At 35.0% G+C, this 72,089-nt stretch overlaps 1 protein-coding gene across 5 annotated transcripts; it reads left to right on the forward strand.

The window, feature by feature from the left end:
* Positions 1 to 295: 295 nt before the first annotated feature.
* On the forward strand, positions 296 to 46,615 carry LOC142350687 (uncharacterized). 5 transcript variants are annotated; one of them, XM_075402615.1, is made up of 9 exons: positions 296 to 412; positions 776 to 1,058; positions 7,623 to 7,805; positions 11,101 to 11,272; positions 15,381 to 15,530; positions 16,459 to 16,558; positions 17,235 to 17,428; positions 22,097 to 22,165; positions 46,472 to 46,615. In XM_075402615.1, coding segments are annotated over exons 2-9 (1,032 nt in total). In that variant the 5' UTR covers positions 296 to 412; positions 776 to 896; the 3' UTR covers positions 46,474 to 46,615. The 5 variants fall into 5 exon arrangements, 4 of the variants coding, with proteins under 4 accessions (XP_075258730.1, XP_075258727.1, XP_075258728.1 ...); XM_075402612.1 differs by having other exon boundaries at positions 297 to 412; positions 7,623 to 7,799; positions 11,083 to 11,272; XM_075402613.1 differs by having other exon boundaries at positions 314 to 412; positions 834 to 1,058; positions 7,623 to 7,799; positions 11,083 to 11,272.
* Positions 46,616 to 72,089: the final 25,474 nt, after the last annotated feature.

Consider the following 72,089-nt stretch of genomic DNA (forward strand, 5'->3'; position numbering starts at 1 on the left):
AAAACTAATAACAGATCCAAAGAAATATCACTTACCTTTGAAATTGTAATTTTCCACAAAAATAAAAATGAGAAACCAATGAAACTTTGTTCAATTTTGAAATCATCGCAGCAGGCGTTGATTAAAAAAATTATCACACGGTTGTTATCGCCCTCGAAGTTATCATAACACCTCGGCTTCGCCTCGGAGTTTGATAACTTCTCGGTGGCGATAACAACCGTGTGATAACATTCATTGTTAAACGCTAATTATTACGTTAATGAGCTGCTGACGTCATCTTTAGCGATAATGAACATAGCACAGAGATACTAACGAATAGAAAAAAAGTCACATGCTTCTGTACAATAACATCGTATCCTTATTCAATATACACTCGTGAAAAAAATTAAACATTCAAATCGCATATCGCATGGTAAACTGTCACTTTGAAGAGCATTTTCTTATCCATTCCGATTCACGTTTCTTTTAAAATTTTTGTGACGCGACTGAGAATCGATAGAATTTTAGTTAATTTCAGATTTTAGAAAAATGACATGAGTGCAGCATACGGCGAAATCCAGATATAAATTAACCAGTTTTCCGTAAACAGCAGAAAGTTTAGTCCCATGTGAGGATCTGGGTTCAGTCCCCGATTATCTGGAGTTTCTTCTCCAAAAGCACACTTGTCAGTTTTCTAAAACTTAAAGCTAATTAAAATTCTTTCCATTCTCGGTCGATTCATAAGTTTCTTTTAAAAAATATGAATCGGAATGGACGTGAAAATGTTCCTCAAAAGTGACAACGTATTTTCTGCAATTTGAATATATTTATTTTTGTTAATGATTGTGTAAAAGTAAAAGCAGATCAGTTTACATTACAATTGTTTACCTCAGTTTCGATTTGTTTTTTATTGTGACATGCCCAGGCGACGTCCGTCTGCTCAAGGCGGTCGACTCTCAAACCGCCGTCGGTCAGTTAAGCCGAGAGAAGGATTCATTCCCAATGTATACTTCAACGAAACATTCATCGAGTGTTACACGGATCTTACCGACAAACGAAGCAAGCCAAAGGGCGAACAGGTCAAGTAGCAAAATTGTCTTTGTTAATGCAACTTGGTTTCAAAGTATTCATATTAAGTAGCAAAATATCCTTGTTCAATAATGGAGATATATGCGAGGTTGGCTTCATAGGGCCAATCTTTCAAAATTTTGTACAGAACCGAAAAAAATTGATGCTAACTAAAAACCGGAGGAACGAGACAACTATGATGACACTCTGATGAAACCAAGCATTTATTAATTTGTCTTTCCCCTGGAAAAAACGTATCTGAATATCTGACGTGTGTCACATTGATTTCTATCTGCCATTTTTCCCAAATTCCTCCTTTTTTTAAAAAAAAGCCCCATGAAGACCAATCTTATCTAGGTGTTTGCAAAACTGAAAAAAGTAAAGTTAAATCCATTTTCGACAAAGGAAGTCTTAATCTTAATCATTTTGTTAAATCACTTTGAGAGTGTGCACTTTTGTAGCAGTTTGACGTTTTTCAAAAACGCCAAAAAATCATGGAAAAGGAAACAATGGTTTTAAGTCATACGGTCGAAATAACTTTGTGGGCCAGTTTGCGGTTGCCTCCAAAATTTTTTTCAAACATTTGACAAAAAAGTTTTTCAAGGTTCACCTCTTTCATAAGTGCATTTTTTCCAGCAATTAATTTTTGGACAAATAGCTGCGCTGTTTGAGATGAACAATCGATTCTGTATTTTGAGTTGTTTGCTTTGATGTTACTATTTAGGGTTTCAAAACTAAATTTTTCTTTAGAGTTCTGCTATATTGTTTTCTAAAATTTTTTGCTGTCAATGGTCTCTTGGTCTTCTCAGGTAGATTTGTAACAATAGAACAATGAAAAGTTATAGGTCAGCTGATTATTGTCCTATCAATTTTTGGTTTATTATTAATAGCCGCACAGCGATAGCTGGGGCTATTATTGGCCTTCTCTTGGTTTTTTTTTATTTCGTCGTCATGATTTTTGTTACGACCATATGACGTCACAGCCACTTTTTGTTCATTCGTTCATGCAATTTCAACTGAATTGCATGTGTGACGTCATTTTTCGCTCTTAGTGGAGCGAGTTTTTTTGTTCATGCGCGTGATTAAATTTTTGGTCACACTTGTCTTACCTCACTCTCAAAAATGACTTCCTCACTTTGAAATTGACTTTTATTTACTTTAATTCAAAGAGATAAGGTCAAATGGGTGTGTGTCACTCTAAATGAAGGTTATTTGAGATCAGCTAATAGAGGCAGCAATAACTTATACAGATTTTTAATCAAAATATAACAGATCAGCCTTCAATGAAAAGGCAAATTTTTTTGATCTGTCTTTTTTACTGTTTTTTTAGACGGCCGATCTACGAATCTATTGCGGCTATTTTCTGGCAATCTGCCAGCTATGTTTTTTATATATAGTATCAACACCCTAAATTTCAATAGCTTTCAACGGAAGCCAGTAAACACGCTAAAGCCAATAAATACGTACCTTGATGGTACGACAAGGTTGTTTACCATTCGTATTTCACCATAAAACTATTACAACACGTCATTGACTATGAAAACAACAACAAATACAGGCAAAAACGAAAAATTCAGTAGAAAACTGCCTGAAGAAAGTGTCGAAGCAATTTAAATCATAAGCTCTGCTATGAAAATTTTATCTACGATCCATTGAACGTCTTCCTTAAACCAATGGGAACTATCAGGATTAGGATAATGGCATAAGATTTCAAAAGGAACCAAAAATAATTCAAGTGTCCAAAAACTAAAAAATTATGAAAACCGGTGGAATTGAAATCTTAAAACTATAAGGTAGAAGATAAAAACGAAAATCAAATTAATTTTGTATGCAGTAGTAAAGAAGGGGTCCTCTCAATACTGAGATTGACTTATAGTTCAAGAAAAAAGTTTAAGATTGGTATATTTTTTACAAAAGTTCGAAAAATTATTTTTAAGGACTTAACAGCCATTAAATTTAATAGCTTTCAACAGAAGTCAATAAATACACTCCGTCATGCCCAGATGGGAAGAAAAAGTCCTTTGTCATGCATGGTTTATCAATAAAGGATCACAATAAGACTATGAAAACAACAACAAAAACAGGCGAAAACCAAAAATTCAGAAGGAAAATGCGAGAAGAATTTGTCGGAGCCATTTAAAACATAAGCTTTTCTCTAAAAACTTCATCTAAGGTCCAGTGAACGTATTTTTAGGCCATTGGGAGCTATCAATATTTGGATAATGTGGTATGAGTTCAAAAGTAACCAACAATACGAAAATAACCACAAAAGTTTTTAAAAAATGAGATCTTGTGTCATTGAAGTCATATATCCAATAGTTAGTAGATAAAACCGCTAACCAGGTAGAATTTGGTTGCGTAGGAAGGAAGAGGGTCCTTTCATTACTGAGACTGACTTACAGTTCACGAAAAAAAGTTTATGGTTGGTTGAATTTCACAAAAAACTTTCGAACAATTATTCTTAAAGTCTTAACAGCCATTAGCTGTCCACTCAATGAGTTAGATAGGTTAACTTAATGCTCAATACGAAACATATTGCACTTTTAGTAAACGGGTTTATACCAAAAGGTTCCAAAAATTTAGTAATTCCTCAAAAAGAAAATCAATATTTCGTTTAAAATTACGAAAACTCAGTGTCGAAGCAAAAAAAACATGAGCAATTCCTTGAAAACGAGTTTTTTTTTGTTGATTGGGCTTCATTTGACTGTGGATGAGGTTTATCGTTAACGGAACCTTGATATGAAAAGTGACTAGTCTCTAGGTGACTTAAAAAAACAAAAAAAAACTGAAAAGTTTTCTAAAAAAGAGCTCTCAAACGGAATTCGATTTTTTGATAGTAAACTTACATATGAGACCGGAAATAGTCTTTTTATTGCCTTCAGACTATTAGGATTACACAATTGTTTCATTTTGTGGCATGAAATAAAAATTTTGAAATACTATTTTTAAAGAAAATATCTTAATTTGAAGAAAAGTTACACTAAAAGTGAACAAAATCATGCCGATTATCCCGCGTTCACACAAAACTTCAATCCTCAATATCTCCTCGAAAAAAACAAGTAATTGGTGAACAGCTTCAGTAGGTGATATCTTCAAATAAAGAATTTTATTGTCTTTGTCTGCACTGGTTTCTGACATTGCAATTGATAGCAGGCTTATTATTAATAAATAATCGGATTTTTTCCCTTTGGTGTTTCGTGAACTTTATGAGCACAAAAATGTTCACAATTTGGTAATCTGCTTTTTCTTGCCAAGTGTGATAATAATTAGTCTAAGCAGCATTCAAGCAAAAACATGGTTCTGCAGAAATTGGTTTACGATTACGAATTTACAACCGGTCTTGTGAAAAAGCAAGGATACATTTGGGACGTCGATGACTTCTAACACTGATAATAATTACTTTGCACTCACTAATTAAACCTAAATCTCATCCAAACGAGACAAAAAAATCTAATATGCTTGAAATACGAATTTGATTTGAAATTAAACGTAAAACTTTGAATCCATCTCAGTTATAATTTTTTGTCATCGCTCTTTTTTGTTTTGTTTTAAATAGGAGTCTCAACGGTCTGTATTCATTGTGTTAGTTTTAAAAGATTCTCAGTTTCTTAAGGAAGTACTATTACTTTTCAAAGAATTTGGTAGATAAATAAATCCATATTTTTTCAAGAAAATTAAGTCGTTTGAGTTGATGCGAATTTGACTTAATGTGGCAGGTTTACTTTTATAAAAGAAAATGCTTCAACTGACCCGGTAAACTTCAAGTAACGTTGATTTTTTCTGCTCATTGTGTAAAAAACGTTTTTGAAAAATTTCCATACTGTTTATATATCAACTTTGCTCAAAGTATTTATTTATTTGCATGATTTTAAGGATCGCGTGAACAGATGCCATTTTTGTACATCGTCTATTTGTCTACATTGTTTTGATAGCAGATGGTGTTTGATTTAAATAATGGAGGTTTCATAACTTGGAAACACTAGAGCCCAGATTTCTCAATTTTGGACCATTCGGTTAAATAAATGGGAAAAGATCGTCAAATTATTTTTTTGTTTGAAAAACGAAAATGGTAACTGTAAGCAATTCTGAGTTTTGATTATTTAATTAACGATTATTTTTGACCAAATAGCAAAAAAAATCATTACTTTTTTATAGTTGGGTATTTCGTTACTGTCTCATAACAGGTTTTAAAATGCAGAGCTCTTTTATTGTCTAATAATGTGTTGAAGAAATGCACAAAATTTTAAATTCTTTTTAGTTATTTTCCCATATCAAGTTTAAAATACCAAGCTATATGTTGTCTCATACAGATTTACATTCGCCTTTGCTGTAAAAATCACAAAAAGTCTTTTCGTTCTTAATTTTACCATTTTGTTACTTTTTCATATCAAGGTTAAAACTTCTGAGCTCTTTGTTGTCTAATAACGAGATGCCTTAGTTGAAGTAAAAAATAACTCCTCAACTTTTAATTTCCTGCCTTTCGACATCATTTGACTTATCATTAGTCTGATCTTATTGCTGTTTTTGACTTGCCATTGTTCCGACCCATTTTAGTGGGGGGGGGACTCTACACTCAAATGGTTTTTTTGTACAGTCAATTTTTGCCGCTCGATATATTCATCGCACATGATTGTGAGTGGTATCATAAGAAAACTGTGAAGCGTAGAATTTCAATTTAAAACAATTTTTTTTTCGTTTTCCCTTTTTCCGAGAAGTTACGCAGTTTGAAAAATTTGTGAAGGCTAGGCTCACTTCCGTTGCTTTGTTCATATTTTTCGTGATTCTTGCTTAAAAATTTGCTAAAATATGATAAAATTGGTTATGATAGTCTCATAAGTTTTATGTTGACTTTAAAAATATCAGAATTTTTTCACGTGTTTTTCAAAAAAGGCATCAAATATGACGGGTTGCACTGTGACGGGTGGTGCATAAATAAAAACTGCACACAAAATCTTTCTTTACTCAGATATGGGCTAATTACACCGCCGGTTCTTACAAAATTTTGCTGGCAAAAATGAAAAACATTTTTGCGGTTTTTCGCTAATTTTAACCAATATTTATTTATAAATTGCTTTGTTTATTTTAGTATATTAGGATATGCGTTTGGTAAAAAGCGGTTATGCAATTTTTTAGATCAATTGTGTGTATTAGCCGCGCAGCGACAGCAAGGCGAGTTTTGGTCTCATTGTTGTTTGTTGCAATGATTCTGATTGTATTTTAGGGACTGTCCTTTTTTTGAAGTAATTTTTGCACTTTTTCTCTCAAGACAAAAAAGTCTTTTTTTCATATGAAGATTCATTTAATGAGAGGTCTTTTTATGTTCCAAAAAGTTCCAGTGAATGAATATTGTGTTTTATGGGTAAAGCTGATAGTTTCTATGGCTGCGACAAAAGTTTTTTTTAAAATTTTTTTACTTAGTGCTTGAGTATTGCAAGCATTTGAATATCTTTTTGGTGGTCTTATCGCCGAGTCTAATTTATCAATGCCTATTTTGGCAAAGGTGGAGCTATTAAAAAACTGTCCAATGTTTTTAGCTGTTACATAACGGTTTTTTTTAGTAAAATAACTCAATATATATCTAAAAATCATCATTTAGATTTGATGTGAGTTTTTGAAATTGGCGCTTTCGTTAAACTTTGGAATTTGTTTATTGTAACGGAGAAGCTGCAGCAGCAGGGTCAGTTTTGATCTAGTTGTGGAGTTTTTTTAGTTCAAAAATAATCGGATTGTAACGGGGAACTGCGTATAATTTTTTGAAAGATTTTCCCCCTTTTATGTTAGTTACAATAGTTTTTAAGTCATGATTTCAAATCAACTCTCAATTATTGAACAATCTTTAATTTTCGAATCAACATACTATATAATTTGAGCGCAAAGCATATGTTTTTTTTATTTCAACATTATTTGCATAAAAATGTTTATCAAGTTTTGAGTTCTGCCTGTTTTCTGTGTTAATGTATAGTTTTTAAATTAGTCTCACCAATGGCATGATTGGCTTCATATGCAGTAACAATATAAACTATTTTATTAAGTTGAACCCCTACAGTTGCCTTACGCTTTTAAAAAACTTGTTTTCAAAAAATTATTGGTAATTTGATATGCAGGCCTTAAGCCTAATCTCAGCGAACAGAATAGTCCAATTTTTAAAAATAAATCTTAGTGTACTCTTCTTTGATTATTTTAATTGATGGTTTCTGGTGTTGATACTGCTAGTGTTCACAAAATTTCGATTTATTTTTTGACATTTGCCAACTTTTGATTTTCTCCTCTGTTGTCTTGCACGATCATGGCATTAATAGCAAATTAATGATAGTTCGCATGTCCTAACAATGGCCTTGAGATAAGGCGCAAAAATGTATGCAACGTTTTCAGTGGATAGATTTTGATCTTAAGGTCTTCAACTCCGTTTCCTAGCAAAATTTAAATTAGTTTTGGTTTTTGTCTGTTTTTGTTCTTTTTGAAGCCGTATGACATTGTTGATAATTTCAGTTCTCAGTTGAGTTTGATTGTCGGCACAAACGGAAAAGATCCAGTTTAGCAAAAAATCCTGTTGGATGTCGTGTATTATTTTATAGGTCAATTTTATGGAGTCGTTTAAAAACGCCAACATAGAGTCAGTTCCGCCATTGGCCTCAGCCAGTTTGGACGCGAGCGGCAGAGGAAAAATATCATTTGCCAATGTCAAACAAGAAACTGTCACCATTTTTGTGTCGAAAGCAAAAGAAGAAGCCAAAGATATTTTCATATACGGAAGGAAGATATCTGGGCCTTTCAGTACTTAGTACTCAAATAAATATTGTAATAAGAATGTCACTTTGTCAAAAATACCAAAATTTTGAGGTCTGTTTGAAAAGGTCTGTGAAGAGTTGACTATGCAAAAAGACAAAGAAAACAATCTATATTGAACAATCTATCGAGCAATTTATCAGGTAATTTATGATGAAAAATTAACCATCATCTTTTATTCATGTTTCCTGCTAATTAAACAAGTTATAATAAACAAATTACGAGCAATTTATAATGAACAGTTTATCAAACAATTTATAATAAACAACTGTCAATTCTCATTTTCCGTTGAGCAGTATTCTCTTCTCTATATACGTTTTTTGCATAGGAATATTAACATGATTATTTATTAAACTATTCTTGAAATATTCACTGACTTTTAAAAAGACTAGATCCTCTGCTTTGACCATTTTAGAGAAATTTATTTAACGAATTACATAATAATTTTCTCATTAGAACTTCGGCATTTAATTTTTTCAATAATAAATTCTAAATCGGCGTCTCAAATTTGGAACTGAATACTACTTGTCAGACAAAAAGGTCATATTTCTCGAAAAAACTTTTTATTGTAGAACTCCTTTTAAGCTTCAATTGATATTCACTTTTAAAATAATATTTTTCAAAGACATTATCAAGTGTCTTTTCTGTTTCTTTATTCATGCAACGTTGCTAATTACTAAATTTTTGAGTCATTTAAACCAGGCCCCTCGGTGGCGCAGAAACCAGCAGGAAACAATGAAAGGATACTAGCAACCACGCAAAGTCAGTAATGATTTTAAGCATTCTTACCAAATCACCTATGTTTCCATGAAACCCTAAAAAAACACTGAGATTTAAAAAAAATTAGGAAGCATTAAAAGATCATTGAAACAGCAGCAGTACCATGAATATTGGCAAAAAGCCGGAGACCAATTTTAGATATTCTTTTCTCATCAATCTTACTATTTTATATTAGAAATCTTGACGTGCATTCAGTGGCATTATTATTTATATAACCTTCCTTATTGAACCAATGCTAAGCGCATCAGTACGTCAGCGCTGGTTAGTTCTTTTTATTATATTTGAAGTTTCGTTGTATACCGACATCTACAAACAGCCGAAAACTAAAGACAAGTGCAAAAGTTTCTGGCCATCTATCACTGTATAGCAGTTTTTGAGTAAGACAGATTTTTGTGAGTGTTACTTAGTCTTCTATTGATAATGCAGTAGCAGAACAATTTAAAATATAACTCATTATATAAAATTATATAACTCATTTAAAATATATGAGTCTTGAAAACCATAAAAGATCAAATATGATTCTTATAATTTTATAAAACTCATAATTTTGGTTCTTACGTACTATACAAAGATAATATATGGATCTTGGAAAATAATGAAAGGTCATGCTTACAAAATTTGGATGTCCTTATGGAATACTAAATGACCTTGCCATTATAACTAAAAAAAATTTTCGTTCCCGGCCGAAAACTTTGGCGAAACAATGATAAAAAACAGAATGAAAAAAGTATAGTATTCATTGTTTTAATCTTTATTTTGAAATTACCTCTGACTCTTTTGTACGGCATTGTAACAAACGCATTGATTGTTTTAACGCATTGACTCTGTTGTAACAAATGCTGAAGAGACCAAGGATTAGGCCAACGACAAGGACAAATATTGGCTAGACCGACTTAGGTCGCGGACAGGGGGTGCGGAGCGACTCAACTCAATGGTCTTGAAAAGATTTCGGTCGCGCCTTCCGTCTGGCCAAAAGCAATTTTTGGTCTGTTATATCTGGCCAATACCCAGTTTTTGATCTGATCACTCTTGCCAATACCCACATTCGGGCCGGTTCGGTCTGGCTAATACCAACAGTTCGGTACACCCCCATATCCAAAGTCCAGATATCTTGCCGATCGCCTGCAAAATATATGTGCGCAGCAATGACTGTTTTTGAAAACAACAGCTGGTTATTGCGGTAACCAATACCTATATCTAGATGATTTAACTACTTCATCAATTTTATTTCTGAAATTCGCAATGTTCTTTAAATTGACGGTTCAAAAAAAACAGAAAATTGCGATTTCAACTCTTGTTCAAAAAATTGGAATTCGGTTTGGCCAAAGTGTGTTGGTCTGGCCAAGGGTAGCCAAAGTTTGGTCTGGTCAATGCCTAATTTTGGGTATGGTTAGTCTGGAACCCCGTCGGCGAATCAAGATGGTCTAGCCAACACCTTTCTTGAGTGGTGCCTCGTCCTAGGCACTTTAGATGAAGATACTCTAGTTCGTCTCCCGGGTTGACCACCATAAAAGAAACTTACTAATCATAAAACGTCATATATGGATTTTATGGAAACTTACTAAACATACAACGATCATAAATTTTTTTGAGTTTGGCTGAGAAACAGTCCAAAGGGCCACCTGCAGTTCCAAAACAACTTTTCTGTGCAAAAAATTTCAAAAATCTGTATTTTAGTTTTATGGTACCGTACTTATCATAAAACGCCATAAAAAACTTTTTTATGGACCGTTTTATGGTTACAAATTGTCCATAAAATTTTTTTTACTAAATGGCCGATTTTGTGAGGGTTGTTTTTCGAATGAATTTTAAAGCCCAGTTTTGGATTCATTAAACGTCAAAAAACAAAAAATCCACTCTCTCAAAAAATTGTTCGTTAGTTTAACTGTAGATTTTTTCCGACAGTATTCAACCTGTTTCAACTCTCGAACTTACTAACCATAAAAACGGGCCATATATGTAAACTTACTAACCATAAAACGGACCATATATGTAAACTTACTAACCATAAAACGGACCATATATGTAAACTTACTAACCATAAAACGGACCTTATATGGAAACTTACTAACCATAAAACGGACCATTCGTGGAAACTTACTAACCATAAACCGGATCATATTTGGCAGGGCCCTCTCTTTCATTCATATATTACCATAGTAGGAAAAAATAATGCTCTCGTAGAAAAACTTATTATCCATAAAACGGACCATATATGGAAACTTACTAACCATAGCAAGATCATAAAACGGAAATTTGTATGGACTTTTATGGACCATATATGGTCCGTTTTATGGTAAGTAAGTTTGGTCAACCCGGGCTTTCTTGGAAGAGAAAAATGGGTGTGTACCCCCCCATTTTAATGAGTATATTAATGGGGGGGCTATAATTGGATATACCCAGTCTAAATTGGCCGAGGAATTGATTCCATCTTCTTGTTCCTTGCACCAATTAATAGCAAAAATGCCCAGATTCGAGAAAGTTCACGACTTAATAAATTCAAAACAATGCAAAGAAGGCTTTCTCAGTTTCTTAAAAGCCGAACACTGCGACGAACTCTTAATGCTGGTGGACAAAATTGACGAAACAACTCGACTGAAGAAAACTTCTGAGATCGAAATGGCCAATCGCGACATTTTTGAAAACTTCATCAGAGAAGGTGAGTAATTATTTCTTCCCCTGTTAGTATTGAGCAATATACAAATAACGCCAATAGAGTTTTTCACAATTTTTTTTTTGTTTCCTTACAACAAGAGTCGATTATCACAATTGGTATTTGTATCGACTGCAAAGTTGAAAAATTATGGAGTTTTAAAAAAAAATTACGGCCAACCCATTTGATAAATGTCTGGACTGATTTTAAAATGAAAAGGGCATAATTACAAAGACATTAATTTGTAAAGGTATGGGGGCTCTAATGAGAACGAAGAAGTAAAATTATTTGAACACGTACTGATCCTCACGTACTGATCCGCGTTGAGAATTTCTTCGGATTGGATGATAAATCATCGGTGTTCGTCGGTTTCACTTCGCCAAAACCGATCAAAGCCCATACGTTTTTTTCGTCGTTTTGATCGGTTTTCGTGGGATTTAAACGTAAGAATAGTCGGTTTTTGCTGTTCTATAAATCTTACAAAATGGACAATCCTTGCCCGGTTTCGATCCTTCAACCCCTAGATTACTATCCCCTCTCTTCTCCATTGCACCACCTCGAACGTGTTTTTACAGTACTTCTTGTATTTACCGACAAATCGACGATAATCGACACTGCTTACCACAAATACCAAAAATACCGACAAAAACGACAATAATCGACAGTTCCTACATAAGAAACCGACCAAATCGACATCAACGCAAAAAAAAACAACGCTTCTCGCATCGATTTGGTCGCATTTTCTCAACACGGGTAAGATGACGTAAACATAGGGTACAAAATTTTGCAGCAGATGGAAACCTTTTATGTGAATCCTCCACCGATCAAAGGCTGAGAATACTATTCTCCTTTAAACAAGGCCCTGGATCTATGTACAATGGTCTCCTGAGTTTATGCACAATGCGTAATCATTGACTCCGACGCTCTGTATTCTTATCGCCTTTATAATTGAATTTATCTTTTAGTGTTTTTCCGAGTCGGTTAGTCAGTTAGAGCTCGGAAAGTCTACTTCGCGCGAAGAAAACGTAGTTCTTTCCCTAAGAATATTAAGGCCGTAAAAAGAGCCCAATAGGGTCCACCTTAACTGGTGCGACCAGCGATTCCGCAAAATCTAACCATAAAAAGAACTCACCGGAAATAGACACAGAGAAATTATACTTTTTACGCCAGAATAAGAATTGCTACAAGAGGTAGAGCCCCCCTAAATTGTTTAATAGTAAACAGAAAAAAAATAGTTTGTAGTTTGCTTGCTTAATCCAGAGAATTATTTCTCACATACTAAAATGAAAACTCTCTTTTCGCCACCGCATTCAACGAGGGACATTTATTCTCTTTACGACAAGAGAATCAGCAATCAATAGAAGACTGAAGACTTCACCGTTTAGCAAGAACAGCCTCGCAATTCAAAACACGCTATTGTAGTCAAGAACAACATTCGTTGCCCTCAATCTAAACGACAATAACTTACTATAACATCATTTACATCATATTTGATTGAAATTTAACAATTCACACTCATAAAAAAGATGATATCATTTATACGCGATCCTATAACTCGCCGCAACGCTTCTCTAGTTTACGATACATCATTTTTTTCTTCTTTCAGACAGTATGTTTAAATTCCTACGTGAAATTCGAAGAAAAAATCATATAGTTCTACCAGGTGACAAATTTAAAAATTTTAAGGCGGGTAGCACTGTCACTTAACGCAGATACAATCAATTTGCGGGCTGAAAGTGTACAAAAAATCGAATACTTCAATCACCTTATTCAATCGTCCATAAGTACGGTCTAGAATACCGACTTATCAAAAGCCGTTTACTTTATCGAGTTGCTTGATCTAAATCTCGATCTCATTTAAAATTGTCGACAGCTGAACTCAAGTGGTGGCAGTTCATTAGATTCCAGCTCACACTAGTCGTTCAAGGGCAATTTTTCCAACGTTAGTCTGTTATTTTATCTCAAGTTGTATTAATGTAGTTTGGCTTTCAATTCATTGCATGCTTACACGACGCCAATCATTAAAAAATGTTTTAGAACTGAATTTGCTTTTTTGAATTCTTGTGTATCTAAGCTATGAATGTGACAAAATCTGAGCGCTTTAAATGTAGAGTTGGGCTCTCTTAAACTTTGGTCTAAAAATTTTAACTCTTTTGAAACAAATTTTTCTGTTATACCAGTTCTGCTTGTCTTTCTTATGTTATTTCTTTCTTAAACAACCAACTTTTCGATTGATACTCGTTTGTCTGACCATTTGAGGTTTTGTTCTCGAATACAAGACGAACAAGTAGAACTTGGAAAACCTTAGGTCAATATACATCTCTCAGGGCTCTCTAGTATCTAATCAAAATTTTCATCAAAATTTGAGAAGACATACATTCATGGCGTGAAGGCTGTTCTTAGTTTTGAAACCCCTTTCGCCCGTCCACCTCATTTTCTCCGTAACCAAGCATGCTTGAGTCCTCAACTACTTCACGCACAACTAAGAAGCTGGCGACGAAGCTTACCGCTCACCAGTCTTCTGGTCCCCCGTGCATTTCTAATTGTCATATAGTTAACGAGCACCTCAACGTATTTATTGTTAATGTGCCAGCCATTGCAATGAAATTTGGCGGAAAAAACTTTTAAGGGCACATTTTTCAATTCAATAAAATTCACCCTTGTTTTTTAACATTCCAGAAATATTGGAGCATTAGTGTTAGATTTGACCATTTTTCTGTAGCCCGGCGTTTTTGTTCGTTTTTTTAGGTTTTATTGGTTTTTCCAAGATGGAATAATTTTTTTCTGGTTTTGTGTTTACCTGTGACTCCATTATTATAAATTGTTTTGTTTTCATTTGTTTTAATTACTGAAATTGAAACAATTAATTTGTCTGCTTTTTTGGGCTTTTCAGAGTAATTTGTGTAGCAACATTGAGCTTAGAAAACTTTGCTTTGGGTCTTGGAAATAAGACCATGCACTGGAATTTTTGCTGGTTTAATCTTTATTGAAAAGAAACTGTAAAGTTTTCTGACTTTTGTGACGACTTTTGTTTTTTTTCTGCTTTTAAAGTTGCGTTCGGTCAACTTCTGTGTACAAAAGACACCTTGACCAAACAAACGGATGGCAGAACAATTGGGTAGACTTTGCTACTTGGAGAGAGTTTAAAATGATGTTAACAGAATATTTATTTTTATTTGTTTATTTTTCGTGTTTTCTCTTGGCTTATTTTTTTATCGGATGTAATTTGTTGAGGCAAAAAGCAACACATACAATTCGAATACTGTTTGTTTTGCATTCATGAATTTTCAAAAAATTCAAGAAGTGCTCAGTTTTTTTAATTTTCTTTTTCTAATGTTTAGAATTTTATGTGAAATGCTTAAAAAAATAAAAACTTTTTGTCGATTTGTTTTTCTCTATGAATTCTCTGATGTAATATGCAGGTTTTTTGAGCGAGAAGCCGGCAGTATAAATCATGTTTTAGAGTTTTGCTCTATACTTTCCTTTGCAACGTCTATTTTGTAGCACTGTTCACACATTTTTAAATATAAATTGATGCCTTCAAAGGGGGAAAAACTGGCAAAGACCAGGGGGGGCATTAAGTCCCATTAGAAACACTAAGCTGGCTTTAGCTGTTATTTAGGTGCTAAGCGTACTTCAATTTAACTCCGGAATGGTGAAAGTTTAATAAGTTTTCTTACGCTAGAGTTTTTTGTTGAGTGGCTCCTCCTGTGATGTTGGTACAGTTCTTAGTGATCTTGTGCTAGCTACTTTGACCTTTCATGTCTGTTTGTATGAGATACATATATTGTAAAGGTCAATTTTAACTTAACATTATTCCGAGATATGCATTTTTTTTCAATTTTTTTTTCATTTTTTCCATTTTTATTATTTTATGGTCCCAACGACACTTTTTAAGAGCATCCACGAAGCTTTTTGTGCATTTTTGTTTTTGTTTTTTATAAAAAGGGCCGTTTTTGTTATTTCATACACTACAGCTCTATTTAGTATGTAGCGTTTCGAAACGGTGTTCAGCACTAAGTTAGTTAAACATTACAACCCGCATGTTTGCACTAGCTAATTAGCTCAACTGTAGGAAAATGAATCAGACAAGGGAAGGAATTATATTTCTAAGGTGCACCAATGGAGGTCAATTTGGAACCCAAGTTGCAGAACAAACTGGAACTTGACTACAAAGACCCAGAAATGAGGAAAAGCAAAGTGCTGTTTCTGCCTGCGAAGAAAGAGTTGTTCAGACATCTTGACTTTGAGTTCAGCAGATTCAAGGGACTGCTTTCTAATTTTCGAAGAATTTTGAGTTATCGTAAAGACACAACCTACTTTTTGTTAGTGCTTTCAAATTGGCAAAGATATCTTTGCAATTTTAACAACCAAACCAGAATACCCCGGTTGGGTTCCCAGACCTAAGTGACCTCGGGTCAGACCATCATCGAGCGCACACCGGCAAACAAATTTTCTATAACTGTCTGTTCGGATGTTGCTACCGTCTGGAATCTCGACCTGGGTATTTATCCTCACGCGAAAAGGAGAGCTACCCGGATCTGAGTGTCATAATAATTCAGTACTGAATCATGAAAATTTCATTATGATTTTTTCCATGACCAGAGTTCTGATCATGGCACTTATTAGCACTTATTAATTAAATCGAAACGGTTCAACTTCTTGTTTGCAAAAGAAACATGAACAACTATCGATGTTCTCCAGAATATTGGTATAGTTCAAACTAGAACCAATATTCTGATAGCATTGATGGTTCTTAACGTTTTTGGCAATCTTTTTTTTGCAAAAGCATTTCAACCATTTTCTGTGTCTCTTTATCCAACTTTTTTCGTGTTAATATATCAGACGGTTTCAGTTGCTACTTGAAACTGATTACAAATAATGTACTATATTGATTTTGCTGACTTCTTTATAAATCCGTTTTGGTAGATCCAATTTTCAAGTCGGAGTAAATTTTCCTCCGGTTTGATCAGGGGAAATGTTTTGACACAAATTCTGTGCTGTTAAATTTTAAAAAGAGGTAGAAATTTTGGAAATTCAACTTGAAGTTTTCCGTTGTTTATTTTTGAACGGCTCATTTCTTTCGCTTGAAAAAGACTAATTGACTAGAAAGCGTAAAAATGACATAAGATTGTAAAATTGACTTTAGCTCTTAAATTGGAGAAAGCAAGTTCCTCCTTTGTGATATTTGCAGACGAGTAGTGACTATGCGGACTTAGAAATGATGGAAAGGGAAAAAGACGTGGAAAAATGGAAGAACAACTTCAATGATGTTATTAATGACCAAATTGGGTCTGTGGTTGCCAGTTGACGATTGAGATAATTAATTAAGGACTGCTCAATTATTAAATATAATTTATCTGGTTAAAAACCCGGGTCTTTTCCATTATAGCCCCCCATGAAGTTATAGCCCCCCATTATGGCATATTTTCCATGATTGGTTGGGGCTCTAAGTTATCTGGTCCACTTATATGGGAGGCTATAATAATGGGAAAGACCCAAAAATTATTCTCGATATCCTCAACAGATAAAAAGAATTCTTCAAAAATTTATGCGCCCCATTTATAGTGTGTGCATCTTATTAGCAACCACAAGGGCGCATGCCATATTTTTACATAATGATTTACTATGTAATGGCCGGTGCTTTGTAGGTGGGGCATTACGTACTGAGGGGGGGGGGGCACTAACGGAAAAGATCCCATATTTTTTGTCTATTCTGTTGCCTTCCCACAGTTTAGTGGGCATATAGATTTTACGCCCCCAGGCGCACCTGTTTTAGTTTTACATAGTAACGAGTTATATAACAATATATAATTTGTAGCCGGGGGCATGAACACTCGGGGGGGGGGGGGGTGGGGGGGGGAGGGACAAAACAGAATAGACGCAGTTTTTGAAAAAATAAGTTTTTTGAGACATAGAAATCGGAACAGATGTATCGGCTTAATGACCAATCGGCAATTTGAGCCAGTCGTCGCGTTCTGCTGCACTTCATGATGTTGGAGCGGAACGAAGAGAACCTGCTATTCGTCATGGCAGTGCAGAAGATGAAGAGTTGTCACTTAGCCGAAGAGGTGAAAGAGCATAACCAGATGATATTTGACCACTTTGTTGGGCATGATGAAGATGGGGCCATTCCAGAAAGTGTGCCTTCTACTGCTGGCGGTTAGCCTAGTTCAGATATAAAATGCGACTGAAAGCATTATCATTGGTCGAGGCGTCAGCGCTGTTCCAGCAGAGCATTTTTTTATGAAATGTGCGGAATGCTCTAATCTCTCACACAATTCAGTGCAATTATTTTTAATAGCCGCGAAGCGATAGCGGCTATTATTGGGGACATCGTGGTTCTTTTACAATTCAAAGAATTTGAATTGTATTGGGGCGCTGTCTTTTTTTTAAGATCTGTTCACACATTTTCATGATTTTTGAAGTCAAATTGGAGTAGTGATTTTGGTCACGCCGAAACAGGAAATGGAGCGAAAAAGCGAGTGGTTTTGCGGTGTGAATTTTCTTCGCTCTAATTTTAAAGTAGAGTGAGAAAACGGCGTTTGAACAAAAATTCGGTTTCTCGGTAGTGGTTTTTTGTTGACATGCGGCAATTTCACTCTAATTTTTACTGTTTTTTCAATTTTTTTGGATCGGATTTTTTTCTAAATGGTTTTCCGAATCCATTCACAGCTCATTGTAAGCCTGGTTTTTTGTTTGAATTAAATTTTCATTTCTCGCTAGTGGTTTTTTTGTTTACATGAGGCATTTTGACATTGATTTTCTGTTTATTTCTCGTTTTTTTGTTCTGATTTTTTTTAAAATGGTTTTCTCAATTCACTCATAGTCCATTCTAGTTCTAGTTTTTCTGTTTAGTCAATGAAAATTCTTTGAATTGTACGTCAGGACTTGTCCTGCTATGTTTTTTTAATTCGTCGTCTCCATCGATGATTCTTACGACCTGACTTCTTGGAATTGACTTCTTGGAATTGACTTCAGTGACTTCTATTGCTTTGCAGTTAAAATTGTGTACGTGACGTCGTTTCTGCTTTTAGGTCAATTGCGTGACTTACCTCACTCAAAAAATGACTTCTGAACTCACTTATGGAACTTTAATTTTTTATGAAGATTTACTAGTTAATAGTGTGCATCTAAGTAGTGCCAATCTTATATGCCCTAATTTGTGATTATTAGTCTTGAGTTTTTGATTTCGAATACCAATTTTGAAATAGCTCTTTAAGGGCGTTTTCCTTATAGAACGTATGTGTCAAAAAATTGACAGTCCGAAGCTAACCCGAAAAGTCTAGTGGTCTATTGAAGGACTGGTGGTCGATCTGTCTATCTTATTTCTTTAGGTGTTTCAATTCATGGAAGGCCACGAGCGTCTATCGCGGCTATTTTCCGGCAATCTGCCGCCTATGTTCTTTAATTTGAGCACAGTCCAGCGCGTTACTGCCCAGGTTTAGTTATCCGACCCAAAACCGCTTTGATCAGACCATTTGGGTCGCACACCAGTGGGAAAGATATATCCAAGGTCTTTTTGAACAGATTTGAGTGCATTTCGTGCCTAGTAACCAGAAAGTTCCTCGATAGAGGATACAATGGTACGATGGCCTCAGAAATTCTACGGAACGAAATGTTATATTGCAAGATTTTGCAACCTTTTACAAAGATTTCACCGAAACAAACAGTAACCTTACAAGATCCGCTCAATTTAATCCAAAATGAATCCATTTTTAATCCAAATTATCACATTTTCGGAGAATTTTGTATAAGTTTTTAATCCTATTTGGTAAGTTGTTACTTAGCATAACCTGCGTAGATAATGAAAGTACAAGTCCCTCAATTTTAAGGGGAGTAAATCACAAACGATCAGTAAGTATTTTTTTCAATTTTTACCTTGAGCAATAAATTTTTCCAAGCAATGACACATCAGAAAACTCTACTGAAAAAACTTTTTTTCCGATGCTTTTGTCTCCGCAGCTTTTGATTCATTTAAGTTTAATTTGAATGCTGAATAAGATTGAAGTCTATATAATGTAAAAATTTTTAAAAATTGATTTTCCAGAACCAGTAAACAGATTTTTTAATGAAAAATAATTTAGGTTTAGCTCGTTGCCTGTTGTGACGAATGGCGGTATATCCAAAACCATAAATACGAGAATTTTGAAAAGTTGCTGCAACTCTTTTAATTGATACAAGCTCCTCTTGAATTTTTCGCAGAGGAAATGGCTTAGAAGGATGTAATACCAGTAGCAGAATGCTCTAATAATAGAAATTAATAAGAAACTCCAACTTAATTCTGAAGTGAAAATTTAAGAGCTGAAACTTCTGATATTTTTATTCTTAATTTATAATTATTCAGGATTATGTTCTATTTTGTCTTGAACATGGTTGCAGCTCTGAACAGATTTTGAAAAACAGAATCACTTTGACAGGTACTTTTTTCAAATTTGAAAACTTCTTGAAAGAAGCATTTGAAGGCATATTATTTTACAACAAACTTGTTGAAAGACTGTACGTCAGTGCACCATAAAAACATAAAATGATCAACTAAATAATTTGCAGATTAGTGACATTTTTCATTCAATTGTACTATCAATTTTTCAGTCATTATTAAGGGTGTCCAGCATTCCAATTGCTCTATGGAGATACAAATTTAATCTTTTTTTCTTGCTACGAGTCATTTGTTGAATATATTCGGTTGAATTCTTATTTTTTGTAGGTTTTCAATCGGCAACAGTCTAAAAATGTGGTGTCCGGAAAACTAGCCGACGTGAATATTAGCCGAAAACGTCAAAATTTGGCATAGCAGCAGAAATAATTGCTGTATGCAAACATAAGTGGGACGCGCAATTATCTTATTCGCTTATACATAAAATTAACGCATTTGGCCATGCCTCGCGGGCCACGGCCATGCCTCAGCGGCCTGTGGAACTTGATATGAATCTATCGCAACCGAACAATATCAAGGCCGTTCTCAAATCTGATTGATTAATATCTCCTTTTCGGCTATTATTCCATTCGGCTAGTTTTCCTTTCGGCTTAATTTCCTAGCGCCATCTAATTTATTCCTAATGTGTTCATTTTCCTAGTATATGATCAAATGTATTAAAAATCTCCCAGGGCTAATTTATATCTTTTAAAGTTCCAAAATATATTTGCAATACCACCTCGACAGATTTGCGGATTTGAGACAGACTAAAAAATAAAAAATATGGCAGGGTTCCGTTTTTTAGCTGGATTCAAATTTTAATGATTAAACCTAATAAATAACTATCACTTCAATCAATAAAACAAACGCTTATATGTTGAAATGAAATCAATTTCAAACAATTATAAAAAAATTTGTTCTTTTTTTATATAGGGCTAAAATAGTTTGTCGTTTAGTGCAACCATATATATACCAAAACAAAAATTTTCCGTTTGTATTTAATTTATACCAAAAATTAAACGCAGAACATACGAGATGCTGCGAAATATATTATAATTTTTGATATCAACATTTGAAGACAATTCAGGATACATTGCCTCTATTGGATACCAGTTTGAAATAAAATACCAAAAATTATTGCGCACGTTTATGACGTCATGTATTCAGTTCTCACGAAACTCTAATAATAAATCGACATTCTTTCAAATTAATTAATCAGATTTTGTTAATATCATTTTCAGAGGCTAATAGAAAACACATTTAAACAAGAAAGTGAGTAAGCGTTTTTACAATACTTTTTGTTTGCAATTTGTTAGTTCGTGAGCATTGATATGAATTTGGCGCCCTGATGTTAAAACTGGCGTTAATCGGCACACTTATTTTTAATAGATCACAGAAACCTATTTGTACAGTAGTACCACAGTATCTTTCCATCCTGGCTTATGAACACGGAGATGTGTTCATGGGATGAAATTTTTTGACGATCCATTATTTTCACATCGTGCTGTTGCCTCTATAAAACTTACCAAAGTCAGTTTCACGCTCCTAATTACGCATTACATGGCCAATGCCCAAAAAGGCAAATTTCAATGAAATTTGTGGAACCAGGTGACCAAAACGTGTCCTCATTTTTCACAATTCATAAATTTTCAACGATGGAATTTAGTTACGCAAAACGTCTAAATAAAATATTTATACCGTGGAGGTGAGGGGCTGACATTTTTTCACAAGTATTCACGGATACATATCATCTCTCTTGAGCATGTTATTATAATAGTAATTAATTGAGGCCAAATTTAAAGGCTCAATTGTTCTTGTGAACATTGCTCTGTGTAAAGGTAGAGCCGCTTATTGTCTTCATAATCGATTAATTGCATCGAGAGCAAAAATTTTTGAAATTAACCATCAATTAGGCTTTGTGTCATTTCGGTAATTAGATATTGTAACCAGAAGAATGAGTGACGTGGAAATTAGTTACTGATAGTCTGAAAACTCGTGACTTATGACGTGAAAAAAATTGAAAAATTATTAATGTCCGAGGTTTTCACACGATAGAGCATTATGAAAGGTGGGGGCACATATAACAAATTTCGAAGGAATTTTAAACTAGATTAGCAAAGAGTCAGTGTTTTGCACGCACGCTTAGAACTCTAATTTTAATACATGGGTCGTGAGAACCGTCAAAAAAAATCGAGTATGTACACTCGATTTTTCGGACATTGGACTCGTAATGATGAAAAGGTATCTTATTACATGCATTATGGTCTTTAATTTTTGCATATGGAAACTAATGAACGATTACAAAATAGCACATAAGTTCCCATTTGATAGAATCACCCGCTCAATATGTCACTTTAAATCAAAATACATTATGTTGTCACCTGATCTGAATACTAATTTGAAAAACTTTTCAGGTATTATGCAAATCAACATCGACTGGAACGTCAGAGCAGAAATTGTTCAGAACCTAAAAGGGAGCTATTGTTAGATTTTACAGAAAATGTCCTGTAAAGGAAACAATGTGAACATCAGTTTTTCCAAAATGGGAATTTGTTTGTGTGAAGTTAAGTTTAAAAAACTACTTTTTATTGTCTTTTTGAATTGCTCCGAAGCGATAGCGAGGCTAATGATGATCTTATTGATCTTATCGGGGTTTCTGACAAGTCAAAGAACTTCAACTGTATTGGAGCTTTTTTTCAATTAAGGTTCTTTTTTAAAGATCTGTTCACACGTTTTAGAGATCTTTGAAATCAAAATGGAGTGAGATTTTTGGTTACGCTGAAAAAAGAAGCGGAGTATAGCAGTGGGTATTTTTGTGCCGTTAAAACTTTATCTCTCTAATTTTAAAATACTTTTCGAACAAAAATTTGCGTTTCTGATTTTACGTGAGGCTATTTACCTTTTGATTTTAACTGCTTTCTTTGAATTGCAGTTCAGGAGACGTCGTTTTAATTTTGTTTGATTCGTCGTGTTCCCTATTTTTTGTTACGAACAATTGATCATGCGATAAGAACTCAAATTGCGACTTCTTAAGTGATTTTGCCACCATAGAGTTGAATTTGTGTGCGTGACCTTATTTGTCACTGCACTGTGTACAAATTCTTAAGGTATTCTTTTATAAATTGTTGATCTCGTATGATACATTTTGCTCAATGAAATGGCTTCTGCACTCAACTATTGAATCCAGTTTCAGAAAGCAAACTTATTAAATCAAAATTCAAAGATTAATATAGGTCGATCAAGCTTGATAATTATAAGGCTATATTACATTAAATACAATAGTGCTTGAAGTTTGATTTAAAAAAAGAAAAATATCATATTCTTAAATGCAGCTTTTTCTTTAGTCTTGGTGATTTTTATAACTATGTGATCTCAGTGGTCTGTTTTGAGGCTATTTTAGAAATCAAAATACATCAGGTTTATACAGAAAAAATTTTGAACTGAATTTTGCAATCGCACATTACTATTGAACGGAATTGTTTAATTGCTTTTGAACGTAGTTAATAGCAATTATTGTAAACGTGTGTGTCTTTTTACGACTCGAAGAGGAGTATTGAGATTCTACAGGATTTTTTTTTAGCAGAAAGCAAGTTTGTTCATGACTTGTGTAGTATTAAGAGAGCCGTTACAAATGAGCGGATAATTAATCCCGCATTAGAGCGAACGTATTTAGGCGCTAATTAACCATTCTTTCGCCGCGCGCTAAATAAACTAACGCTTGTTAAGACTACGAGTACACAAGTATTTAAACAACTCAGTTCGACTTATTTAAATAACACAACTTTAGGCCTGGATCTCCTCGCTTATATCCAGGATAGAAAATGTACATTGTTGAACGTAGGCGGCCTGTAAAACCACAGTTTCTTTTGATTTAAATTTCTTCTGCTTTTGACAGTTGCAATGCAGATCTTTCCCCCCAAGTTCAATAAAGATGAAGCAGATTGCTTCAGGGGAAAAGACAATAGAGTCTCATAAAAAGCCCCCAAGAAAACCATAATTGTTGCGGTTTTAGAAGAGGGGAAAAGCAGAAAACAGGCGCCTACGAAATCAATAATTGATGCTCTCAGCTTTTTAGATTTTTATTATTTTTTGGAGTTTCAATAATTTTTCCGTGAGATAAAAAAGAGTTAATTCTCTTGCCTTCTCGGCCAATAGGAAAATTAAGAAGCACCTCACTATGAACGTGAGTTTGTGATTCGCTCCCTATCGGCCCAAACGGAGCTGAGAGGAATTAATTGTTTCTCTCAGCGAAGTGGGACGGAATAAAATTAGAGAGACAGAATTCACTCCCAGAAACAAGCAGCAGACAACTGCTTTCATTTTTCTCAAAATTTAACTTCACTTTAACAATAAAATAGTCGAACAAAATTGTTTAATAACTTAGACAAATAATTCCAGATTTAATTTTATAACTTTCTTTTTCGACAAATAACATAACTGAAGAAACACCCAAGTGAACGATCGCCCGACAGCTCACCTCCAATTCACCACTACACAACTGGTAATTAGTAAGCTGTAATTTTATATTTACTCTTTTATAAATTTAATACTTTCAGCCCCCCAACTATTTTAAATTGAGACTTATAGCACAGACAGGTCTTAGGCATATATCTTTGCCTTCGATTTGTTATATCTTTTGTCAAGTTTGACTGGCATACATAAAGAGATCCCGTATTGTGTGATCTGTAGCAGCCCAGCCAAATTTGATAACTGGTGCGCCCAGAGGAAAGAATCACGCCTGAATTTTTGTTTTTCTATCCGATCGGATTAAAATAGTAAAATAACCACTACCACAGAAGTGAAAGCACACTAATAGACAAACAAATAGAGTAATTTATATCAAATTTACGGCCGAAATACAGTAAATTTACATTAAAATAGTAACAGGCAACTGATTCTTTGCTCTTGTAAAATTGTTCTGACCCGGGTGGGGGTAATCTATGTCCAATTTTTAGTTTATTTATATAACAATTGAAGTACTTTTACATTTTATAGTCAAAATTTAACCAAAAATCATCCCCCCAAAACCTATTTAGCCTAATTTTCACCCAATTTTCATCAAATTTATGGTTAAATTTTAGTATTTACACCTTAAATAACCGAAATTCAACCAGATTCTATCCCCCCAAAACATATTTAATTTGATTTTAACCCAATTTTCACCAAATTTATGGTTGAATTTTAGTATTTTCACTCTAAATAAATGAAAATTATACAAAATTCATCCCCCCATAACCTGTTTAGTCTATTTCTAACCCGATTTTGACCAAATTTATGGTTAAATTTTAGTATTTTCACTTTAAATAATCGGAATTTATACAGAATTTATCCCCACAAAACTTGTTTAGACTATTTCTGACCCGATTTGGACCAAATTTATGATTAAATTGTAGCATATACACTCCAAATAACCAAAAATTATCCAAATTTCACCGCCCCAACACCTAATTAAACTAAATTTTAGCCGATTTTCACCAAATTCACAGCAGAACTTAAGCATTTTCACACTAAATAGCCAATTTTCAACCAGAAATCATCCCCCCAAATCATATTTAGAGTAACATATGTCTAATTTTTACTGAATTTTTGACCAAAATATAGCATTTTCAAACAATTTAACGTAAATTTAACCAGAATTCTTCCCCCCAATACGTGTTTAGTGTAATTTATATCTAATTTTCTACACATTTAAGCACACGTTGTTGCATTTTCACATTAACTAACCCAATTTTGGTTAAATTTAAGCCTTCCTTAGTTGAATATTCACTCTGCTTTATCAATTCCTTGACCCGGGTGGGGTAATATTAATCAATTTTAACCAAATAAACATCATTTTCACCTAAATTCTCAAATATTAACCAAATTTTAACAAAATTAACGTTACTTTTATCATAATTTAACGGATACTAATCACATTTAAGCCTTAAAAACATCATTCTTATCCAATTTTAACCAATATTACTCAAGAAAATAGCCATATTAACGTCATTTTTACACAAAATTAGTAAATATTAACCAAGTTTTGACCACATAAATCTCAATAAGGCTCAAATTTAACAAAGAATAACGGGTTTTAAACTAAATTTTATCCCCCAACATAGATTTTTAGCCTGAAAATAACATAAATTGATGAGAATTCCCCCATTTTAACCGGTTTCACAATAAAAATTTCACCAATAGAGGTTTTAAACAGTGCATGGACCAAACTGGAATAATTATTGTAGAACATCTTAATCTAACAGCAATAGAAAACACTAGAAGGGGTAAAATAACACGGTTTATTACTGACGGATTTACTTTCTTAGCTATTTTCTACGTGTTTGAACATAATTCTCCCGCTGATTTTTGTATAACTTATGCATCTGAGAACCCTAATTTTCACAATTTACTAACTTTGTTAAAAACTAAAAATAGTGTGATCGAGATTCCCGCAGAAAATTTAGCCAATAATTAATTAAAAGAGCGTAAACTAGCCTTTTTAACCCAATTTGTACACAAATTTATCATAGAAAAGTTGTTGTCTTATGTTAAAATACGGTCATTAACAGACTCAAGCACTTAAGAAACAATATTTAAACATAATAATAGCTACAAAAATACTACTACTGATGTACTAAACATCCCGTATTAAACGTTTTTATACTGTCTTCTGTGTAATTTCATACAAAAATACATTAATAAAACAACAAAAACAATTGTTCTATGTTATTTATATGTCATATATTAAAGTAAACGTTCAAGATCTAAATATAAGTATTAAAGTACATAACAAAATAGGCAAAGTTTCATATTATTTAACTGACAAGAACAGAAACTTTTTATGCATTTACCATCACTCTTCTAGCGAAACAGAAACTGAAATCTACATAACTTACAAGTGGACCAACCCAAACTTTAAGGAACTTTTGTGTGCTCTAAGAAATCAGAACAGTGTGATAGAATTAGCATAAACGTTATCATCTTGTGTGTGGATGAGCCACCAAAATAAAATTCCCCCGTTTGGTTTACAAATCTTAAAAATTATTAAACCAAAATACATCAACGTTTCTCCTGACGATCCGAGTTTACCAGATAGAGTTAAATTACTTATAAAAACAGAATTTGTCACACAAATTAGATTTTCAAAAATAAACAGATTTCACCAATACTCTGTTGAATTTAAACACTCTGAAAGCACTTATCCTTGGTTATTAAATTTTACCGTTGAGCAAACCGATATTTACTCTTGGGTTGAAATTTTTAGTACTGATAACGGCAAAAACTTTGAATTTAAAATACAATCATTAAACGGTCCTAAACAAATAAAATTCATAACACAAAACAAACAGTTCAACTTTCTACCTTAGTATTAGCGTTTTATTACATAATTGTTATAACAAAAATATTTTCTACACTAATTACCCAAACTAATAATACATTCGTATAAAATATTCTTTTCGTACGCTAAAATAAAACATGGCAGCGAACGTTGTTGCGTACCCCGACATAGCGTTAGAGAAATTTACAGGTTTAGACCCATCTGAAGATGCCCAGGAATTCTTTAGTTTAATACAAAGAAAAATCCAATTCTCACTAGGAACAAGAGATCCTGCGGATGCTGATTTGCAAGCAGCATACGACGCTAGACAAAAAGCGTTGTTTGGTTCGGTTTTGCGTGGGCCCGCAGCCCAATGGTTTGAAACCTTAGCACCAGGTTTAGCATGGAACGAAGTTAGAAATCAGTTCATTACCCGTTTTACTGATGCAAAAGACAAGTATAGGAAAAGAATTGAAGTCGAGAGTATTAAAAGGCAACCAGATGAGTTGATAAAAAGCTATACACACCGAGTAACAAAAGCAGTTGAAAAAGGATGGCCAGATCCAGATTTTAACAACGACCAGCGTAACGCTAAGTGTATGGAGTACTTTGTAAGAGGATTAACGCCACCTACACTCAAGCAAAAGGCACATCAGCGGTTAATAGAAAACCCAGCTACAACTTGGCAACAATTACAGGATCATGTAGCAACTAAAGACTTAAGTTTTTCTGTTAGCAGTGATTTCACGGGTACTGCCTCAAGTAGTATCGACAATAAAATAGAAATAGAAGGGTTAAAAAACCAACTCACAGAAATTGCAAATCTAATGAAAGATCATAAAATAAACGCCACATACAACAACGACAATCCCAGATTCAAACAAAACCAGACTAGATTCTGCAAGTTTTGCAAACGTTCAGGTCACACAATAGCTTTCTGCTTTAAGTACAAGGACTTTAAAAACGAAAACCGAAACCCACCTCAACAACGAGAAAAGTTCACAGATAATTATAAACGTAGTAGGAGCCATTCACCAGGTCAACAAAATTACAAGTCAAACAATTATGACAATCGAAATTCTAGGGACAGACAGAGAAATAGTTATAACCAAAATCAATCCAATTATCAAAACAACTCTAGATCAGACTACCGACATCGATCACCGTACCCATCAAACTCTTCAAACAATTATCGATCATCTTCTTACGATAACCGATCACAGGAACGACAAAATAATTATCGAAACAACTCTTACAGAAATAACAATAGGCAAAATAGTAGGGATAGACAAAGCAACGGTCCTCCAAGATCAGATAATCGATATCGTGATAGGAGTAGAGACCATGACCGGGATAGGACACCTACTAGACAAAACAATAATACTCATTCAAGAGATAACAGTGAAGGGCGAAGCCCTCGAGTTCACTTTACCAGTGAAACTTCCAGAGACTATCACAATAATGAGAATCACAACGACGAGTATTTAAACTAGACAGGTCTCCGTTCATAAACACTACTGATAACAAAACAAGTTACTCACATATTTATATTAATTTATACCAATCCGTCGGAGACAAAAATAAAAATAACGGCTTAGAAACACAGTTTTTATTGGACACAGGAGCATCAAGCTCTATAATTAATTACCACACTTATCTTGAACTATGTAAATTACAACACATTGAGATGAAAGCTTCAAAAAATCATACTTTAGCGGTTAATGGTGAGAAACTAAAACTTCTAGGTCAAATTACTTTCAAAACCTCTTTCGACATTGAAGGAAAGTATCAAGTGGAAGTTACCACATGGGTTTCACCAAAAGATGGTTGCAAGCCGAATTTGTTGGGAATGGATTTCCTTGAATCTACAGTAAAATCTATTGACCTAACCACTCCAAAAATTGATTTAAAAACCTACCCTGAAGTAGCCGTCACACTATCTAGATACCAAACGAAAAGCTATCCATACATTAGCTCTTACAAAATTGTAACTCTTGACCAGCAACTACCATTAGCACCAAAATCAACTCGAGTAATATCAATTAGACCTCCGAATGAATTCTTCAGAAAAGGAACCTCCTTCGTAATTGGAAGTGAACTGCAAGCTCAAGGAATTTATACCTACAATGTTCAGTGTTTTAAAAAAGAAAAGGAATTACCAATAATGCTAAACAATCCTCTAAACAACAAGGTTGTCATCCACAAGGGTCCTATTGGGCACACTTTAGAAGACATTGAAATTAGACAAGACCCAGAATTTTCTGTAGTTGACAACGTTGCATTCATAAACCACCTAATGAATAGTGACACTAATTGGGATCAAATATTCCATGTTAGTGAAAAACAAGGTCCAAAAATTTCAAAAATTCAAAATTTCTTTGCAAGCAAAACTCCTGAAAAACAAAAGAAAACAGAAAAACGAAAAAGGCAACAAGATTTTACCAAAAACTACGAATTAGAAACAGACTTTAGCGACGACCTCAAAGATCTTAAGCCACAATTAGAAACAACTGATGAGAACATCACATCCGTTGAACTTCCCAAAGAAAAACTTAACAGATTTGACAAAACCGATCAAGCGTTTCTCAAAAAATTTGATTTCAGTCAAGCTGATATCAATGACGAAAACTTAGACAAGTTACTGAGGACTTTAACTAAAAATAAGGACGTTTACTCTCAACACAAATACGATGTTGGAAAGATAAAACAAAAGTTTCATGTTAAACTTTTACCTAATTCAACTTTGACAAAACAAAGACCATCCAAAGTACCATTACATTATCAGGAAAAACTAGAAAACCTTTTGGAACAACTGTGTAAAACAGGTATAATCCGGGAAATGGGTAATGATAAAGAAATGGGATCAGAATTTATTAATCCAATCATAATCCTACCCAAGGGGAACACAGTAAAACTGGTTATAGATGCCCGATACCTGAATTCAATAACAGACCTTAGTCGATATTCATGGCCACTCGAACCAATCGGAAGTCTATTAACTAGATTAAAAGGTAATTTCTTCACAACCAGTGATCTTTGTTCAGCCTATAACCAAGTCCCTCTAACTGAGGAAACCAAACAGCTGGTGAGTTTTGTAATTGGTCCAAAACAATACACCTTTGAACGCGGATTTTACGGCCTATGCGGTCTACCTAATTTCTTCAGTCGTATAATGACTATCCATTTTGCACCATCAATTAGAAAAAAACAAGCTATAACCTACATTGATGACACCATCATGCAAGCGCAAGATGAAACCGAAATGTTTGAAATAATTGACAAGTACCATGAACTTTTAAGGAAATCAGGATTGAAAGCTCAACCTGAAAAGACTAAATTTTTCCTTAGGAAAGTACAGTTCTTGGGACATGTAGTAGGTAAAGATGGGATACAACCAGTCAAGAAGCGAGTAGCAGATTTAAAAGCACTTAAGTCGCCTGAAAACAAACGTGATGTCATGAGAGTTCTAGGTTGCTTAGGATTCTACAGCATGTACATCAAAAATTTGCATGTTGACTGCAAACCATTTTATGACCTAACCCGCACAGAAACTAAATTTGTCTGGACAACGGAACACGAAAAACTGTTTAACGACATTAAAAACAGAATTAGCGAAGATACTATCTTAGCAATACCGGATACTAAATACCCTTTCCACGTGCATGTAGACGCTTCTTCTATAGGAGTAGGCTCAATTCTCGTTCAAGAATTTCCAGAAGGGAAACGAATAGTGTCTTTTAACTCTAGAATTTACACTAAAGAGGAACAAAAAATGAGCACCACAGCACGCGAACTTTGCGGTGTAATATCTGCACTACAAACTTATGAGCATTACCTAATTGGTTCTCCCCATCCAGTATATGTGTACACCGACCATAAGCCTTTAATGTATCTATGGGGTAGAAGAGGAAAACTCTCTCACAGGTTTTTTAGATACCAGTTAGTAATATCTCAATTTCAGAACTTGAAAATTATTTGGACTGAAGGAAAAAACTTAGCTTTTCCCGACATCCTAAGTCGCAATGTAAAACTTAAAGATCTGGACAAGTATCAACTTAAACACAAAAAGATACCAAAAGACATTAGTTTTTACGACGAGCATGGCAATGAGGAAAAATACTTCATTTTGCGTGATAATGAAAAGGGACCAGCTGATGATTTTTTTCCAATCCTAAAACAAAGCATAACGGGTATCGACAAATTCATTTTCAAAAATGACAAAATGGTAAAGCAAAAGTACGACAATAATCAAAACAGACTTTGCTCAATAAACAATATTTCGGAAGATTTCTCGTATGGTTCATCAATTAACCACTATAGGCGTCACCGCAAACATGAAATAACCCCTGTGTCAGAACAGGAGGAAGACGAAACGTCTGATCATTATACAGAAATTGATTCCTACCCTGATGAAGGGATAACCGAACAAAATTTTGACCCAATTTCGGAATTTGAATTGTTCAATGAGAACCAGTAACCGGAATTAGATTTTGACAAACTCTACATTGATCAAACTAATATCACAGACTCGGAGTACAGACTCCCTCTAGAATACGATAAAGTTTTTCTCGTGAAAAATAGCACTTGTATAGATAAAACCGAATTAGCAAAAAACCTTCCCGAAAATCCAAAAATAAAAGATGCAAGAGAACTCATCGATAAACTGACAATCTTCTCTAAAGAAGTTGATTTAAATACATCGGTAATTTGTCAAGAACAATTAAAAGATCCAGTAATACAACAAATTCGTCAATTAAGAACGAACAATAACAAAGATGAAAAGAAAATTGAATTCCGACAATCTAAAGCCATAATGTCATACATTAATAACTTTGAAAAACTGAGTTTTGTAGGTAACATCTTATGTATTCAACAACAAACAGACGAACCAGATATTGAATACTTAAAAATTTGTGTACCACTGTCATTGTTCTTTAAAGTTTTTCAGCTAGCTCATTGTGAACTGTCAGGTCATGTAGGTTTAGATAAAACACTTGCTAATGTAAAACGATTTTTTTATTGGCCCGGAATGTATAAATGGATTGAAAACCTAATTGCTGATTGCCTTGAATGCCAAAAAAATAAACAAAAACGGAGAGATATCCACGAAGCACCTCTCGAAAAGTGGACTGATACAGTCCCATTCCCCTTTCATACGGTCCATATTGATCACAAAGGACCTTTAAATCCACCATCGAACGGTAAACACCATTGTTTAGTTATTGTCGATTCATTTTCACGTTTCATTCAAGTATACCCTGTACGTTCCACAGACGCAGTAGACACCATAAAAGCTTTAGAAAAGTTCACCTTGTCTTTTGGAATACCACAAAAACTTGTTTATGATAAGGGTTCGGCATTCATGAACCAAGATTTTGCGAGTTACATTCATGAATTAGGTATAACACCCGCACCTCGAACTGCTTATGCGCCTTGGACTAATGGTAAAGTCGAGATCCAAAACAAACATCTAGGAGCACATTTCCGAATTTTTCTAGAACAAGCTCGAGGTAAATGGGACGAACTGGCACCAAAATTTGCTTTTTCTCATAACACGGTTCCAAATGCTAGTACTGGAATCTCACCTTATGAAATTGTGTTCGGACAAAAACCACAGATACCTCTGTCACTTAAGTTAGGACTCCTACGAAATTCACAACTCACATGCTCTTCCGAGTTTTGCAAAGACCTGCCTCTTCACAGGCATACCTTGCAAACTTCAAAAAACACCGAAATTGACAAACTTCTAAAACCGACTATTAACAATTCGTTGCTTATGCGAGAAAACCAATTCAAACAAATATACAATAACGCTTATAAAAAGAGCTTAGAAAACAATAACCGCGCACATAAACATAGAAACAAACACAAATTAGGCAAGCCACTTGAGGTTGGACAAAAAGTTCTAATGGAAAACCATCAAATTGAGTTAGGAAAGTCAAAAAAACTACATGAACTAAGATCAGGTCCTTATACTGTAGAAAAAAAACTAACCAATGTCAACTATGAATTAACTTTAGATAGCAACCCGGCCACCAGGAAGGTCGCTCATAGAAATCACCTAGTCGAGTACTACCCAGCTACTGAAACTATACCAGAGTTAACCCTAGAGTATGGTATAGATAAAAATAATTGTGACACATTTTATAATAATCTAATGACAAGTCAGATGAATAAACTCAATAGTCCTTTGACTAAATTCTCCTTCCAAAGCCCCACTAACACCGAATATTTCCCCGTGGATAATTTCATACGAAGAGACTCCCCTGTGCAGAACTTCGACCCTGACCGAACACCTACCAATTTTGATTCTGGATTCAACGAAGCAAGTTCAGGTGGTCGTGATAACCCACCTCCAGTCCAAACACACCTACCTAGCGGTAGTCGAACAAGAAGTTCAACTCCTTGCCCACAGCACAATTCTAGAATACCTCTAGAACCTAATTTAAGTCCTCTCCGCCCTAATACATCGGAACAAGGACCTTCTAATTTACAAACTTTAGAAAATAATAATAATAATAGGCGAACTTCTAGTCGCTCGGCCAAGCCGCCATCACGCTATCAAGCCGGATTTACTTAACTTTGTTTTAGGTAGCAATAAATCCAGTCAACATTTACTGGCAGTGCCTATTACTACAACTCATAGCCTTAATTCCCGACTTAAAGCGCTAAAAAAAGAACAGGATGAAAAGATATCCTTGTTTTGATAAACTCTATTTTTCTTATTTACTTATAAGTCTTTTCTACTTTTGTACTCTTTCTATAGTTATTAACGCTACTGAGCATATTAATGACGTATCTAACAAACTTAGGGTCATTCATTATGACTGTTCTAAAATGAAAGAAAATAAAATGTATGCTTTAACACAAGTTTCTCCTTGCAAAATTACACCCGAAAACATTCAAATGGTTGATACACATGTAACACTTTATCAACGGTCTTATCGGACTTTTGTCAAAGCACTTATGTGTGAAGTCACTGCAATGCTCATTCGCTATAATTGTGGTATGTTTTCTCATTCATCAATTGTACACAACGCTCCAATAATAACATACGATATTATTGTTTCACCCGAACAATGCCTAAATGCTAATAAAACTGGAAAAATTACTGTTACCGAATTTGACGATGAAGACATGGAAATTGATATAAAACATGGAATAAAAACTGTCTCCTATAAAAACCAGGGAGTTGATCTTGAAGGTGAATCATCAACATCTTGTGATAATCGTGGTCAAATTAAACACTTCTCTTTTGAAACCCTGATGCAAGAAACTGTACTCGATATTGATCTTAATGACAGAACTGTCTATAACAGTCAAGGACTAAAACTTCCTTGTGCCCTCTCAGAAGGAGGTTGTCATTCGACATCACTCGACCCCTTTGCATACAATTGGGAGGCACCGGAAAATTGTATAGTTACTAAAAGATTTTCACAAAACGCAAAAATGCTAAAACATGAAAACGAACTTGGTAACGTACAGTATTTCATAGTGAGTGATGAAAAACCGGAGACGCCCTATGAAGGACCAGGAACGTATTCTCCTGCTGAAATGGACATAAAAATTAGAGTAATTGATGAAAAAGAAAAGGTGTGTGGAAAACCAGAATTTATTTACAGAACAAATTTAGATTCTTTATATGTTTCTTATAAAGGCGGATTTAATATGAAGACTGGCAAACCTTATAAAACAAAAACTCAACAATTTTTTCATAAACTTCGTGTTGAACCTGACAATAGCCTAAGTGTAAATGGGTTTAATAGGAAGCCTTCAGATGAACAGATCCGAACATCCGACAATGGTTTTGTTGCATGGGAACACTTAGACAAAGACAAGTTAGACTATGATCTTAACCTTGCGGTAAAAATGGATTTTGTCATATATCATAATTACATGCAAATAAAACAAGCATGGAAAGGTTTGGTCATAGAGCAATGCGAACTTGACCGAACTCAAAAACAAATGATACTAATGCAGGCTATCCAAAACAATCGTTTAGCTGGATATATGTTAACCGGCAACCGCTCGATGTTCTTAGACACAGATGGTAGCATAGGTTGGCTGTACCACTGTCCAAAACGAAACTCACCACTTCAGGTTCTTGAACAGTGTTATGATAGGATTCCTATTCATTATGATGGTAGGACAATGTTCGTCGACCCAATTACTCGACAAACCTACCCTTTTGCAAACGAAGTAGATTGTGTTGGAGGCTACAAAAATGCCTACCAATTAGATATTGATAATGAAAATTCATGGTACCATTTGATGCCAGCACCTGTTCCTTTACAACCGCCAAAAATATTCTCTTCAAGAGTTATTAGTTCTATTCCAAAATTTACCGGTTACGAATCGCAACGTGCCGGAATTTACACACCAAATCAACTTAAATCGTTTTGGGACAATATCTTGCATTCGGAAGCTTCAAAATCTGTTTTGACAAAAATTTCAAGAGAAGTTCTAGAAGGAAGAAGCATAGACTATTCTCAAAAAGATATCTATGCGTCGGCAATGGGAATTAACAGACAAATTTATCTAGATTCTCTTCTTTCACCTACATTTTTTACAAACCAGTTCAAAGGCACTTTTGGAATCATCACTTTTTATCTGGAAAAAATTGGAGTTTATTTTGCTTGTTTCTTGTGCATAAAATTCTTAACTGATGTAATCGTAACAATCATAAGAGCGTTCGAAATCCACAAAATATCCAACAAAACAATGGGTTTTTGGAAAATTCTATTAGGAGCAACATATAATCTTTGTATCTTATCGTTCTTTACACCGGTATTCTCTAACGAAACCAAACCGTCGGCCCCGCAGAACAACAATCATTTTTTACCGCTTAGTAATTATCAACCTTACAGCACAATAGAAAAAACTTACAAATGCGTTGAGAATCAACCTCGAGAAAATAAAATTGATGAGCATTGTCATACAGAAAATAATAAAGTAGAATACCCAAATCTGGCGTCACATCAACCACAACCACAAAATGATGCAACCATTCTAAGTGTGGTGGCACCTCCTTAAAGCTGTTAATAAAAAAATCATCTTTTTTAAAAAAAAAAAAATAATTTCTCTCAAAAATAATAAAAATTATTTGTATTAGACTCTATAAGTTAATTAATATCTTGTTTAGATACACCTCAAGGATGCTATGCTATGCAACCCAAATTCATAAAACAGCCTAACGCTTTATTCATTCGATTTGGACAATACACCGGACAGATATTATCCTCAAGTCTTTCCGATTTAAAAACTACTGTAACTATTAGAGTTGCATCTTTCTACTTCAGTGACATTATAGACTTGGACGTACCGCATTCAAATTTTCAATACTTCTCATTGTTAAGAGCCCTGATTGATGACACAATTACTTTTGTAAACATTGGAGTCGAATACGAAATTGTTTCAAAGCGTCTGAAGAAAAATATTATTAGACTTTGACTTTTCCTGTAAGAGACATGTGTGGATTCCTTCCTTGCTTTTTAATTCTTATAATCCATTTTCAACTATGTAATCGCAACTATGTCTATCTAGCTATTGCCTGCACTCTTCCCATACTCCGATTTTGCCTCAGTGAATCCGATTGATATATTATCTATAAATATCAATCGTTGTCAATAATCCTCTTTTCAGAAATAATTGACACACCCTTTTTTATCCTTTTTTTTACATTTACATACTTTTATACATAGTTTTGAAATGAAGAACAATAAGTTAATTAACAACTAAAACGCTTCCATTAATGTACTTTTTGTTTCAAGATAGACTCGTTACAATTTATCAAATAAAGAAAACTTTTGAAGAAAATCACGGAGACATTTTCCCTCAAATCGTTATAAATTTTGAGTTTTGGGACACTTGGGAAAACGATACTGTGATTTTAACCCCTCATTCGTTGTATTGGAATTATTTCGTGTATTTAGCACAATTCGACCCTAATAGTCTGCCAAATGAGCTAGATCAGCAACATGATTCATTTAACTAATAGAAACTTACAAATCAGAATCGGAAACCAAAATTTTGAGCTATTAGCCGTATACTATGTTTCCGCTATAAGTATAATGACTTTCGCAAAAAAACCCATGACAAATATTTACAGACTTTCAACTATTTTCATTACTCATCCTCAGTTCGCCGAATTCACCATTTTTCTAGCATTCAAAGAGAACTCGGTATTTCAAGTACAACATCCAATCTATATTGCTTAGGTATCATTCTAAACTATGATATTTGCAGTTAACAATAAATTTGTAGAGTTACAAAAAATTCAACGATCTTTTGATGCATACCCAACTCCCGTACCTACTATGCTAGTAACGCTCAAAGAAATCCAAAGTGAAAAAATTTGTTTAATAAGTATTAATCCTCTTTCAGTTCATTGGAAATTCTTCCTATTTATTCTAGAAAACCCAAACTGTGTACCTCACAATCTTTATTTTGAATTGCCGAAAAGTGATTGTTCTCCAAACGATTTCATTACTAAAGAATTGGAAACTATTAACAATTAAAAGCAGCAATGATATTCTCATACAAAAACTGCCTTATACAAATACAATTTTTTGAAAAATCATTTGTCACGACAAAAAGCAACAGAGTAATCCCACAATTAATACTCCATTTTGAATATTTAAACACTTGGACTGATGGAACCATTACCTTAACACCATCTTCCCCCTATTGGACATTCTTTATAAATATATCCCAAGCTTTAAATGGTTCTAAAATCCCTTTTAATTTAGATCTCCTATAATGCTGTTCCACTTTGGTGAGCGCCTAGTCAAAGTAGAGTCCCTCGAGAGATCTTTCATTGAAACTTCCACAGCAGAGATTAAACCCTGTATAATTATACACTATACAGACTACGAGCGTGGATGTGAGGGTTCTACTCGAGTAACAATGGGAATGATGCACTGGGAATTCTTTCTCGCACTCATCGATATCGAAGAGCACTTCCCAGTCAATTTGGGCGCTCTTCAGTAAAGTAAATTGTTTCACATAACTTTCTCTCCCCAAAAAATAATTTTTTTCCCTTGCTCATTATTCCTATCCTTTTTTTTCTGATCAATTTCTTCTTTTCCCCTCATTTCTTTCCAAATTGTTAAAACTAAAATGATTTTGTTTATTGGTAAGGAAAAAATTAAAATTGTTAAAGTAGAAAGATGGTTCAATATTTGTTTCACACAGTATAAAGCATGTATCAAGATAACTTATATGTTTTTAAGCACCGGTACCATTAATCATTATTACATTTATCCAAACGAGAAACACTGGAATTTCTTTTTTGCTATTGCAGATCTAAATGTAACTATCCCCAACGAACTTGAACACCATGGATTAGAACTCGTATACCCGAATCTTTCTAATTTGTCCTTATAATGGGAAACATTCTGAAGATATCGTCTCAGCAACCTCAAATTGATACAACCCCTAAAGTTGAATGCCCTGTTTGTTATCTCCCTTGCCGTCAATTCAAAAAATTGCACAAAAACCCAAATGGTCAGCCCCCGCATTTTGCTTGCATTCCTTGTAGAAACGAATTATTTAAATATTGGAACCAACCTAAATGCCCCATTTGCGTAACTCCCATTTATACAATCAGTCATTGCCATTATTTCCAGTGTGATTCTTGTCAAGAAATCAAAAAGTTATCCACTTGCCACAGCCACTTCAAAAGCCTACACCCTGAAAAATCAATTTGTTTGCAGTGTATGACCTTCACAACTACTAAATGCCCCTTATGCAAACAAACAATTGACCCAAACAACCCGTGGTAAAAACCTTAATTCAAAACTACCTTCACAAATTATCCAAAATGTTTATTCCCAAAGTACTTGATTTTTTATTAATGGCCCTTATGATTATTGCAGCAGCCTTCTCCTTCGTTTTAACAGTTTTTCTCGTAGTTGTAAGTATTCCTTTCAACTTTTTGATGTTAATAGTTATATTAGTAATAGACCAAACAATAAAATCCCAAAATAATCAACAACCAAATCCCCCAACTGTGCCAATCCCATAATTCCTTTCAATAACAATCTTTCAAAAATGAATACAATTGACAAAGAAACCAATACGATAGAATCCAAACCGGTCTCATTAATTTGTTTATGCTGCAGACGTGAAACAATTGTTTTCAAGAAATTACACGAAAACCCCCCTAACGAACTACCCCACGTAATGTGTCTGCTCTGTTACCAATATGTTATAAACGATATGGGCTACGATTTTTGTCCTAAATGCTCTAAATTTAATGTTATCTTTTCAATCTTTAACTGGTTTCAATGTGATATTTGCAAACAAACAAGATTTCAATATTCTGTTGCAAAAACGTTTCATCACAGTGATCACAAGCCCGTCAACTTTTGTAAATTTTGCTTAGAAGACTATAAATTATGCCCTCGTTGCGAAAAAATAATTACCTAATGCGTCCAAAAACTTCCAAAATTTTAATTCTTTTCCTGCTTTCAGTTTTGATCCAATCGATATCCCTAATTCAATTCAGTTTTTACCAGGAGCAAATCACCTCCTTCACCCTAGTTCTACATTACTCATTGAATTGACAAAACGCATCCCGTAACACTGTTTATTCTTCTTTTTGTCCTCTTATGCGCATTGGCAATATCCCTTTTTATTAATCACTACCTCCTTTCCATTTTCTCCAGATACGGAAAATGACCAATCTAGACCTATCCACAAAAATATTTATCTTAATCCTAATTACCTTGCTTGCAATATCGTTCCTTATTAACCTCATCCTACTGCAGTTTCTCAGAGGTTTTCCTGTTTTTGTATAAGGAAAATGAAATAACAGTCGCTCGATGGGTCTTTCACAATCCCTATTCGACGGTTTCCGTTGGTTCTATCCCCATAAGGACATTATCTGCCCCATATGTTCACAAAAAACCATTATTGTAGAAAAACTACATAAGCAATTCCCCAAAGAAAATCCCCACTATGTATGTATTCCTTGCAGAAAAGCACTTTTTAAAAGATACCCAAACCCTAAATGTCCCATCTGTCTTCGACCTTGTCTTCCCGTCCTGATCACATCCTACTTCCGATGCAATTTATGCAAAAAAAATGAAAACAGAATTAGGAATAACAAAACACCCACATTTTTCCCAACATGACGAACACCGATTCTGTCGAGTGTGCATAAATAAGCAGAAAAAATGTCCCATTTGCAAAAATTTTTTAGACGACGTTGTCTAATAAACCAAAAACAACTCAAGTACAAACGATCTTTTTTTTCTCTCTTTTAACTTTTTCTCGGGAAGGGGTTACCTCAGCTTTCTCCAGCCTGCCCCCCTGGCTTTTGAACCTAAATAATTCAGAACACTAACACGATAACTGAAAGTTCCAAAAACGACCCGAAAAATTTCCTCCTTTCAGCTAAAGCAAGGTTGTCTCCCCAGCTGCACGGGTCGTTGCAGCCGTGTTAGTGTGACGCACGCCCCAAGACTCACACCTCCGGGCAGCGGAGAAAGACGTACTTGTGCCAGGGCTGCCCGCCTGGCATAAGTATAAAAATTTTTTTATTATTGCCCCCCCCCTCCTTTATTAAAGTTAACTTTGCATTTAGCAAAACAAAAACTTTTCTACCAAACTTTAATAACAAATGCATTTAGCATTATAATTTTTAAGTAAAGCAGTTAGCAACAAAACCTTACAAAAAACATTTTTTACAATAGAATACTTTTTTATATTAGCAATACAATTGCAAACTTGAAAAGAAGCCATAATGTGTGATATTGATGACACAGGCTAACCAAAATCAAATAATTTTAGATCATCCACAAGGAAACACTAACAATGACTACCAGACCCACACTCGCAAGCGTAATAATCCCCAGTCAACATCAACAAGTGACAACACAACAAGAACAAACACAAACCCATTCTTCCCAGCCTCCTATTTTCTCAAAGCCTCCATTTAAACCTCAGAACACACAACAAGTTACTACAACTATTGCATCTCCATCAACTTCCAGTCAATATGATCCCGAAAACAACTGGCAAATTAGCAGAAAGAGACAATTCCCAATCCAACAAATTAGCAATCACAAAAACAAAATTATTAAGATGAACAACATTGAAGATCTCGTTCCCGACGCTATCAGGAAGATACCCTCAGAATGTTTGAAATTACAGAAACCGCGAGAGGAAAACATGAATAAAGAAAACCCGAGGTACGTTAACTCTCTCCTCTTTTTCCTGAAACCAAACTACAACAAATTTGAAGTTGCTAGTAAAATAAACATCATCCAGTCAAATGGACATCAACAGATACTAGTCACCAGCGAAAAGCTTCCAGTTCTGAAAACCTTCTCGCTCCCCACAGAAAACAACAAGTGGAGAATTAAAAATCGCGACCCTAAGAATGGCACTTATACCCTTAGGAATAACATGCTCGACGCATATATTGAAGTCCCCTACGATGCCATTTCCGCTTTTCCTGTCGACATGCCAGAACTATCAAATATAAACACCAGTAGTTTAATAGAGGAAAACACCACATTCAGGCAGGAACTATTTCAAAAGGAAACAGAGTTGCAAGAATTGCAACTGAAATTTGAACAACTGAAAATGGAATCACAGAAACCACCTGAGGAGAAGCAACTACCTAACGACTATTGGCGGCGCCAATATGTCGTTGCCCATCAACTCCAAAAAACCAGCGAATCGAATGCACAAACTATGCTAAAAACGTTCTCCTTGAAACATCTAGAAATAACAAACGCCAACAAAAAACTTGGAGAAAAGAATCTGGAGCTAGGAAACAAAATAACACAATTATTGAAGGAAAACGAAGAACAAAAAACCAAAATTTCCGAGCTCAAAAGGAGAGTTAAAAAGCACAAAAAGCGACAATCAATGGATAAGGACAAACCAACTGAGGACGATATACAAGAGGTTCTTTTGATCGAAGACGATGGTAACAGTCCGATGTCAAGTCCAGTCATTTTGCCCCCAGAATTTTTTGAATAATACAGCACAACATTATCGCCCTTTGCGATTAATTTTATAGCATACCATTATCGCCCTTTGCGATTAATTTCATAACTGTCTGAACTTGTAGTAACTCATTTATATGTCTCAAGCGCAATAAAATTATATACGATGCAATATATTTCTTTTTTTAATCATTTTCTTTTCTATCTTAAAAATCGGGGTGAGCTGTAGTATTAAGAGAGCCGTTACAAATGAGCGGATAATTAATCCCGCATTAGAGCGAACGTATTTAGGCGCTAATTAACCATTCTTTCGCCGCGCGCTAAATAAACTAACGCTTGTTAAGACTACGAGTACACAAGTATTTAAACAACTCAGTTCGACTTATTTAAATAACACAACTTTAGGCCTGGATCTCCTCGCTTATATCCAGGATAGAAAATGTACATTGTTGAACGTAGGCGGCCTGTAAAACCACAGTTTCTTTTGATTTAAATTTCTTCTGCTTTTGACAGTTGCAATGCAGATCTTTCCCCCCAAGTTCAATAAAGATGAAGCAGATTGCTTCAGGGGAAAAGACAATAGAGTCTCATAAAAAGCCCCCAAGAAAACCATAATTGTTGCGGTTTTAGAAGAGGGGAAAAGCAGAAAACAGGCGCCTACGAAATCAATAATTGATGCTCTCAGCTTTTTAGATTTTTATTATTTTTTGGAGTTTCAATAATTTTTCCGTGAGATAAAAAAGAGTTAATTCTCTTGCCTTCTCGGCCAATAGGAAAATTAAGAAGCACCTCACTATGAACGTGAGTTTGTGATTCGCTCCCTATCGGCCCAAACGGAGCTGAGAGGAATTAATTGTTTCTCTCAGCGAAGTGGGACGGAATAAAATTAGAGAGACAGAATTCACTCCCAGAAACAAGCAGCAGACAACTGCTTTCATTTTTCTCAAAATTTAACTTCACTTTAACAATAAAATAGTCGAACAAAATTGTTTAATAACTTAGACAAATAATTCCAGATTTAATTTTATAACTTTCTTTTTCGACAAATAACATAACTGAAGAAACACCCAAGTGAACGATCGCCCGACAGCTCACCTCCAATTCACCACTACACAACTGGTAATTAGTAAGCTGTAATTTTATATTTACTCTTTTATAAATTTAATACTTTCAGCCCCCCAACTATTTTAAATTGAGACTTATAGCACAGACAGGTCTTAGGCATATATCTTTGCCTTCGATTTGTTATATCTTTTGTCAAGTTTGACTGGCATACATAAAGAGATCCCGTATTGTGTGATCTGTAGCAGCCCAGCCAAATTTGATACTTGAATTTTGACTTTTTTCTATTCGAGCGTTTACCTCCGTTTTTAATTGTTGACTTCTGTTTTCGAACATTGGACTTTAACAATAGCTTAGTTTGTAACGTAGAGTAATTGGTAACAGTCTGTAATTCAAGGTGAAGAGGTCAATTTGAGAAAATTTGATCCCATTCAACTACCTACCCCCCCCCCCCCCTAAAAAAACTACCCAACGTACCTCCCCCCAAACGTACCTACCCCCCCCCACTTACCTACCTACCCCCCACGTACCTAGCTACCCCCCCGCAACGTACCTACCCGCCACCCCACCTACCTGTCACCACCACCACCTACCTGCCCCCACCTACCAACCCCCCCCCCCCCCCCCCTCCCCAGCTCCCCTGAAATGAAAAAATTTTAACGCTTTTTATGTTATATTGGTCTACTATTTTTGTTATTTCTAGTGTTTTTTCGATATTCTGATTGTTTCCGAGTTAGGGTAGAGATTATTTTGCACGACGATTCGAGTCGTTTCCGGTATTCTACCGGCTATGTTTTTTATGCAAAATTTTCGCTTGACAATTTTGACTTTTTGAGTGACTTTTACGTCCTTGACTTTTTGCATTTCACGTGATCTAAAATTCTCTCTCAATCACAATTTCAAGCAGCTGAACTCAATTGGCGGCAATTTAATACTAAAAGTCACATGAAAAGTGCGCCAAAACTGGTGCCTTTTTTACTTTAAATCTTATTAGTGGTATATGTTAACCTCTAATTTGGTTATTTGAAGCCCACTATAGATCTTCTTAGTCCCATTTAGGCTCCCCCGCCCCCCGACTGAAGCAGGCTGTAATTGATTAGAGATCCCAATAGTCGTTCAAGAGCAATTCTTCCGACGTTTAGTCGGTTTATGTTTTAATGCGATTATTTATTATATTTGTTGTTCTTTCTTTGTGATTATATAGTCTTTTACTAATTTTATCTGTTGTTTCAAGGCCTTGAAACGATGGCTAGTTGAGACTTTGCTAGAGTCAGGAAGACGCTCGTTTATAATGAATTAATTTTTTCAAGTTTTGCTCAATTTCAAAACCAGAAGGACTGAATTTTTGCACTCAATGCCTTCAAGTGTTGATCAGTAACAAAATAATAGGGGTTAATTCTACAAACTTAAAACCTTTGTTATTAGAGCAACCGTTTTCATTTTGGTGTGTTCACCTTCTTTGGACTACACAGTGAGTGTTTTTGTCTGAACACTGTCAGTACGCTTAGAATTCAGACGTTTTATAAATTTTGCTGGTATCTCGCTTAGCAGACAGCTAAAAATTAGTTAATAACGGAGCTTTAGCTATGATATATGCAACGTTAATAATTTTTTTGAATTAATTGTGAAGCTGGTTTTTGCTAGTTTTACAACGCATTCCCAACATCAACCACCTTAACAAAAACAAACGTGTCTATCTAGTTAACTATCTAGATAATAAAAATTGTTGTTTTTTACGGTTTCTGTTTTAACAAAATAGTGCATTGAATTGTAAGAAAATTTTTTAAATAGCCACCGTCAGCTTCTCAACGACTATTATTTAGGCGCTCTCTTTTTTGCAATTCAAAGAATTTGAATTGTATTGGGACACTGTCCTTTTTTTAAATATCTGTTCAAACATTTTACATTTCCGTGATTATTGAACTCAAATTAAAGTGTAAGGATTTTTGATCACGCCAAAACAGGAAGTGGAGCAAAAAAGCAAGCCATTTATTGTTCATTCTAAGGTCTCGTTTTAGTTTGATCAATGAAAATTCTTTGAACTCTTTCAGGACTTTTCCTCCTATGCTTTTTAAAACATTTGTTCACATATTTTTTATGATTTCTGAAGTCAAAATTGAGAAGTGAATTTATTCACGTCAAAACAATAAAAGGAGCGAAAAAGCAAGTGATTTTGAGGCGTAATTTTTTTTCACTCCAATATCAATGTAGAGTGAGAAAGCGGTGATCGAATAAAATTTCGCTATCTTGATTGTGTGTTTTTTTTGTTCACATGCGGCAATTTGACTTTGATTTTTTTTTTCAATTTTTGTTATCCAATTTTTTCTAATTGGTTTTCCTACTCCATTTACTGTACATGCTATGTCTAGTCTTTTGCTTCGTCAATGAAATTTCTTTGAATTGTGTCATGACTTGTCCTGGTACGTGTTTTGAACTCGCTTTACCTTTTGTTCACCTTTTTCTTTTTACATAATTTATGGCTTTCACGTTTGATTACTACTTACCTTAGTGTTTCAACTGAATGGTTTCAAAATCCATTCACTCAGTGAATTACGCAATATAGTGAATACAGTAGAGGTCAAAGGAACTAAATCAGAACCGATAAAGCCCGGCACTAAGTCATAGTGCATTAGGTTATCGAAGTTAATTACAATGACTAGCTGACATTTGTAAGCTTAATGGCCTTCAATTTAGACGCTGATTGAAATAATTTTGGAGGATATCTGGAGAAAGTTCACACCAAATTAGAACAATTGAAAAAAATTATCTAAATCTTTATATCTTCTGTTTTCCTTTTCTGTTTCAATACTGATAGGCGCCAAGGGGTTCAACGGCGTCCATTTTTTCGACGTTTGCCGGCTATGTTTCATTTTGGACCGTGGCGTTAAGCAAATTGAACCAAACTATTGCAATCTTTATGCAATATAAAAATATTCACTCTGTCTTTTATTAAAAGCATGCTTTTGGACTGGTACTTTTTATTTAGAGTAGCTCAATTTTGTACTGTTCAATTTTTTGAAATGTACAACCACATAATAATAACTTGAAGGCGTACTATCGAAATTTTGCGTAATTACTCTCATCAATTATTACCGATTTGATGCAAATGCCATAGGTGCAGGTCACGTGACTCTGCTTGAATTCACTGAGAACTTGTGGCGTTTATTTGAGATGTTAAGCCGGTATTTCAAAATGAATTGGGACAGGAGTCATGGAACCTCGCTTTAAAACACGCAAATTGCAGATTTAAAATGCCGAGAGTTAATAGACAACTTCTGGCATTTTAGCTTATGGCACTGCAGACTTTCGTTTTATTATAACGCGCAGGTGCGTGTTACAACTTTTACAATGATCATCATAAGTTTCATGCCATTCTTATTGATTCCAGCTGTATTTTAAAACCTCTTTTTAACAATGAGAACTCAGCCCCAAAAAGCTACATTAGATTAATAACTCCCTTTGCGCGACAGAAAACCCAGCTAGCAAGAATATCTACGACAAAGCCCAAACTGCCATTTTCAACTCAATCATGGACGATAGTTGGGTTCGGTTCAAAGAGTCCACGCTTTTGGAGGAGTACAAAGAAAAGCAACTCACGAACACGGAATCTTCTAACAGAGGCATCTTTTCTCTTTTCTTCCTTTTCTTCATTTATACATGCAAGCATTTGAGCAAAAATAACGCTTTAAGAGCACAAATAGTGTACCTACCATTTAGTGTATATGCATCAGTATAAATTAACTTTGTTAGTTGTTAACTTGGGATCAAACTTATTTAAAACATCAAATTCATCCTAAAAACAAAAGCAACTTTTAAAAGCTATGATCTAACTGTACTGTTAAGCGGTTTTTTTTGTCAAGCTGAAAAATCAAAAACAATTTTTAGTATTATGTTTATATTTTAGTATTATTTTTTGAGTATCTTAGCATACTTTTTAACGCGAAATTTGACAGCGCATTAAGTACTTTTTCCGTAGACCGGCTAGATAAAAAGTTGGCTCTCCTTCAGAACCAACTAGGATTTTGAAAACTACTATTTTAAAAAAGATTTATCGTTTGCTGTTCGCCGATCTCCCCATAGTAAACGATCGTTCCCAATAATTACATTTAACAGTATATAAAACAGGGAGAATTTTAGACATCTCTTAAGCAACGTTAAAATCATAAATACAAAAGATGGTTTGCAAAGATACGAATGACGACACGCATTCTAAGTCCAACAAGAGCTCGAAGAAGTCTTCAAAGTCCCACCAGGAAGAAGAAGAACAACTGCAGAGAAGAGAATCTAAAGCCGCCTTTAGTGGTTTGGGTTTGTTCAGAAAGAAAGGGAAAAAATGACGTCAGTGATAAATAGAAAGCCCTGCAATTAGTCATGACTCCAGAAACGTTGTATTTAAATATTTTTGTTTCAATAAACTTATACATTTTTATCAAATTTTGTTGGGAATTAAGTTTAAAATATAAATACTCGTTTTCAAAGTATTTCTTTTGTTCACGCACACGCACACACACACACACACACACACACACACACACACACACACACACACACACACAAACACACACACAAACACACACACACACACAATCACACACACACACACACACACACACACACAAACACACACACAAAGAAAATAATTCGCATCATGTAACTTCTGTTTTGTTTTGCTATCCATTCACATTTTTGTAGCTAAGACAAGGAATTGCCATTTCGAATATTATTTACCCACCCGTACTCAGAAAGCAGAGGTTAAAATCGATTATATTTAAATTTCGTAAAATAAAACGTCAATAAAATCGATTAAAGAATGCACGTTTAGACAAATTTATGTATTTAAATCGATTAAAATCGATTTTTGACCGCAAACAAGGCGGCTCAGTAATGTGCGATCGCACATAAGGTTCCGACCCCGCTCATCCACAATTTTGGCATAATTGTCTACCAAATGAGGAACAGATAGAAAAACACAAAACTCAAGTATTTTTCAAAAAAAAAACTGGCGTATGAACGAAGAGATGGCCTCCAAAGCAAATAACTCAGTGGAGTAAAAAATGATGCATTAGATTGATGAGATATGCCGATATTAAGAAGGCGAGCGGAGACGAACGGCAAAATCAAACAACAACAACAACAAACATTAATTACATCAAAAAATTTATGTCCGTTTTAAAAAACAAAACTTGATAACAAGGTCACAATAGCGTCAGCTAAAACTGAAAATAAACAAAGTAACTTGCAATTCACCAAAAAAATGGTTGTTCACCAGTTTTTAATAAGGCTTGGTAACAATTAGACGAAAAGAACAGAAACTTTAAAGTTAGAAAATTCGCTGAACTTTAAAAAAAACAATTAATTTCAAAGTAATAAAAACCCTTAGGAATCAATTAAAACTTCACAGGTTTACAATTACCAATTCTTCTATAGAAGGGAATTATGAACTCTCGGTATTCATTTTTTTTTGCATTTACAAAAAGAACAACAAATAGACAACAAACAAAAAATCAACTAAAACTTGCCAGAAAATGCATTGGAAGCCGTAAAGCCACACTTTGCCCCCCAAAATATGTTCGATTGCACCTTTGTCGAACACCGATAATGGCAGCTCTTTACTGAAAATGAGCAACAATTAGACAAAAGAGAAAAAATGCAAAATTAAATAATACTTGTTTTTTTTTCGAAAAAAATTTATTTCCAAAGACATAAAAGCCATTAATTACAAAATAAAAAATTTGAATAGGTTCGTCCATTAATCCAAAGGAAGCCCTTGAGACCTGCATTTAACCAGAATATGTCTTGCGTCTACAAAAAGAACGTCAAATATGACACAAATCAAAAACTCATTTACTTTTGTTTTGTGAAAAACCCGTGTCGAAGCCAGTAAAGTCATAACGAATTCTCTTAAAACATTAGATTTTGTGACACCAATCCTTTTTTCTTTTTGACACCTTCCCTTGAAATGTGTTATGTGACCTCTCATTATTGAAACTAGGTAACAATTAGACCAAAAAAAAGCAAGATTATGTAATACTTCGAAAAAAATTTATTTCCAAAGACATGAAAGCCATGAATTACAAAATGAAAAATTTGAATAGGTTCGTTCATTCTTCCAAAAGAAGCCGTCAAGACCTGCAATTGTCCAGAATATGTCTTACGTCTACAAAAAGAACGTCAAATATGACAAAAATCAAAAACTCATTCACTTTTGTTTTGTGAAAAACCCGTGTCGAAGTCAGTAAAGTCATAACGAACTCTCTTAAAACAATAGATTTTGTGACACCTATCCCTTTATCCTTTTGACAGTTTTCCTTGAAATGTATTATGTGAACTCTCAGTAATGAAACTAGGTAACAATTAGACCAAAAAAAATCAAGATTTTGTAGTACTTGTTTTTGTCGAAAAAAATTCATTTCCAAAGACATAAAAGCCATTAATTACAAAATGGAAAACTGAATAGGTTCGTCTATTCATCCAAAGGAAGCCCTCGAGACCTGGAATTATCCAGAACAAGTCTTACGTCTACAAAAAGAACGTCAAATATGACAAAATCAAAAATTAATTTACTTTTTTTTGTGAAAAACCCGTGTCGAAGCCAGTAAAGTCATAAAGAACTCTCTTAAAACAGTAGATTTTGTAACACCAATCCCTTTATCCTTTTGACACTTTTCCTTGAAATGTATTATGTGAACTCTCAGTAATGAAACTAGGTAACATTTAGACCAAAAATAAGCAAGATTATGTAATACTTGTTCTTATCGAAAAAAATTCATTTCCAAAGACATGAAAGCCATTAATTACAAAATGAAAAAAATGAATAGGTTCGTTTTTTCTTCCAAAGGAAGCCCCTTAGACCTGCGATTATCCAGAATATGTCTTACGTCTACAAAAAGAACGTCAAAAATGACAAAAATCAAAAACTCATTCACTTTTGTTTTGTGAAAAACCGGTGTCGAAACCAGTAAAATCATAACAAACTCTCATAAAACATTAGATTTTGAGACACCAATCTCTTTCTCGTTTTGACACTTTTCCTTGAAATGTATTATGTGAACTCTCAGTAATGAAACTAGGTAACAATTAGACCAAAAAAAGCAAGATTATGTAATACTTGTTCTTATCGAAAAAAATTCATTACCAAAGACATGAAAGCCATTAATTACAAAAAGAAAAAACTGAATAGGTTCGTTTACTCATCAAAAAGAAGCCCTCGAGACCTGGAATTATCCAGAACAAGTCTTACGTCTACAAAAAGAACGTCAAATATGACAAAATCAAAAATTAATTTACTTTTTTTTGTGAAAAAACCGTGTGGAAGCCAGTAAAGTCATAACGAATTCTCTTAAAACATTAGGTTATGTGACACCAATCATTTTTCCTTTTTGACACCTTCCCTTGAAATGTTTTATGTGACCTCTCATTAATGAAACTAGGTAACAATTAGACCAAAAAAAAGCAAGATTATGTAATACTTCGAAAAAAATTTATTTCCAAAGACATGAAAGCCATTAATTACAAAATGAAAAATTTGAATAGGTTCGTTTATTCTTCCAAAGGAAGCCCTTAAGACCTGCAATTGTCCAGAATATGTCTTACGTCTACAAAAAGAACGTCAAATATGACAAAAATCAAAAACTCATTCATTTTTGTTTTGTGAAAAACCCGTGTCAAAGCCAGTAAAGTCATAATGAACTCTCTTAAAGCATTAGATTTTGTGACACCAATTCCTTTATCTTTTTGACACTTTTCCTTGAAATGTATTATGTGAACTCTCAGTAATGAAACTAGGTAACAATTAGACCAAAAATAAGCAAGATTATCTAATACTTGTTTTTATCGAACAAAATTTATTTCCAAAGACATGAAAGCCATTAATTACAAAATGGAAAAATTGAATAGGTTCGCTTTTTCTTCCAAAGGAAGCCCGCAAGACCTGCGATTATCAAGAATATGTCTTACGTCTACAAAAAGAACGTCAAATATGAAAAAAATCAAAAACTCATTCACTTTTGTTTTGTGAAAAACCCGTGTCGAAGCCAGTAAAGTCATAACGAACTCTCTTAAAACAATAGATTTTGTGACACCTATCCCTTTATCCTTTTGACACTTTTCCTTGAAATGTATTATGTGAACTCTCAGTAATGAAACTAGGTAACATTTAGACCAATAATAAGCAAGATTATGTAATACTTGTTCTTATCGAAAAAAATTCATTTCCAAAGACATGAAAGCCATTAATTACAAAATGAAAAAACTGAATAGGTTCGTTTATTCATCCAAAGGAAGCCCTCGAGACCTGGAATTATCCAGAACAAGTCTTACGTCTACAAAAAGAACGTAAAATATGACAAAATCAAAAATTAATTTACTTTTGAAAAAACCGTGTGGAAGCCAGTAAAGTCATACCGAATTCTTTAAAAACATTAGTTTTTGTGACACCAATCTCTTGTGACACCTTTCCTTGACAAAAATAATGTCATCCTAAAAATTTAATTAACGAGACCCCGTAACAGACAGACAAAAAAAGGAACAACGTTGCTAAGTTGACATTTTTTTTCGTTTTGGAAAACAATTGTTTTCAAAGTCATGAAAGCCATTATCTATCTTCTAATATCAGAACATCGGCTCATCTACTCTTCCAGGAAAAGCCAATCGAACTGGGTCATTGTACAGGAAATTAAATACGACTAGAAAGACAAAGTAAAAACGACAGTTAAAAACAAAATTAAAAAATTCAATTAAATTCTTCGAGGAAGTACTGTCTAAGCGGTGAAGAACCACAATCTATATCTTTAAGGATTTAAGTATTATCAATTGTGCGTTATTTTGAACACGATAAATGTGATATATGAACTGACAATAACGTGACAATTTGAAAAAACTAGAAAACATGAAAAATGGGCAAAGTGTGAAATCTAGTAGTATCAAGGCCAGAACACCATAACTCAAGGCGTAAAACCGCAATAAATACTGAATTTGAATCCAACGGAAAGAAGGAGCACACTTTGATTGCTGACACTAAGCTACAAGTTGACCAAATTAGGAGAAAAATGGAGGCAAAGTTCAATAAGCCATTTCTTATTTAAAAATCAAATGTTTTAAAAGTGAAAACGACCATAACATTTCAAGCGATCAACTAGACAAATTAATTTCGAGCTAAATAGGAAGCCAATAGGACGTATCACTGATGAGCTTTGGTTTGAAATGTTTTTTTTATTTAATAAAAAAAACCAATTTTTTTTTAACGAAAAACCGACTGACGACAATCCGAATTATTTTTGGATTGTAACGGTCCACGATTGGCACAGAACTAGTCCTGCTAATGTTGATTGTCAATTAGGAACAATTAATTTTGGAATGTCATTGATATAGGTATTTTGTTTGTTAAAAAATCAAAAATAAAAGCTGCGTTTTTGATAATCAACGAAAAAAGTTAGCAAAAAACGGCAAATTTTTATTCACAGAGCACTCTCAACGGTAGTTAAATTGGCATTAGCTCCCTTTTCAGTCTAAAAAGATTGTGTTAGTGGTGTTTGGGTGTGCACTTCCTGCAAATTTAATCAGTGGACTAAAGAAACTTATTTCGTGCTGTTTTTGATGAAAAAGTCTGAATTTTGTGAAATATTTAACCGGAATTTGTAAAAAAATTCAATGAAAATAGCCCACATTATATTTTGTCTTTAAACGTAAAATCAACAACATTTTCTTGAAAATTTTTATTAAATTTTATCAAAATAGGTGAAATTTTAGTCAAAAATTCCGAAAAAAAGGTGAATGAAATCAACGGAATTCGCTCTATTTTGTCGAAAGTTTAAACCTCGATAACTCCCTGTAAAAAACGAAAATCAAAAAAATCTTTTTAATTCCATATTCTATGCTGGACAAGCTTTCTAATGATACCAGTCTCAACTCTCTACGATGAATATATCGATCGGCCAAAATTGACTGAACAAAAAAAATCCCATTTGAGTATATAGTTCCTCGCCCCCTCAAGAGGGGTCGGAACAATAAAATCTATTAAAATCCTATAAAAACGATTGATTGATTTGCTCTAAACTCATATGTTTAATTCCAGACCCAAATTGAGCTATGATCAGACCCACTCGAACGCACACCCGTGTGTTCCCAGACCAAAATTAAAGGGTCTGTTCAGCGGTTGAGCACACAATGTGTGGTTTCGGTCTGATCAGAGGTCACTTCGGTATGAAAGGTCTGATGATTAATGAATCATATACTAATGAATTCAGGCCAGTATGGCGTTGCAAAAGTTTCATTTGCTAATTTTGGGCACGTTTGAAATTTCGTGGAAAAGAGCGACAATACTTTGTCATCAATTCTCATACAAGTTTATTGTTTTTTGCACGATGAAAAAGTTATAATTCTAACGTGGACAACCGTGACGAAAAAACCATGAAATTTATTTCCCCACTTCAGTTGGTGGATAATTTAATCATTGTCCACAATTTTGAAAAGTGCGAGCAGTTATAATATAAGAAATAATTAGAAAAACTCAAAACTTTGAAAAAAGTGAATCAAGCTTTAGATACTTTATGAAAACCATTCTTAATGACATGAGCGTAAAAATTATCAATGCTATTTATTATCTTAAGCTGTAAGATTGAGTCTAATATTTGAACGATTAATCTCTCATCAGCACATTACTTTTTAAGAATAGAAATTGACCTGTGATTAGATTTGTAGCAATTATATTAGTCATGTTGGCCTTTTTAATGCAATTTTTTGCTTGACCGCAGCGCTCACCTCACACTAACTGGTCGTTTGAGACTAATTCGTTGACGTTAGTCGGTTACGTTTACTACTTTAAGCTCTAAGATTGAGTCTAATGGTTGAGCAATATATATCTCATCAGCAAATCATTTTCCTTTTGATTTTTGGAAATTGATCTAGAGATCTAGATTTGAAATGGTAGTTGAGTTTTTCAATTATATGAAAATCAAAAACCCGCTATCAAAAAAACTAAAAAAAAATTTGTTAAGTGATATTTTGTATTCAGTTGAATTTGTTTTTACACCTGCTCAGAGATTTGACAGTTTATGTAATTTCGTTTTTAAGATACCTAGAGGTACGTAATTTAAACCAATTTGGGCAAATTTTATTGTGGATTTCACTTCCAAACCTGCCAATTTTACAAAAAATAAAGCAAGTATTATAAACAATTTAAGTGAAAAAATTAATAGGAAAAAGGAACAAAGTCAAAAGTGTTAGAAAGCAGAAACATATAAAATTAGGGTGAACAAACTCTTATAATTTCACAAATATTGATCTCGTTCTCATTTAAGTGTTTGGAACACTTGAAGGCTTATCATATCGATCATTGGTTAATTGTTCCGACCCCACTTTAGTGGGAGGGAGCAACTATTTACTCAAAAGGGTTTTTGTTTTTTTTTGTTCAATTAATTTTCGCCGGGCAATATATTCATCGTAGAAAGTTGCGACTGGTATTTTTATGAAGCCCGACCAGCATAGAATATACAATTTAAAACGTTTTTTGTTTCATCTTTACGGGGATTTATATAGGTTTAAATTTGCGTGAATATTAGACCGATTCCTGTTGTTTTTGTTCACACTTTCCGTAATTTTAGTCCAATTTTTGTTTACTTTGCTATTTTTTTATTGGTTGAATAGTGGTAGTGGTTTTACCTCTTGAAATGGAAGAAGGTTACTGAATGGTTTGATCCGAGTTTTTGTTTTGCTAAATTTCGCAAAATTGTTTGAGTTTCGGACATTCCAATCAAAATTGGTGCCAAAATTCGTTTTATAGCACTTTTTGATTAAGTTTGCCAGACATAGAGACCTGAAAATTACAATCACAACCTTTCCGAACCCCGAAAAGGGCTTTTTTATTTCCGCTCCCCATAAGATTTTTCTTGAATTGGAATATAGCCAACTTTTTGCTAAGTTATATCGATTTGTAACGAAAATGAAGGATTTGTTTTATATATATAAAGAAGTTTCATTTGTAATACTATATATTTGGCAAATTTTGAAGCCATTGCGCGTTCAGCAGGACGCGCAGCTACTTTTGTGCTAGTTTCGTTTGCTTCGTGGACTCTTATTGCTAAAAATTTTTCCGATTGTATTCAGACAGGATGTTTTTTCGAACGATTTTTGCGAATTTTATTTTATTTTTGTATTGGCAAAATTGATTTCAAGTCACAGGTTTAACTAAAAGAAATTACATAATGTTAGGCTCCAGTGATCTAAAAATATTTGAGAATGAGCTCATGGTTTTGAAGGAATTAGCAAACGGATTTTTAAAAAAATTCAAATTGCTTTCTTTTCTTTCACTGCTTTTTGTTCCATTTGTAGTCGCTTGGTTTCCCAATGGTTTCTGAAATTATTACAAGTGAAACTAATTTCGCAATTTTAATTGATATCTAATGGCTCTTGGACTTTGTATATATTTGTTTTAAGAAAGTATCAGTGAACTTTTAATCTATGCATATTTTATATCATGCTTCTTTCAACTGGTAGCTGAGTCTCAGTAAAGAAATCTTATTTTTCTTACATGAAAAAATATTATTTTCTTTAATGTTTTTTAATTCATTTATCGGCTTTTTGGCTTTGTTACTATGAGTTTCCTAAATAAAGGTCAATTTTGTATGTCTGTCCATTTTTGAGGTTTATTTTTGTTCACTCGGTAAAATAATTATTAACGATTGGTACAACTGACATCCAAAGATTGCGCAATTGGACCTATTTAATATTTTTGTTGAATATCTCATGATTTTGACGGCTGCGAAATCGTTCTGTCGCAAAATTTAATAGAAAGTTGATTTTATATTTGTAATTGTTCATCTTTTTGTAGTCACTCAAACTATCCTAGACAATGAAAAGTCTCAATGAATTGTTTTCATAATCATGAATAAAAAAATCAGTCATTTGATATTATACCTAACGATTATAATGACTCTGAGATAAAATTTTTTTGTTCCTGATTTTTGTTGACATCTTTGATTTTGACATCATCTAATTTAGTGTCATCATCGATAAGTATCAGCAATACAGCAACAAAGACTTTGTTCCTCTAGGTTTGATCTTTGGACTAATTTCTTTATGACTTAGACGATTTTTTCCTGAGAACTTTTATGGTTTTTCTGTACTGGTCGATATTTCATGTTTTGTTGTTTTCTTCCACATAGATCCTTCACAAAGAGGATCCATTTATAATCAAAACACGCCCAAGTGAAGGCCCAAAAATATTTCAGTCAATCATAGTTTTTAAATGTTTTTATTTCATAGTTTCAATGGCTTGGATAATGTTGTTCTGTAAAATAGTTTTTAAATATTGAGATATGCTCGTTTGGCTCAAAGGAGTTTCTTGGAAATCTTCGGAAATCCAATGGGACTCATTCTTAGAGGTACTAAGTGTCATTAAGAACAAGCGCTATTGGATTTCTAAAGATAATGACAATTTAATGTGTTTTTGAAATTACTCGTTTCAAAATAATTCAATGATATTTTGAGCTTTGACAGCTTTTATCCGCTTTTCGTCAATCCGCTTTTACTAAGGTAGCTTAGTCTCTCCAAAGTCAGGCGGTATCCTTTTTTCTAGTGCGCCAAAATCCAAGTTTTAAAATTGTTTGGCTTTCAACTAATGGTTTTCTGCTTTGATAAAGATAAAACGCATTTCTGTATATCTGTGAACTTATATCTGTGAATATCTGTGAACTTCTCGAGGTTAATCTTTTTTTTCTTGCCATAATAACAATCTAATGTGGATGTCCCTTTGGGCGTTGAAAGGTAGCGCAATGTGAAATTTTGAAAGTTTTCTATTTCGTTTGGTAGGCCATTATGTCAGAAATGCGGACAATTGCGTTGGGAACATTATGTGCGATTGCACATTACCGAGCCTCCTTGTTGTCGTTTATATTCTTAGATAAGCCTAACAAATGCCAAAAAAGTCATGTGAAGAATTAAGCTCTAGTATTCTTTTCCTTGTCTAATAACTAAGATTATGCGGAATTCACAAGATGGAAAACGCACTCAAATAAGGCAATCCAGGAAGTTTGCATGTAGTAAGTGAAAGACCTTCAAAATTTAATGATACATATTTCAAAGCTTAATAAAAGAGATAGTGCTTTAAACTTTTTCATTTGTTAAAGGTACTAATATGAAAATTTGTCTTTTAATTCTTAAATTTTTTGAGCATTTTTTCATTTCTGAAATGTGAAAATAGTGAAATTAGTGAAAAAGTTGAACAGTTGTTTTGAATATTTTCGATGTGTGTTCCACCCCGGAACGTCATACAGCCACAGTCCGTTCGAGGTTCGGAGGTTCGAGGTTGAAAATTGTTATTAAACTCTGAAATACTCAACCAATCAAAACGAAATTTAGCTCATTAGATTGCACGTAAAACGGGCCTTCAAATCAAATATACAATGACCTGTTTCTGTTAGATACAAAGGGCGTAAAAGCCACAGAGCTTTCAGTCACCATGTCTTTTTTCAATTGGTGCCAAACGCTCGTTCGGTTAAAGTTTCCCGAAGAGCACACCAAAAACGTTCACCATTGCCTTAAAAGTTTGATACAATGATATTGTGACTCAGATTAACCGGATATCAACATAAACACTCTGATTGAAGAAAAATTTAAGTTAAAGCAGTGAGCATGTTGTCATTTTTGGAGGTTCGAGTTCGAAAATTGTTAATAACCTCTGAAATACTAAACCAATCAAAACGAAATTTAGCCCATTAGATTGCTTATAAAACGGGCCTATATTTTACACACTGAAGTACTAATAGTTTGTGGTAATTTTACTGCAGAACGTAAAAAAAAGGTTCTATTAATTTAAGGTAATTTTACCTTAACAGAGTTAACGTAAATTTTCACCTTAACTCAAGGTAAGGTAAAAAGAAGGTAAACTTTACCGTAACTTTACCTTATCAACTGTTTACCTTAACTACGTTAGGGTAAAATTACCTTAGCTTTATTTAGTGTGTACAAAGCGCGTGCTTTTGCATAGTAAACTAGTTAGCTTATAGCGCCTTTGTATGGAGATGCAAATAATATGAACCCACTTAACTGTTGAGGCAAAATTGGAAAAGATCGAGAAGATCAAGAACTCAGATACATAAAACTGGAGTCAAAATGTAATGAGACTGAAAAATCTGGAATCGTTTAAGATTTCTTAAAAACTTACCAGCAATTGTAAAATCGTTGTTCGAAAAATTATTTTAAGAACTTTCATATATTGGCTTTTCAAGCGACTAAGGTCACTTTTTAGTATCATTTTGAATCTTAATCTGACATTAATTAAATTATATTATAATCAGAAAACAAAATATTCTGACAAGTGAAAGAGAAGTGACAGATTTCTAGTGCACCCGAGTGGAGGCCCAGAACAAAATGGTCTCTGATCAGACCGTCTCAAACAAAAGTGACCTCTGTTCACACCATCCAAGTCCATATCGAACTCTGATCAGACTAGTATGCGCTTGAGGCTACCGCTGATCAGACAAGTTTTATGCCGAAATGCCCTTTGATCAAATAAATACCAGACCATTGTCCTGACAAGTGCCAGATTATTGTCCAGACTAAAGTGTGCTCGAAATTTGTTTTTAGGCCAATATAAGTAAGGATGATCTTTGATTAAAACATATTGTCCTCATTGGCTAAAACAAATTTCAGAACATCGTTCAGACCCACGTTTGCTTGACAGTAATTCGCATCAAGTTGTTTGGGAGAGAGATTTGTATTGATGTAAGTAATTTTTCCATTCAAGCTGAAGTCTGATTTGGGATCACTGTTATGACAAAAGGTTATTGATAAAAATTAAATATTGAGTGAACATATGATAAAATATGGATCTGTAAGCCGGAAAAACTATGGCTCTAATTTTGCATAACAACACCAAGATTTTCAACAAGTCATTTTCCAAATCTATCCAAGTTTTGAATCAGGAAGCGAAATAATCTGCAGAATCTCCTTTTTTTTCTTTTTGCAAATTTTGCATTTTTTTCTGAACTAAACGGGGTTAGATTAGTGCTCCATGTTTTAAAACATATCTCTAGTCTAATAATTTGTTAAAAGAGCACGTCTAAGTTTCACGTTGTTGGACAAAAGAGTCAAGTTTTTGTTGCAATTTTGGCGGTTTTTGAATCATCTTGAAAGTTGCAATAACATTGGCAACATGCTGCAAGGGCACAAAGGGGGCGTCAAGGGTTTTCGGAGGCATCAATTGATTGAAGTCTTTTGTCATCTTCTTTGAAATTGGCTCTGGAACTGTAGGCTGAAATGTTGTCAATATGGTCAGTAGATCAATTTGTGGGAAAAGGGTAACTCACGTTGCCTAAAACCGGAGCGAGAAAAATCGAAAAAAAACTACGGAGAAAAAACGCGTGCGAGACCGGAAACGGGGCGAACGAACGTGCCGTAAGCCGTTTTTACCTTTACGACTCGTGTTTCTCCATCTCGTCCTGGCGTTGTCTCCATGACTCTTCCCAGTGGCCAAATGCCTCTTGGTGTTTGGTCTTTCAACACCCAAACAATGTCGTCCACTTTGAGAGGTCGATCGTTGCTGTTTGACCATTTCGACCGTCGGCTAAGCGTTGGCAGATACTCTTTCACCAAGCGTCGCCATATATGGTTCATCAGCTTCTGCGTGTTCTTCCATGTCTTCAAGCTTGCAGGTCGCTGGTCTCCAAATTGTCCTGGTGGCAAGCTATTGAAGGGACGCTGGATAAGAAAGTGGTTTGGAGTCAAAGGTTCCTCGTTGTCAGGCTGCTCAGTAACGTCAGTCAGTGGTCTGGAGTTGAGTATTGATTCTGCTTCCACCATAATAGTTAAAAAAGTGTCAAAAGAGAGTCTTCTGGATCCTAGAATGAGGAGGAGCGTTCTTTTGGCGCTCTGGATCAAACACTCCCAGACACCGCCATAATGAAGGCCGTATGGGGGTTTGAATTTCCACGTTGTATTGGCTACTGCTAAAGCTTTGTAGATTCTGTTATTGTCCAAGGCTTTAACAGTTTTCTTCAGTTCTTCAGTAGCGCCAACGAAAGTTTTCCCGATGTCGCTGTAGAGAAGTTGGGGCTGGCATTGACGACTGCAAAATCTTCTGAAGGCATTGAGAAACGTATCTGTATTTAGGTCTGGACACGTTTCTAAGTGAACTGCTCGCGTCACTATGCATGTAAATATTAGACCATAATGATTTTCTAAAATGCCTTTGGAATCTTCGTTGTAGAAGGGTCCAAAGAAATCTACACCAGAATTAGCAAAGGGGAACTGTGTTTTTGCTGTTGGAAAACGAAAACTAGGTAATGGTGCCATAATTGTTTGAATGTTTTTCGTGTCAAAGCGTCGACATAAGAAGCAATGAAACCGTACGCTTGCTAACGCTTTCCGAAGGCCAATCACATGGTAACGTTGTTGAAAGAATGCTTTTGTTGGTACTGTGGACTGGTGAATACATATTTGATGGGCATGTTCCAAGTACAAACGAACAATTTTGTCCTTGGCGTGCAAAATTATTGGACGTTTTTCCAAATCCAGTTGTGTTGGTGCATACTGCAATCGACCACAAGATCTGAGTAATCCGTCCTCATCCAACAGCGGATTTAAGCATCGTATTTTGCACTTAGAATCTAGTTTGATTCCACGTTGTAAGGAATCAACGGTCGAATGGAAAAAACTATCCTGAGATAATTTCAGGAGATAATTTCTTGATAATTGAATGTCTTCAGTTGTGTATTGGGGATTGTTAGTTCGCATTTTCTTTGCACGATTAATTAGGTTGAAAACTGTTGCAACTGTCAGAAAAAGTTTGTTCCATGTTGAGAATTTACTCGGATCGACTATAGGTTTAATTGTCTTGGGATTTCTCGTGACTGCCGAACATGTTGCGCGTGGCTTGTTTATCTCATTCCAGGTCGACTCGCTTTGGCAAAGAAATTGGGGTGGATCTAACCATTTCTGCTGAATTTCGTTTGTCTCAAGACCGCGAGTTCCGTGATCAGCGGGATTGAGATAAGTTGAGATGTGATGCCATTGCTGGGGTGAAGAACTTTTATGAATTTCTCGCAATCTGTTTGAAACAAAAACGTTTTGCTTCTTATTTGAGGCTATCCAGTCGAAAACTACTTGACTGTCGGACCAGAGAAAAATTTGGTCGAAGGTCAGTGTCATTTTTCTTTGGATCAGTTGTAGAAGGCGCACTCCTATAACAGCGACTTCTAGTTCCATTTTTGGCACTTATTCGTTTTATGGGAGCAAATTTGCATTTTCCCATGAGAAAACATGCTTGTGGCGGAGTGGTTTGACTATTGGTTCTACGGAGGTAAGCAACGGCTGCCATAGCTGCCATTGAGGCATCCACAAATATATGAAGTCGGCTGCTTGTGATTTTAGTGAAATTGTGAACAGTTCTTGGCATTCGGATTTCGGGCATGGCAAAGTAGCTGTTTAGAACTTTCTGGAGGTCATGGTGTAGTTCATGTGGTATCAAATCATCCCATTTTCTTCCAAGTTTCCAAATCTGCTGCAAAACCATTTTGATTCTAATTGTCAGGGGAGACAACAGACCGAAGGGATCGAAGATTGAAGATACCAAACAGAATATTTCCCTTTGTTTGTACACTGTTGCATCTTTAGGAAGTTGTTGTAGGGGAAACATGGCAAAATCGTCAGTTGTTATGTCCCATTTTTGACCCAGATATCTTATGATCTCTTCTGTTTCGTTTTTGTCGTCGGAAGAGATTTCAGCGAGTACATCTGGTTCGTTCGAAACAAATTTTGTCAACCTGAAGCCACCATTTTTCAGGCATCTTGTTGTCTGTGATATGACTTCTTTGGCTTTTGAAATTGTTGGCAGGGACTGGATGTAGTCATCCATATAAAAGTGGTGTTTAATAGCTTTCAAGGCGGCTGGAATTTCACTTTTGTTGTCTTCTGCACATTTATTGAGCACATAAATTGCGCAAAATGGTGAACATGTTGCGCCAAAGATTAATCTAGTGAATTGGAATTGTCGAATGGAGTTGTCTATCATCCAAAAGAAACGAAGAGCAGACTGGTCTTCTTGTCTCACGGCAATGTCCATAAACATTCTTTCGATGTCTGACAAAACAGCAACCGGGTGTTCTCTGAATCTCAACAGCACTCCAACTAAGTTATTTAGCAAATCAGGACCAGTTAGAAGATTTGAGTTCAGTGATTCACCGCGGAATTTTGATGCTGCGTTGGCAAATCTTCTCACTTTTTCGGGTTTGTTTGGATTAGTGACTGCATGATGAGGTATGTACCATATTGACTGTGGGGGTGGTGCTTGCATTTCGACTGGCTTGACAAAATTTTTATCCAAGTCTGTTTGGAGTGTCTGGTTGTACTTCTGATTGAGACCGGGATCGTTTTGTAGTCGTTTTTGTAGACTTTTTAGTTGACTGACTGCTGAGAAATAGTTATTCTGGAGTTTCTTTACAGGTTTCCAAAGAAGGCCAATCTGATATTTTTCCCCGTTGTGACAGATTGAGTTTTCCATTGTTTGCACTGCTAATTGGTCTAGTGAGCTGTTTTCATTCTGTTCGGGTAATGTACCTTCAGCTTCAATTTTCCAGAATCTTTGAACCAATTTATCCAATGGTTCTTCTTCAATGTCTTTCCGGCAGACATGGTAAATGAATGGTTGGCGAGGGGGCTTGTTTGCGTTCATTGTTTTAGGAGATAGCTCATACTCTCCAGCGAGAGTCCAACCAAGCTTTGTTTTTACGCCGAATGGACTCTTTTTGCTACCTTGGATTACGTCGACTTGATATGTGAAGGCAAACGTATTGACACCAAGAAGGGCGCCTATTGCACCGTTGGCTCTGTCAGGGAAATAAATGTGACTAAGTTCCTTGAAGGTGTCGCATAATTGATTGAGTTCAAGAACGTTAGCGGGTGATACATTGAGACAAGGCGTGCTATAGGCTCTTGCAATGCTGAAGTGTTGATTGATTTTGTCATAAGGCGTTACTGTCACTGTTTCACTAATTTTGGACAGTGGCAGTTCATGTTGAGTGTTTAGGTACTGCAGAGTTGTTGATGCTTGTGCTTCGCAGGGAAGCTCAAGAAAGCTAGTAACTTTATCCAGCAGGAAGGTGAGCTGGCTTCCGAGGTCAATCAAGGCGTAGGTATCAAACACTTTACTTCCGTTTGCAAATGAAACTGGTATTATTTGTAGTTGTTCATACCATTAAGGAGGAGGAATTGTATTCCGGTTGATACTGATGTTTTGGGTCGGATTCGAAGCATTCAAACGCGCGCGTTGAATATTTTGTTGCTGCGATTGTCTTTTACCAGAAAACGATTGACCATATTTTGTCTGCTGGCTCTTTGTACTGCTGGCAGTGTCAGTACTTTTGTTTTGATTTTGTTGTTGAAAGGATGGCTGTGTCTGGGGGCTTGCTAGATTTTGTGTCGGCTGATTGGGATTGCTTGTTGAGAAGGCAGTGGTGGGCCGCTTAACTTGTTTCGAAGGATCATGCAAAGTTGTGTGGTGAAATCCTTTACATGTTTGGCATCGTTTTGTGGACGGACATGACTGCTTAAAATGTTTGTTGCTTAAACAGTTTGAGCAAAGATTGTTCTTGCTCACAATGCCATACCTTTGGTCTGGTGCACATTTCTGGTATTCAGGGCATGTTGCGAGTATGTGACTTCCTTTGCATTTCTCGCAAGACTTGTTTGACTGATCAGCATCTTTAAGGGGAGGAAAGGGTGGTTGACCATTCTGGTTTGCAGGGCGACTTGAGTGCAATGAATTCGGTTTCCAATTGTTTTACGAATTAATAGAAAATTGATTCATAGCATTGCTGTTCCTATTATCATTGTTGTTGTTAATTCTGCTAATGCTTTAACTGTTTTGACCGAAAGTGTTCCAGTTATTAAACGGCTTATGAACATTTTCTTTGTTGATTTTGTCGTATACTTGGGCCTGTACTTCAAGCCACTTCTGAAAATCAGAGACGGTTGGTTGATTTCCAATTGATGTTAATGTATACTCTGTCAATTTTATCAGAATATTATGTGGAATTTTTTCTCTTTTTTCAGCAATGTTGAACTTTGCAAGTCGGCTTTGGAGCCTAAATATTCAAAAGCTTGCACTAATCGTTTGAGAAAAGAAGCAAAAAAGCAAAAGATACGAAACTCTGTTTGTTGCAGTCATTGTTCGGACGCCAGGCTTCCAGTTGATTGATGAAAGCATTCACAACAATGCTGGGATCTCCAAAGTGATTCATGAGCTCTTTCAAAGCAATCGCGTAGTGAGCTGGGTCACACGAGTAGGCTTGAATTTTTTCTTTGGCTTTTCCTACGACCGAGTTCTGTAAGTATGTTATACGGTGTGTATCCGTAAGGCTAGTATTATTGTGAACTAGGTTGAAAAGATTGTTTATTCAGTCATGGTATTTCAGTGGGTTACCATTGAAATTTGATATTGTTATTGGTGGAAGTTCAATGGAATTTTTGTTTGTGGTTTGTAAATTAAAATTATTTTCAAACGGGATTGTTTCTGATTGTATTTCAGTTCGTGGCTGAAACAGTTGCTTTCCAGAAAAAGGCCAATTTGGAATTTGTTTCGAATTTCCCGAAATGTTTGGTTGGCTAATATGTTAAGTAAAGGGGGGAAGAATGGCTGTTTGGTAGTTTGTAAAGGGATTTTCCGGAGTAAGCGGACAATTAGTTGGCTGAGATGATGTACAGCAAACAAGTTTGGTACCTTGGTTGTTGAGTGTTGTATTGGAGGGGAAAACAATTCCATCGTTTGGTTCTTCCGCTCGATTTCCATTGCTAAAATGAACTGGAGTTGGGTAAAGTGGGTTCTGAAATTGTTGGGAAAAGTTTGTTTGCGCTACTGTTGGTTACAACATTGCTGACGCCAATTTTCCGCTGTTCTAGTTTTCACTTATTGGAACAACTGAAAATTGAGTGTTTGAAACAGTTTGAGCGGTTGCACTTTGATTGTTGTCGAAATGTAGGGGATTGTGACGACTGTCTTCGTAACAATATGGATTTGGCGTGGTCTCATTTGTCTTTCTATTTGTTCCTTTTTCTGAATGAAATTGACGCTGAAGCATTTGCTCATTCAAATTGCATGAACTTGATGTTTGGTATGTATTGGTTTTGTTAACTGAGCAGTTATGTTGAAGTGAGTTTTGTGAATCTAATGCAAGACGTTGTATGCTTTGATCCTCTCTTTTGTTATTTAAGGGAACAGAAGACTTTTCTTTTGGTATAACTGTGGCATTTGCTGGTTGATTCATTGGCATTTCGGGCAATGTGATCAGCTTTGAACTAGAGAACTGGTTCAATTCTCCAATTGATGAGTGAATTAATTCCGGCTGGTTATCAATAGATTCAACAGGAAATAAGACTGCAGTTTGATTCATTGGATTGGAGGGTTGTTGAATTGAAGCAAACTGGTTGAAAGTGTTCTCTTGCTCTCTGAGAACAACGTTGTGTACTGGGGATTGAGGATTACTCAAGACAAATCTGTCCTGGATGTTTGCTGTGGATAATAGGGTTGATGCTGGTGTTGGGGCTGCTAACAACGACATTGATTGATTTATGTGTTCAACTGTCGTAAAATTTTTTACTGATTCTTCAGTCAATTCTCTAGTATCCTGCGCAAATTGTCTGTTGCTCTGAAGGAATTTGGAGAGAAGGTTCGGTTTATTTTCTCCTTGCGGAAGGAAAAACGATGGTTTCGTCGGTCTTGGGGGCACTGGAGGGGAGACATCACTGGCAGGTTTCTTTACTGTCATGTTGTTTTGCTCTGAGTTTTGGGGAACCGGTGTCAATCGATGCGAGTCGAGCTTTCTTTTTGAGGACTGTGAGACGCAGTTGATGTCATCGCGCACTCGAGTTGATGATTGACTCAATTGACAATCATCGTCGAGACTGTTGACTTCTAGTTCCAACTTTTCTAGACGAGAGATCAAGCTCGATTGACGTTTCATGACTGAGTTTATGCTACTAGAGCTTACTTTTTCCATCATGATGCTGTCAAGGTTTGTCTTCAGCTCTTCAACGCTCTCCTTGATTTTGTTGATCAACAAAGAAAGAGTGCGGAAGCTTTTTCTCTGCTCAACGGATGTCTGTAAGAGATCAAGCTGATTTTTCATGTTGAGCTCAGTCATTTTGAACTTGCTCAATGCGTATTGTAACTTCTGGCTGTTTTCTTTTGTCATCTTGATGAACCGGCTGTAGTCAACTCGTAATGGTTCTGTCGTATTTAAAGTAAAGGTAAAGAACGGCTCGAAATTTACGGAGCGACGACTTTTCGGTAAATTAAAAATCTTTTATGTTTATGTAGGCTAATCAGCCTAGGTTTTTTTGTTCAAAAGTAGCGACGCAATGTTTCACAAAAACAGGAATCCTAAAGGTGTTTTTTCGGTGCTAAATCTAGCTAAAAAAATGCTTAAAAAAGGAAAAACTAAGTTTTCGCGCGTGTGTACCGTTGATTTGTTGAACAGGACCAAACAATTGCTTTCATTTTTTTTACATATATGACTTCGCAACAATTCTCCTGTAAGTGTTAGTTCTCCTTTAATCACAATCAAGGTACCAGAAAAAATTTTATTGAAGTGTTATCTTTTTTTGTGTGTGTGGAGTTTTAGGAACAAATGAAACCTAAAACCAAACAAACTAAATCCCTATTGATACTTCTTCAAAATAAGTTTAATTTTTTTAGAACTTAAAATGCGGTGCGACCAGGCAACCTGAGCTACAGACAAGCAGAGAAAACTGGTTGCTTAAAAGCTGGGTCTACTTTAAAGCTCTTTTCCAAGAAATTCTGTTTTGCGATTCTTATGAAGTTAAGGACAACTGCTACCATTAAACTGATTGTATTTGTTTTTGGTTATCATCTGCCACCTATGAATTGTTCATCTTTACTTTGGTGACTACTGCGACCTAACGGAAACACACTCCTCTTCAGTTGGTGACTACTGAGACAAAAGGGGGAAAAGGGACTTCTTTCGGCAACTTCTGAGACCGCGGACAAAAAAGAAGAGACGTTTGAGTTTTCCAACGTAAAGGGACTAAATGCTTTAATGAATTTGAGTGGGGAATTATTCGAGAGCTTTTGATTTACTTCTTTTTGAGAAAAAAGGATAATAGATCTTATCTTCTCTTTTTATTTCTCTTGAGAAGGTATTTTCAGTGTATACTACTCAATTAACTAGATGCGCGGCTAGTAATATGCAAAATGAAAACAAAATAAGTGTAAATGTTGGGTTTTCTTAGGAAAGCATACTACCCCATTAACTAGGCTCGCGGCTAGTAGTATGCAATTAAGATCAAAGAAAACACAAACTTCTTTGTAGGTTTTTTTTTGTCAGAAGCTTTTCAGTAATTTTCTGTCTGTTCTTTTCGGTTTTGCAGAATGGTTATATAGTTTTTCAACTTTTTTTAATGAACTGCGGAGGTGTATAAAATAGCTCTTTTTTGAAAATTGATTGATTTTTTCTTAATAAGAAAAAAAACGTTAGAAAAAACGTTTTTTGACTTTTATATAACAGAGAAACAATTTTGCCACTTTTCTGTTGCTTCTTTGCAGTTTTTCAGGGGGATGAAATAAATTTTCAGATTGTTTTCAAGCAAACAGAAGGAGCTATTTCGAACGCTTTCTTGTTATCTACTAAAAATTTCCAATAAACATTAGAAAAATGTTTTTTGAGTTTTTTAAGTAAAAAAAGAAATTTTGCAAATTTCAAGTTGCCTCTTTATAAGTTTGTATATTCAATCAACTGATTCTGAAGCTTGTTTTCCAACAAAACCAGGGGGCTAATCAATGGGTTTCAGTGGAACTATTAAATGTTTTATACAAAACGTTAGGAAAACGTTTTTTGAATTTTTTGATTCAAAGAAGCAATTTTTGTCAAAATTTGTAAAACATATCTCTAGTCTAATGATTTGTTAAAAGAGCACGTCTAAGTTTCACGTTGTTGGACAAAAGAGTCAAGTTTTTGTTGCAATTTTGGCGGTATTTGAATCAACTTGAAAGTTGCAATAACATTGGCAACACTCCAGAAAGATATTTTTTTTTCTAAATACATAGGTTCAGCATGAGTAAATTAGTGCCCGCAATACCTGAGAAATTTTTAGGCAAGTTGATGTATTTTTTCCGAATGTTGTTTTGGATATTAAAAAAGAAGAAAACATGACAAGAATTTGTCAAATGTTTTCGTTCACATGACTTATTTCTTTATAAGATAAAGGAGATAAAAACAGTGTGGTAGACTAGAACAAATACGATGATAAACCGATTATGACTTATTTTAAGCTACGGGTTAGCGTATATCAATGTTAAAAATGCGTTTAACTTTTTAAGTAACTTTCTTAAGTTTCATACGTTAACCTTTACCATTCGCCTGTTTTTTAGTGATCAAAATCATGAACAACTTTTTTTGAAACAAAATGTTCCTCTTTTTATGAGCAATGATAATGTTAAACATAACCAATAAATAATTGAACATATCTTATGAAGATGCAGTGCTTCAGTTTATTTTCGCCAAGTGTATTTACTTTGATCTGATTTTTTTCTGAATATAATTCGATAATAAGAAAACGCTAGTAATCGATTATTACATTACAAAACTAAGATTCTCAGCAAACAGCCCTAGTCGATTGAGGACGGTTATCTTGCAAGATCTTGCAAGAATCTTGCAAGAATCTTGCAACACTATGCATCATCATGCAAGACTCTTGCAAGATTCTTGCAAGACCTTGCAAGATAACCGTCCGAAATGCAAGAGGCTTGTAAGATAACCGACCATCTTACAAGACTCTTGCAAGATAACCGTCTTGCAAGAACCGCCGGAAACATGCCTTTAGCTGTTGCATGGGCCTCTTTAGCTTCTTTGAAGATTAGAGAATAGGATTCGACCTATTCCCTAACGTCCATAGAAAAAAAGAGAGACCCTAAAATAGCTAAGGCTAACAAATATAAATAGAAACATCATCAAAATGCGCAGAAGGGCTCACAGAAATGGCAGGGGGTTTTTGAGCTGCAGCAGGGGTCACAGAAAGGGCAGGGGGTTTGTGTGCTGCAAAAGAAAGCAAACAAATATAAATAAGAACATCAGCAAAACACAAGCACATGAGAGGGGGCACAGAAAAGGGGTGGGGTTGAAGCGCAAAAGAAAAGGAGCGAGAGAGAAGGGTGGGGTTAAAACGCGCTGAACACAAAGGCACAAAGAAAAGCAGATCGCCGTAAGCGAAAAAGGATGGGAAGAAAAAAGCAAAGGGGAAAAAGAAACAAAGAGAAAAAACAAGCGAGCGCACGAGCGAGAGCACGAGCAAGAACGAGCGAGCGCACGAGGGAGACGGAGCAAGCGCAGAAGGGAGAAAGAGCGAGCGCAAACGACCGAGAGAACGAGCGAGCAGGAGCGTCGGGGACAAAGAACACGCGCGAAAACAAAAAAAAAACAGAAAAAAAAGCAGAAAAAAAGCAGAAAAAAAGCAGAAAAAAAGAGAAAAAATTGCCCGGAAGGCATACCTAGACAAACAGAATGAAACTAGAGAGACGAAAGGAGCAAGTTCAACTAGAGGGAGAGAGAGAAAGAGAGAGAGAGCGAGAGAGAGAGAGAGAGAGAGAGAGAGAGAGAGAGAGAGAGAGAGAGCCAAAAAGAGAGAGCGAGAGAGGAGAGAGAGAGAGAGAAAGAGAGAGAGAGAGAGAGAGAGAGAGAGATGATAGAGAGAGAGAGAGAAAGAAAGAGAGGAAGGGAGAGACATAGAGAGAGATAGAGAGGGAGAGAGAAAAAAGAGCAAGAGAAAGTAACAGAAAGAACAGCAAGAAAGCAACGAGAAATTAAAAAAGGGCGAGAGGCAAGGAGAGAAAAGAAAAACGCTAAAACAAGAAACAATAGACATTCAGAGTTTGCCATAATCATTATTCATGAGCTTCAATGGTTGTCATCACTGTCAGAGCTCAGAAAACTGATGCTACCATCACAGCGCATCAATGGAACAACATGGAAAAACAACAAAAAGTAAAAAGAGGAGGCTTCAAACAAACCTACAAGCAGCAAAACAAATCTAAAATAGGTATGGAACTTCAGAGTCTTTCATAATCAAAAGTCAAGGTTTTCAATGGTTGTCATTACCGTCCGCGCTCAGAAAACTGTTGTTTCCATCACAGCGCATCTTTGAAAAAACAAGAGAAGCCGACAAAAATGGCAGAACGAGTATCATTTAAGAAAACCAAGAAAAGAAAACAAAAGAGAAATAGGACTAAGCATTCAGAGTATTTCAGAATCAGTGACTATAGTTTTCAATGGTTGTCATCATTATGAGTGCTCGGAAAACTGATGTTTCCATCACAGCACATTGTTGCAACAACTTAAAAAACAAGCGGAAAAATCAAGAACAAAGCAAACCTACAAAAAGGGAAAGATCTTGAAAACGACATCTTAAAAAAATAGTGACCAGAAAAAAGAGACAACAGGCCAACCAAGAGCAGCTAATCAGCTTGGAACGAGACATCAAATACCAGGAACAAGCTACAACAAAGGAAAAAAGTGGTCAACGGAACAAAGGAACTTGAAACAGTTTCGCAAAGCACTCATATTGCTGACAGAAGAGTCGGTTTTAATCACTGTGCTTCACGCAAAATGCCGGACTTGGCCGAGCAGGCACAAAAAAAACAAAAGAAAACCCAGAGAAAGGACAAAACAGCAGAGAAACGACAAACAAAATCTGCCCACCCAAGTCCCGAATGTCACTTAACTTATCCAAAACAAAACACATAAAACAACAAGAAACGACACAGAGGAAAAACAAAAGCTGAGAAAAGAAGGAAAGATCAAAACAAAAGCAGACAAAAGCTGACAAGAAATCACCAGAAAAGACATCAGATATCAAATACATCAAATACCAGGAACAAGCTACAACAAAGAAAAAAGGGGTCAACGGAACAAAGGAACTTGAAACAGTTTCGCAAAGCACTCATATTGCTGACAGAAGAGTCGGTTTTAATCATTGTGCTTCACGCGAAATGCGGGACTTGGCCGGGCAGGCAGAGAAAAAACAAAAAATAGACAAAACAACAGAAGAGAACAACACAAAACATGGCCACTGAAATTCTAAAGTCACTAATTAACGAAAAAAGAAAAGTGAAGGAACGACATGAAAAAACTTCAACTGATCAAAGAAAATTGAGACAGTTTTACAAAGCACAACAATTGCCGACAAAACGGTCGGTTTAATCACTGTGCATCACGCAAGAGGCCGGACTTGGCCCAGCAGAGAAAAACAATCCGAAAAAAGGACAAAGCAGCAAAAAAACGAAGAAAAACAAAACCTGCCCACCCAAGTCCCAAATGTTACTTAACGTATCCAAAACAAAACAGAGAAGAACAAAAATGACACAGAGATAAAGTCATATGAGCAAAGGAAAATGGAACAATTTAACAGTTTAAAATAGTGATTATCATCAAACGTCGTAATTGGAGAGAAAAACGACGAACAAAAACGGACACCACAGCACAAAAAAGAGAAGACCACAACTAAGCCCATCTATCTAATTCTCAAAGATGACATAACTTATCAAATACAGAAAACCAAAAAAGCACATCAAGTAACAAACGGTTTGAAAGCTATCAGAATCAAGAACTCAAAAACAATCGAGAGAACATTAATATAATTGAAATACAGACAAAATTTATCACAGTTGAGCAGAGGAAACTCGCACCTTTGATGAGTAGGCAGAGAGTAACTGACACCAAATAAAAAAAGGAACCAGAAAGAAGAACTGCCTACCAAAAACCCAATTGCACTAAATATTGAGAAAACAAAATCATTAAGACACTAAAAAAGGAAAAGCAGTCAAATCAATTATCATGATTTGATACAAATTAAAAGCTACAGAAATTTGTTCAGAGTTCAACATTGAGTGGCGTTTTAAAAAGTTTGAATTTTATAAAATATCGAGTAAGGTATTAAATCATTAGACATGAAACAACCCAATGAACCATAAAAAAAACAAGAAGATTGGATTGAAGATAGGGTTCAACATCAAATGAAGGACCAAAATTTCACTCAGCAGAACAATGGAAAAAATGCAACAACCAAGCGAAACAAACAAAATTTAGA

This window comes from Convolutriloba macropyga, chromosome 12 (assembly GCF_964194025.1).
Source record: "Convolutriloba macropyga chromosome 12, txConMacr16.3, whole genome shotgun sequence".
Lineage (NCBI taxonomy): Eukaryota > Metazoa > Xenacoelomorpha > Acoela > Convolutidae > Convolutriloba > Convolutriloba macropyga.

Bases quoted from the DNA above. Each gene is read 5' to 3' on its own strand.
- LOC142350687 (XM_075402612.1), top strand. From the start codon at position 897: ATGCCCAGGCGACGTCCGTCTGCTCAAGGCGGTCGACTCTCAAACCGC. The intron at 7,800-11,082 runs AGGAAGATATCT...GCAAAAATGCCC, and splicing joins AAGATATTTTCATATACGGA to AGATTCGAGAAAGTTCACGA. The intron at 17,429-22,096 runs GTTAGCCTAGTT...AAAACTTTTCAG, and splicing joins TGTGCCTTCTACTGCTGGCG to GTATTATGCAAATCAACATC.